The 72,089-nt window shown below is 35.1% G+C and overlaps 5 protein-coding genes and 1 long non-coding RNA gene across 6 annotated transcripts; 2 read left to right on the top strand and 4 right to left on the bottom strand.

Annotated features, from left to right (window-relative positions):
* Nucleotides 1–1,974: 1,974 nt before the first annotated feature.
* On the bottom strand, nt 1,975–5,931 carry LOC111376769 (transcription factor bHLH160). The gene is made up of 5 exons (XM_022999763.1): nt 5,863–5,931; nt 5,350–5,526; nt 5,157–5,246; nt 2,473–2,523; nt 1,975–2,058 (listed from the first exon to the last, which is right to left on the bottom strand). Exons 1-5 carry the CDS (start codon nt 5,929–5,931, stop codon nt 1,975–1,977), a joined length of 471 nt encoding a protein of 156 aa, XP_022855531.1.
* A 10,813-nt stretch (nt 5,932–16,744) lies between these two features.
* On the bottom strand, nt 16,745–18,280 carry LOC111376762. The gene is made up of 3 exons (XM_022999749.1): nt 17,647–18,280; nt 17,225–17,463; nt 16,745–17,140 (listed from the first exon to the last, which is right to left on the bottom strand). The coding sequence occupies exons 1-3, from the start codon at nt 18,278–18,280 to the stop codon at nt 16,745–16,747; spliced, it is 1,269 nt and encodes a 422-aa protein (XP_022855517.1).
* Nucleotides 18,281–21,914: 3,634 nt separating this feature from the next.
* Nucleotides 21,915–28,502, top strand: LOC111381569 (putative transferase At1g60990, chloroplastic). The gene is made up of 12 exons (XM_023005364.1): nt 21,915–22,134; nt 22,490–22,591; nt 23,111–23,144; nt 24,288–24,361; nt 24,455–24,520; nt 24,621–24,685; nt 24,872–24,959; nt 25,067–25,132; nt 27,027–27,192; nt 27,489–27,572; nt 27,651–27,778; nt 28,067–28,502. The coding sequence occupies exons 1-12, from the start codon at nt 21,925–21,927 to the stop codon at nt 28,235–28,237; spliced, it is 1,254 nt and encodes a 417-aa protein (XP_022861132.1). The 5' UTR covers nt 21,915–21,924; the 3' UTR covers nt 28,238–28,502.
* Nucleotides 28,503–28,634: 132 nt separating this feature from the next.
* On the bottom strand, nt 28,635–30,444 carry LOC111381564. The gene is made up of 3 exons (XR_002700364.1): nt 29,985–30,444; nt 29,463–29,902; nt 28,635–29,249 (listed from the first exon to the last, which is right to left on the bottom strand). It is a non-coding gene; the product is annotated as an uncharacterized LOC111381564 (long non-coding RNA).
* A 268-nt stretch (nt 30,445–30,712) lies between these two features.
* LOC111381555 (probable receptor-like protein kinase At1g11050) lies at nt 30,713–33,235 on the bottom strand. Its single transcript, XM_023005350.1, has one exon. The coding sequence runs from the start codon at nt 32,807–32,809 to the stop codon at nt 30,902–30,904; it is 1,908 nt and encodes a 635-aa protein (XP_022861118.1). The 5' UTR covers nt 32,810–33,235; the 3' UTR covers nt 30,713–30,901.
* Nucleotides 33,236–37,708: 4,473 nt separating this feature from the next.
* On the top strand, nt 37,709–59,875 carry LOC111381548 (UDP-glucose:glycoprotein glucosyltransferase). The gene is made up of 37 exons (XM_023005339.1): nt 37,709–38,120; nt 38,477–38,926; nt 39,039–39,192; nt 40,020–40,191; nt 42,568–42,641; nt 43,464–43,560; nt 43,646–43,758; nt 43,904–44,019; nt 44,758–44,815; nt 45,941–46,093; nt 46,199–46,297; nt 46,394–46,552; nt 46,970–47,038; nt 47,156–47,238; nt 47,434–47,596; nt 48,249–48,383; nt 48,505–48,610; nt 48,704–48,798; nt 49,951–50,063; nt 50,197–50,404; nt 51,492–51,560; nt 51,939–52,084; nt 52,954–53,055; nt 55,474–55,621; nt 55,826–55,882; nt 55,958–56,088; nt 56,213–56,301; nt 56,383–56,732; nt 56,854–56,949; nt 57,105–57,169; nt 57,606–57,708; nt 57,794–57,952; nt 58,041–58,181; nt 58,263–58,306; nt 58,400–58,514; nt 59,064–59,216; nt 59,305–59,875. Exons 1-37 carry the CDS (start codon nt 37,960–37,962, stop codon nt 59,482–59,484), a joined length of 4,926 nt encoding a protein of 1,641 aa, XP_022861107.1. The 5' UTR covers nt 37,709–37,959; the 3' UTR covers nt 59,485–59,875.
* The last annotated feature ends 12,214 nt before the right edge of the window (nt 59,876–72,089 follow it).

Raw genomic sequence — 72,089 nt, 5'->3', positions numbered from 1 at the left:
CAGATTGCAAGTCAATATATAACCCTAACGGACCCCGATATTAACATTAATCAAAGTAAATATATTTGAGTTCCGCCACTTTACTCAATACAGTCAATGATACATACTGTTAATGAAAACACGAGTCGCCGATCTACCACGGCTTTGACCAAAAACCAAGAAACGAGTGAAGAAAACCTTGTCATCGCAAAACCCAACTATCGTTTTATGTTTACTTTAGTGTTTAGATATCAACTAATATTGTGAAATCAGTATAATGTTTACTTATTTCTCCTTACATATCCAATAAATAATATGATGATGCTCTACGTAGCAATGAGAGCCCGATAATGCAGTTAGGGACAATGCAGCTGGTGCAGCAGTAAGGATGATTATGGTTTACCCGGAGGCCATTCCACTGAATGAGTTTCAACTTCTGGTTCTTTAATTTGAACTTATGTTTCTCAGCTGGTCAATATATTTGCCCAAGTTGCTGCATCACCCGTAGAAACACCTGAAGTCAATATGCGGATAGGCATTGTTGGAAATAATTGAGAGATGGAGAAGAAACAAAACAAGAAAATCACAAGAAAATATGGCAACAAGATGGATTAAAATAAATTTTATATCAACAAATGTGAAGGCTTGAACGCGGGATCGCTGTCCTCAAACGTTATTTGCCCCTTCTTCGATGTATTCAAGATGCTAAAAGGTATTCCGACAAATGATTTGAAGGATTATAACAAGCTTTGTAAAGAATTTCACCAAAATACAAGATAAAATTTTTCAAAACTTGAATAACACGAGGATAAGAATATAAATCGGGATTTGATTTTTCTTGGAACAAAGTATGGATTGCAAGATGTTTTTCTTTTTTTATTTATTATTTAGTGTTGTTGGTTTTGAACAACATAATCACAGCAGACATGGCATTCTCTCACCTGATATCAGTTTACGGTCATCTAATGCAGCCTCTTCAGGGCAATCTTTCAGCCATGCATGCTAATGCCCTAACGGCTATTGCTTCAAAGAACTTACGCATAAGCAAAACTTGCCTACAAAATTTTGTTCGATTTATGGTCCATTCTCACTATCTATAGTCAGAACAGAAGTTGGTCACAGCTTAAACTAATTTTCAAATGGCGACTGCTGGAGTTGTGTGTTAGGGTTTTGCTAGAATGGCAGGGCCACATGCAGGGACGGATTTGGGGGAGGGGGAGGGTTGGACTGTAGTTCCCCCCGCACTCAAGCCCAAGAACATTTTTTTAAGGTATTTTTTATTGGTTTTTGGTAAAAAATCATGTTTTTATGTGTAAATTTTTTTTTTCGCGTAGTAAATCGGTTTGAAATTTTGTAGACCGGTCTTGGATCCAATCCTAGTTCCGTCCCTGCCACATGGGCAGTAGGTGCCTAGCCCTGGATGAATAGCAAAACCTTGTGTTTTTTGTAATATATAAATTAAGACAGTATTCTATGGATTCTTAATTGTTTGCTTCTTTTTGCTTCTTTTTTTTTTTTTTTTTTTTTTTTTTTTTTTTTTTTTTTTAACGATAGATAATGGCATTTATTTACCCCATAGGACTTCTTTGTACTTGAATTTTTGGAGTGAGAATTTGTGGTTTTCAATTTTAGAGGGTAAGGGAATAAGGTGTTACCAACAATATCCCAGCCCCGTTTTTCTCATTTTATCATCTTGGTCAGTAACTAGTGATTTTTGTTTCGTTGACATTCTTTCCCTATAAATTATGATTTTGAAAAGATATTGATTTGTGTGAGTAGGAAACAAAAAATATCTGTTGTAGTATTATATGCTCATATTGTAAATGTAAACAAAGTGAAAAGGAAGAAAGCAAAAGGAGGCTAGGATTTCATACCATTAAATAAGCTTGTCTTGCAAAAGTTAGAATACAATGTATGGTTGAAAATGTAGTCAAATAACCGTTGAAAAATGTATTTTGATGAAAATAATAGGGCTTAAACAAGGCTTATAACTAATTATGCTAATACAGCTATGGCTGCTGTGCAAGGATGATGAGATTTTATTGATGCATAACCAATTCTAATCCCATTGATGTGAACCTAATAGGAATTAAACTTACAAATTCTTAGTAGGGAACTTCATACACAGCGAATAACCAAATTCCAATTTTACAAAGTTATTAAAGCAAAAAATTAAAATGAATATATAATATTATTTACAAAACACGTCACATATCCGCAGGTTTTAAAGCTATTTCTTTTTTCATAGTAAATCTCAAACTTGTTCAAAGCGAAGGAAGCTTTTTGTTTAACTTATATCTTGAAGCAAATGACCAAGCATACAAATGATAATTATATAGCCTAGCTTCTTATAATTCTATAAATTTCATGTTGCTTTAATTTTGCAACGTACTATCTTAGATATTATACCAGATAGACTCCATTTACATAAAAATCTTCAACAACAATATGAATAATATTGATGCCTATCAATCATCTCAACCAAGAAATTACCTTGTTTCTCAATCCTTCAACATAGTTTACCCCAGTTGAATTTTCACTTGTCTGTCCAAAAAAGAGAAAAAAACACTTTTGAGGTTAGAATCAAAGTCTGCCTCAAATTATTGACTTACAAGATACTAGTACAAATCTAGTAATGAAAATAAAGGGCATTTAAAGCAGATGTTGTAACAGAGTCTGGTGGGTGATTCTTTCTCTTCCATTAATGATTCAAACTCTTCTGTGTTTTCTCTCTGAAAGCTCTTACTGTTCATTGTTGGTTTCTTGAGGTTTGCTGGTTAATCTTTGCCCCTACTTACTATGCCTTGGAGATTACATGTAGTAGTTCTTTCATGAGTAAAATACTTCATCAACTGAAAGATCTATGAGGAATTTGATGTTCTATATGTGATAGCATCTTATTCTTGGTGTCGATTAGGTCGTGAGGCTTTGCCTTAGTTCTGGTTGCTAAGACTTGGGGCTGCTTATGAGCCTAATTGATTTAGGGTCCGTTTGGCGTGGTTTCTATTTTACTTCAACTTTTGTAAAAGAGTTTAATGAGTCAGTTTAGTCTAAAATCTTTCCAAGACAAACAAAACACCTCTAGAAATTTATACAAACACGTTTGAAAACAATTTTTTACTTTTCAAAACCATACCAAATGGGCCCTAAGTTCTTTCTAGACTGGGATGTGATATGTTCCTTCGTATTATGCATAATTTTTTGTTATTTAATTTGGGTTGTATCTGGTGATTTCTCTGTACTAATACTCTATAAACAGAATATGTTCAGGTACTTGTTTGATGGTATTGCAATTAGGTGAATAAACACATGATAATGTGCTTAATTCAGTTTTCTTTAAAATCAAATTCTTTACAACTTAATAATAATCATGGTGTTGTGATTTTCATTAATAATTATTAATTATACATCAATGGAAATTACTTACTGCACACTGATAAAAACACTCTAAACAATTTTTTGATACTTTGCATTTTCATAATGCTTCTTCAAATTGGCATATCATTGTTGTAGAGAAGTAAATAACCAGAATTATACGTGACAATATGAAAATAGCTAATTTTTTCTAATAAAGGAAATTACCTTTTTCACTAATTAATGAGGAATTTTTAATTACAAATATTAATATTTTATTGTTGGAGTAAAATAAAAGTTAGTAATTTCATTTTTTTAATTGCTTTTATAGGTTACATTCTAATCACAATTTTAGTCTATACTCTGTACTTAACATAAACTTAGAAAGACTTATATATATTTAAAATGTTTTGGTATATTTAATATATTCTTTTTTAACTCTATAAAAATGTCAATGTATTTTTATAAATTTATAGAAAAGTATTTAAAAAATAATGAGATATTCAATCCAGCCTTTGTAAAATCCTACTAAATTCAGCTTTTTCAATTTTTTTCAAAATTCTTTACTTACTAACTCTTAAACACGAGGTATAAATATGAAACCTCACAATTTGCTCCTATTCATGATTCACCTCACAACATTTTAGAAGAATGTGAAAAAAAAAAAAAAAAAGAAATCTTTCAATCTCTAATTTTTTTGCTTTATTTTATATTTTCATTCATATTTCTTTCTATAACCCTAGAGCCATTATTAATTATCAATTTATTTCTGAAAAAGATTTATATTTTTATCTCTATTCCATATGGCTTTCTTTGTCTCTTCAATATCGCCCTAACAATTTTTTCTTTCTTATTTTAATCGTTTCCCCCTATTTTTCGTGAAAAAATATAAACTTTTAAGTAATTTATTATATAAGAGTTGATTGTTAATTTATTAATGAATTTCAACAAGTTTACGTAATGATAAAGATTACCTTTTTTGTTGCATGAGTCAATTGTAAGATTTATTTATTTATTTATTTATCAATATGAGCATGGGACCTTTTCCCGTAAAGTTGTCTTGATAATGCTTTATTCGTTTCACTTTCTTTCAGCCTTTATAATGTGATATTTTGATGATTGTTTACAAGAATATTTTCAATGAAATTTTATGAAAATCTTTTTAAAAAAAAAGGAATATAAAAGATCATAAAAGTCTAAGAATTTACAAAAATCTATGAAAGTCAATAAAAATTTATGAAAATCTTTCGTATATAATATAAAAAAGTCAATAAAAATTCATAAAATCTACAGAAGTAAGTCACAAAAGTATTTTAAAGTCTAAATCGAATATACCCCTAAATAAATATTGTGTTAGCTTATTTAAATTAACTAAGCAATAATTCCCACGAACTACTTCTTTGAATCCCAATATTTTTATAAATATATCATATTGTACTTTCTAATATTTTGAGAATCGGTTCGAATATTGATTCCTTAAAAGGGAAATGATCAATGGTCAAAAATTTGAACCATTTATCTAAAATAGATAAACCACAACAAATTAACAAAAAATAAGCTTAAACTCATGCTAGTCTTTTGAACTTTTATCTATCACGTGGCATTTGTGAGTTATCAAATTAATACTACACTTTTATCTAGCAATAAAATTGTGTATCGTGATTGTTTTAGTACAAAAATGAAAAACTCCTATGGATATTGGATATAATTATTATTAATCACGTACGTGTTCAAAAGTTAATTTATAATTATATATCAGTGCGAAAATTAAGCAGGAATTATAATATTCTATGTTAAAAAAAAAAAAAAATTAAATTGTGTACCTGAATGTGTAAATGGTAGCAAATTCTATTTTGAGAGACTTGAAGAGTAGATGCACTTTGGATCCAAATGCCTTGTTCGTCTTCCACTTTCTGCAGCAATTTTGTGAATGCATTACTATTTTCCATGCAAATTTGAATAATTGCTTCTCCCTCTTTAACTTCATTTACTAGTATGCAAATTAAGTGTTAACACTGTAATACTGTCAATCCCAGTTTGCTGTGAATTCTGATCTGGACTATTGATACCAGTACTCTCGTCTGCTTGAATTAGGTAGTTCTGTTTCTTGAGCTTAAGTGTTTCTATCTCGTTCTCGAGTTCCGGGATGTACTTAAGAACACAATCGACTAAAGCCGGTGCAGTCCATCTCTCCTGCAAGAATTTACATTAATTTTTACTAAGATGAAATTCAATGCAATACATCTTCCTTGAAAAATTGGGTATCAAATGCATATTTTGGGGAGAAAATTTATTAATCTATGATGTTTTAAGTAGAACAATAATGTATCGCTCAGCAGGGCTTTTGAAAAGTCCAAATCTGCTTCTGAAATTAAAAACTTCTCTTAAATATATTTGGATAATTTTCTTAAAGTGACTTCCTCCGGAAGAACTTCTACGAGAAGCAGAAATTTTGTCAAATGGTCCCTTAGTCTCAAATGCGACATCAATATATGAATGGAAAATAGTGTGGTTAATTAACTATCAGACCTTTGATCTTGATATCGAGTAATCGGGAATGAGTGCACGGAGAGCGAGGTAAGACGCGTTGATCTTCATCCTTCGAATTCTCTCCTTGGCATTATGATTAGCTTCTTAGCAACTGATGTCCTTTCTTCATCTGCACTTTGTTCTCCAACCAATGCTTTTTTATTTTTTAATCATTTCCTTGTCTTGGAATTATTCGAGTTGCTCTTATTTTTCCTATTAATCAACCCCTTTTCTCTTATCCATGGCTGTGACTCCGCTAACGCTGGCGGCGGCGGTGCTAAATGCTCTTGCTCAGCAAAAATAGTTGAATATTAATTCATGACCTTATAGCCACCACCATTCTCAGCCGTGACCGCCGGAGGTTCACAATTATTCAAGACATTCTCAGCAATGCTGTACTGTGTGGCTGCTGCTGGATACTCAATAAAAATGGCCATGATTCATATTCCAAAGGATCAATAGAGCATAAATATTCATAATTCTCAAGATTCAATTCAGGTAAACTTTGTTAAAGGAATATAATCACACATCGGTAAAATACCGAAACAATGACCAATATATAAAGGATTGGGACACTCTTCCTAATAAGGTTGACTTTATTAAGATAGACCCCAAATCTTAACATGGTAACAGAGTCCATTAAATTCCAACGAGCAATTTGATCCAATTAAGTCTCTAAAAATGAGCACACGGATTTCAAGATTGGTTTGTTCAAACAAGCCACCATCTTGCGGGGGCGTGTTAAGGGAATATAATCCCACATCGGTAAAATACCGAAACAATGACCAATATATAAAGGATTGGGACACTCATCCTAATAAGGTTGATCTTATTAAGATGGACCCCAAATCTTAACAAACTTGACATTTGCGTGTTTGAGGAACTAATTTCTCATCAAGATCAGTACGGACTGTACTCTCGTACGTACATAGAGAGTACATAGAAATAAAACTTTCAATTTGTGCTGCTCAGTACTTCAAAGATTCGTGAAGCTCGGTGGTCCAAACCCAAAACCTAGTTTTCTTCCTAATATTTTCACTTCTTCAACCCTAGAAATCTCAACCCTTATACTAATTTCCAATGGCTTTCTTCTCAAATCTGTGTCTGTAATTCCCTGGACCGATGCGTTTCGTTCAACGTGATTTACAGAACCATAAAATGATAAACCTCATGTAGCAACGCATTTTCTCCCGAGAAGTCCATTCGCAATATCAGTGTGTTAATTTGTGCCTACAAATGGAAGATGAAGAAGATAAATGCATATCATACTTCTGCTGCAACAATAAGTCAAAATATAACTCAAGAATCACGAACAGAAAATCAGCACAGAAGAGTCAAATTCTTGATCAAAATACAGATAAAAGAAATGTTGGTTTTTTTATAGGATAAATTAACCTAGAAAGAGAGAGAGGGGGTTAAACACAGTTTCATGAATTTTTTCATGAAAGTTTAGAGAAATCAACAGACAAGGAATTAACTAGATTACCAAATTGATTTCTTGTCATTACCTTATACATCATAACTCAAGAATCACGAACAGAAAATCAGCACAGAAGAGTCAAATTCTTGATCAAAATACAGATAAAAGAAATGTTGGTTTTTTTATAGGATAAATTAACCTAGAAAGAGAGAGAGGGGGTTAAACACAGTTTCATGAATTTTTTCATGAAAGTTTAGAGAAATCAACAGACAAGGAATTAACTAGATTACCAAATTGATTTCTTGTCATTACCTTATACATCTGAAGCACGAAAAATCACAAATTATCAGTGTGAATTCTATACATATCGATAACTTGAAGAAATAATTAGTCAGTGAGAGCCAGAGAGATCTTTAATTAGAAGTCAAACATAAAAATATCAACAAGGGACAATCCATTTGTACACAAAGAATCCCTTCAGAAGAGACACGTGAGGCCGGCCCCATGTGGGACCCATGGGTGACAAAATTGCAAAAAAATGTCGACCTCCCGCCTTGTGTATTGTCCGTAGGGCTTCACCTGTTCTGCACACGTAGCGGGGTGTTATTGAGAAATACAATATAATGGCAATTATTTAACCGGTTCTACATAAAAAGTCAATTGCTAAAATGGATTATTCGATTAAATAATAAAATTTTTAAAGAAGTAACTTGTGGATTATAGACAAGTGCCCGCCAGCTCGACGAGCTCTTCATGTCGACACTCGCCTCAATTTGGTTCCAATTTTTTTAAACTTGTTTTGTTTCTAAACTCATTTTTAACCATATATTTTATAGGATCCACAATTTTTATTAATTTTTCAACCAAGAATAAATATAAAATCAAATTAAAAAAAAAAAAAAAAAAACTCTAAGTTGAGCTAATATGTAAAAACAGATTTCACATAATAAATTACATTTAAAAAAAATTACAACCAAAATCTAAATGGGTTGGGTCCAAAATTTGTTTCAATCAAATGATCTCATCTAAATTTATTTAAGAGGAAATTACAGCCACTGAGGTATTTTAAGTTCATATTTCATTATTAAGTAATTAGGCTCCTTAATTCAGAAATCAGGTTGTAATTAATTATTTGTCAATATTTTAATATATTTATTATCTCTAACCATTCCCACTTTTTACGTTAATAGTAGAGAGAAAATTTTTAAATAAGGGAAAGAAATATTTCTAAATCGCTCAACCGCACTCCACATTCCTCAATCATCAACTGTTATATAAGATACTTACCCTAAATCTGAAACCGCCTTCATCTATCCTTCCATATTTGTGCCACGAAGTCGAACAAAGCACTGTTAGGCTTTGTTAATGGCGAAAACCTGAAGTTGTGACCGAAAATCACAACAGAAAACAGACTATCCCTCTGCAAGCCATCAACGGAACACCAGAAGTTCACAAGTCGGTAAACGTGATCGCGATGAAACCCCGAAAACCTCGACCGAGTCTCGAAAACGAAAATCGAACAATGTAAGTGTTCTCTGTAATCTATTGAGTTAAATGAGCATATGTGTAATTGATTTTTGAACTCGCTAAGTGACTGTGAATGGAGTATTGCTTTATTGATGTGGGAATTTTCAATTTTTGACGTGGTTTATTGGTAATCCTTGTGTAACTATTTTTTGATTACATTTGTGACTCAACGGTTTCAAGTGCTAAATGGTTGTGACCTGTGGGTTTATGACCAATTTTTGTGACATGTAGATTTGTGACTATGGAAATTGGCCCATGTTATTTGATATGGTTGTTGTAAATGTTTTGAGTGATTTTTGAAATCATACTGGTAACACGTGTTACAATTTTTCAAATACACTTGTGACTCCATCAGTGTGTTGTGAGAAATGGTTGTGACCTATGTGATTATATGTTTTTATGCCTGGATTTGCATGTGCGCATGATAAAGGTTTTTGACATCTGTTTCCAATTTTTGTAATGTCTTGCAGGAATGGAATTACATAATCCCCCAAGACGTATGGTTTCCTGGTAGAATTACAACCAATGTGACCAATAATGTGTTGACCAACTTCAAATCAAAGTTCACAGATGAACAAAAGGTTATTCTGGCAGACACTTATTTTTCCTTTTACATGGATTGCCAGGAAATTGTGGTGCGGCCTCAACTGATACACTACTTTTTGTTCAGAGAGGTGAAGCAACCGAATCCCAATGAAATGTAGTTCAAGGTTGCAAACAAATATGTTCGATTTTCGTTGTTTGAGTTCTGTGTAGTCACGGGTATGAGATGTAATGGTAAGGATGTCAGGAAAAATCTCGAGCATATTCCTTCCAGGATTAAGGGAACGTATTTCGGGAATTTGAAACTAGTCACAAATGAAGATGTGTGTGATGTATTCTTGAACTTGTTAGATGCAGACGATCATGATGTTGTAAGTATCGGGATTTTATACTTGATAACGTCTTTCTTGTTCTCCACATTGTATAAGAAGGTGGTTGAAAACTACATATTTGCCTTAGTAGAAACTTTGCTGCGATAGGACGGTTTCCCTGGGGTAAGGAATTGTTTGAGATGTCTATAAAATCTCTAAAAGAGGGTTTGGGTCATAGGAATCCCCACTACAAGCTGAAAGGGTTTTTGATTGCATTTCAAGTCTGGATTTACGAATTAATTCCAAGTCTTACTGGACCAGTGACCAATAGGGTGGGGGATAGGCACCCCCGCATTGTGAACTGGGCATCGAACAGATAGCCGTCTGCAGTTAAATTGGATGAAGAGGTCTTCTCCAAGCCTGACGTAAGTGTGAAACTTTTGGTTCTTAGTTGTTGTTCATTGTTGTTGCAATTACATATTAAAGGTCACAACAGATAATATATGGTGTAAATGTCACAGTTATGTACACGTTAGCTACACATGATTTGGTCATTGCATGTTTCACAGATCACACACATGAAATATATGCTACTTTCATCATGTGATGTCATCAAGTTTCCATCGCACGATAATGACACTGAACATGCTTACGTCACAAAACTTTGATAATCAATATGTTCGTAGATAACTGATATGACTGTTAATTATATCACTATTGCAGATTGAAGTTTGTTACGTTGTTCCGTCTGATGATGAAATTGTAACTCCATAGATGAAAGACATTTTGTACAAGAAACCTTTGCAACCACATGTACGAGAGGACATGCAATTTGGAGATACGGGGGATGCAGGCACGAGTGCCCCTGTCCAATCTCCAAACAGACCACGGTTGTTAAATATTACAGATGGATGTAAAGGGCATTCAAGTGATGTTGAAGATGATGACGACGACGATTTTGTTGATACACCACCGAAAAGGAAAAAGACACCTTCCCATTTTCACCCACCCACTGATGAGCATGCAACGCAGGAATATTATCCTATGGAGCCAGAGGGGCATGACATCCATACTTCACCCCAGCAACAGGCTACCCATGTAGATGATGAACCACAACCAGTTGTACGTTATCTAGTCTTTTTATTTATGAAGTCACAATTTCGACTATTATGTCACAATCCCAGGCCACATAATAATGTGTTAAATTGTCAGATCACGCATATTTCAACGAGCAGTAGACCTGTGTGTATAGGTCACAGATTTGCCAAATAAGGTCATGGACTAGTGTCTGGTCACAGTTTACTGAGAAATATATTTTTATCTCATATTATTGTTTCATAAATCACAAACATATGTCTTATATATTTGAACTGGTCACAAGTCACAACCATATGACATAACCATTTTGCAATTATTTACTTACAGGTGTTTGACAAGTTGAGAGAGGAGTTACGTGGACCTATGATTGAACTCCAGTGTACTAATCAAGAGTTAACAGTGCAGCTCAAGAATCTAAAGTCACAACTATTAGACTTAAAACGAGATAGGAATGGTCAGATTGATCAACTTATCCGTGTCCAAGGTGAAATTCGATTGGACATGACGAAAATATGGTTGAGCATGACATTCTTGTCCGATTTCGTTACTGCTTTAATAACGAGTATGATGGATGCAATTGTAGCAAAAGCAACTAAGAAGAGTGAAGTTCACAGCGTTGGAGATGCACCACAGCAGGAGAAGGTACGTAATTCTATAATTGAAATTCTTTTTTGTAGTGATTACCTTAAGTTGTCTATTAATAGTGTTACAACAGGTCACAGACATTCAACAAAATATTGATAGGAAAGACAAGGGTAAGATGGACCCAGCTGACGAAATTGAATATTCGTCCTTTCCTCCGACCCCGTCTTTCAACTTGGGTGTTGCTTCAACACCAATCATTTTTAATGAGGTTGATGCTATTATAGCTGGTGTGGTGAAGTACTGTGAAATTGAGGAGCAGGCCAATGTAGCGACAAAGACCATAAATGAGGACCAAGTACTTCTTATTCCGTTGCATACATTTATGGGTCACAAACACCTTATATATTGACTTGAAAATGTGGCAATGCATGCAGATCACCATTCATCCTTACACGTGATATTATTAGATGTTTATGTATACGATATATGTCACAAATATTTATGTACCTGTCACAACTATGCGATCACATGATATATTGTCTGCACAAATATATTTATTCAAACAATACATTCATTATTTTCCGACATGCATGCAAGGGTCTCCTCTTTCCGTACCAACATCAGGTCGGCCAATTAAGAGAGCCCCCAAACCCACACGGATACTACAGTCCTCGTATGTTACCGATGCTGGAAAACAAATTAAGCATTCTGATGATGCTATTGTTTTTTACAAGTATGACAAGCATGCGGATGAGACTAATGTTGTTGCATTTCAAAATTGGTTTAACAAAGGTTATAAACCAAAAAACAAGTACGTACATATGATGTCGTGTGCTCTTATTTATGAAGTTGGGGGTAATTTGGGTTTTTAATTTATATTTAGCTGTTATTTTTCCGTTTCAGAAAGAAGTTTAATGATGTTGATGATATCATTCGTCCACTTTTTGTACTCGATTCAATTCCTGTGGGGTTAAAAACCTGGTGGTATCAACTTATAGATTCGGAATCTTCAATGAGTAGCATGGTATAATCCTTGAAATTGGTCACATATCACAAGTCACAATATTATGTACACCGGTCACACACTCACAGGTTACAGTTCAGTGAAATGGGATCACGGATCACACATGCAGAGGTCACAGATTCCTGAAATTGGGTCACAGATCACATTAGTGTGCACATGTCACTGAAGTTCATGAAATGTATCACAGGTCACAATATTATGCACACAGGTCACAATATTATATACACAGGTCACAGTTGTTTTGAAATGGGTCACAGATCGGAGGTTTCAATATTCACAGGTCACCAGTCTTCTGTGTGAGGCACATTAAACGTGTGCCACACTTTACAGCATTCATAAGTCACTCTTTCCGTGCCTTAATAAACTTTCTGTCACATTTTACAGCATATGGACGTCTGTTTTCACTATCTGCGACAGTTTGTCCTGAGAAGTCAAGATGCAAGATTATGTGCTACCACAACTGATAGTCTGTTCCAGGCTAATATAAAAAACATATTTCCCCAGTTTCAGAAAGATCTAGATGTGATATTGACGGATAAAGATATTGTTGACGTTGCTACTGGTAGAAATTTAGAATTCAATCGCCCTTGGTCTGAAGTTGATTATGTGTTTTTACCAATTTTGCCCATCAATCGTGCACATTGGATGCTCTGTAAACTTGACATAAAAAATCATAAGATGTACTTATACAACTCAAGCTACAAGACTTACCGTGAGAAAATGGTTTTGGTCGGGGTTGACCCCTTTGTCAGAGTTATCCCGCAATTATTGTTTGCTTTGGGCATATGGAAAAGAACCTCTGCTGATTCGGGCAAAGATCCAATTGTTTTAAGGGTATTGCTCGTATATGACACTCCGTATCAACAAAATGGGTACAATTTTGTGACTTATTTTTCCTTTTTATGAATTGTTTTTTATCTCCAAATTTTCACTCATATTGTCATCTCTCATATGTTACCTCTTGAATTTGTTATTCAGTCATGATTGTGGCATCTTCGTCATTAAGTACGCATAGTACATGCTACGTGATGACATTAAGTCCATGCCGATGAATTTTTTATGCAAGCCGAGCTAGGTTGGACTTTGTCACCCGATTGTTTAAGCACAAGGATATCAAGAAGCCAATTCAGTTGGTTCAGTCGAAGGGAGAGAACATTGTCATATAGTGACTGTAGAAAGTTTGTGTAGTGACTATAATACTTTTTGGTGGTTTATGTTTCTACAATGGATGGAGTTTATTTTGTTCATATAACTTGAAATGGCTTATTGTTTTAAGTGTGTTAATGAAAACAAAATAACTTGCCTATGGTTATGAGAATTGTATATATGACAGTTCCCGTATGATCGTTTGGCTTATGTCTTGTTGTCGGTGTGGTGAATGCTTTTGGTAAAAGTGTTGATTTGTTATATGTTCATGTACATTGGACACAGTGTTGTAGACACAGATCGCAAGTCACAAGAATGTTTGAACAGGTCACAAATTTTCGTGGATTGGGTCACAGAATAAATGACACTATGTTATGCTCACAGGTCACAGACGTATTTGAAATGGGCCACAGATCACAGGTCACAGTTGTTTGTGAAACATGTCACATATGTTTTTAATGCAGGTCACATATATATGTGACATGGGTCACAGACCAGAGTTCCATATGTTTTTGTACATAGGTTACATATGTTTGTGAAATGGGTCACATATCACATGTTACAGTATTATGTACACAAGTCAAAGATTTTTTGAGATTGGTCAAGTATATCAGGTTACAAAATCAAGTACACAAGTCACAGTTATTTTAAAATGGGTCATCACAGGTCACAGAAATTTGTGAAATAGGTCACAAATATTTTTGAAACAGGTCACAGATGTTTGTGTCATAGGTCACAAACCTCAGGTTATCATGTTTTTGTACATAGGTCACATACGTATGTGACATAGGTCACAGACCAGAGTTCCATATGTTTTTGTACACATATCACATATGTTTGTGAAATGGGTCACATATCACATGTTATATTATTTTGTACACAGGTGAAAGATTTTTTGAGATTGGTCACGTATATCGGGTTACAAAATCAAGTACACAAGTCACAGTTATTTTGAAATGGGTCATCACAGGTCACAGAAGTTTGTGAAATAGGTTATAGATGTTTTTGAAACAGGTCACAGATGTCTGTGTCATAGGTCACAAACCTCAGGTTATCATATTTTTGTACACAGGTCACATATGTATGTGACATAGGTCACAGACCAGAGTTCAATATATTTTTGTACACAGGTCACATATGTTTGTGAAATGGGTCACATATCACATGTTACAATATTTTGTACACAGGTCAAAGATTTTTTTTGAGATTGGTCACGTATATCAGGTTACAAAATCAAGTACACAAGTCACAGTTATTTTGAAATGGGTCATCACAGGTCACAGATATTTGTGAAACAGGTCACAGATATCTGTGTCATAAGTCCCAAACCTCAAGTTATCATGTTTTTGTACACATGTTACATATGTATGTGACATAAGTCACATACCAGAGTTCCATATATTTTTGTACACAGGTCACATATGTTTGTGAAATGGGTCACATATCACATGTTACAATATTATGTACACAGGTCAAAACTTTTTTGAGATCGGTCACATATATCAGGTCACTATATCAAGTGCACAAGTCACAGTTATTTTGAAATGAGTCATCACAAGTTACAGAAGTTTGTGAAACAGGTCATAGATATTTTTGAAACAGGTCACAGATGTCTGTGTCATAGGTCACAAACCTCAAATTATCATGTTTTTGTACACATGTCACATATGTATGTGACATAGGTCACAAACCAGAGTTCTATATGTTTTTGTACACAGGTCACATATGTTTGTGAAATGGGTTACATATCACATGTTACAGTATTATGTTCACATGTCAAAGATTTTTTGAGGATGGTTACGTATATCAGGTCACTATATCAAGTACACAAGTCACAGTTATTTTGAAATGGGTCATCGCAGGTTACAGAAGTTTGTGAAACAGGTCACAAATGTTTTTGAAACAGGTCATAAATGTCTGTGTCATATGTCACAAACCTCAGGTTATCATGTTTTTGTACACAGGTCACATATGTATGTGACATAGGTCACAGACCAGAGTTCCAAATGTTTTTGTACACAGGTCACATATGTTTGTGAAATGGATCACATATCATATGTTACAGTATTATGTACACAGGTCAAAGATTTTTTGAGATTGGTCACGTATATCGAGTTACAAAATCAAGTACATAAATCACAGTTATTTTAAATGGGTCATCACGGGTCACAGAAGTTTATGAAACAGGTCATAAATGTTTTTGAAACAGGTCAAAGATGTCTGTGTCATAGGTCACAAACCTCAGGTTATCATATTTTTGTACACAGGTCACATATGTATGTGACATAGGTAACAGACCAGAGTTCCATATATTTTTGTACACAGGTCACATATGTTTATAAAATGGGTCACATATCACATGTTACAGTATTATGTACACAGGTCAAAGATTTTTTTAGACTGGCCACGTATATCAGGTTACAAAATCAAGTACACAAGTCATAGTTATTTTGAAATGGGTCATCACGGGTCACAGTTGTTTGTGAAACAGGTCAAAAATGTTTTTGAAACAGGTCACAGATGTCTGTGTCATAGGTCACAAACCTCAAGTTATCATGTATTTGTACACAGGTCACATATGTATGTGATATAGGTCACAGACCAGAGTTTCATATGTTTTTGTACACAGGTCACATATGTTTGTGAAATGGGTCACATATCACATGTTACGGTATGTTCACAGGTCAAAGATTTTTTGAGGATGGTCACATATATCAGGTCACTATATCAAGTACACAAGTCATAGTTGAAATGGGTAACAGTATTATTTGCAAAGGTCACACATCACATGCCAAGTGACTATGTGTACATGTCCCAGAATCATATCACTATGTGCACATGTGCATAGGTAATTAAGTTGCAGTCACATTCTTCGATCTGTATTCCTTGGTCACAGGTTGTTGTTGACAAGTTGGGTCACATGACTATGCACATATCACAAGTCACATGACTGTATGTCACAGGTCCCGAAATTTAATATATTTGCACAGCTGCTGTTACAGGTCACAAGACATATGTCTGCATAACTGCTGTTACAAGTGACAGATGCACACATCTCGTGGAGAGAAGAAAAAATATACGAATGTTAATGTGAAAAGTTCATTGCATATTTTGTTTCTCACAGATCAATTAAAATGTAAGCCTAAATTGTGTGCATGTAAGGGCCTAACGAACCAAAGTAATGAACGCTAAAATGTCGATACCGTTAACATTTCACATGATTTTGAATTATTTTTTCGCTAATGGAAGCAGGTTGTTGCATGTCCTGTGATTGTGACCACTACCTTCACAACATCCACATTTCACCGTTTGTTTCCCCTTAATGCACGATCTTCTCCTCTTTTCAGTAGGTCTACCTGAGCTCCTTTTCTGATTAGGTGCTAGGACAATTACGTCTTCAACTTTCGGGGCCACAATCCACTCATTTGGATTCCTCACTGGGTATACTATGTTTTGGTATGCATTTATGTACGCTTCACGGGTGTAGAAGTACGAACAATAATCGTATGGATCCCGTTTAGTTGTTGCTATTACAACCAATGCATGTGGACATGGCATCTGATCAACTTGAAGCATCCGACATGTGCAAGTTCGTTTCTCTATATCAACGACAAATGATGATCCCTCATCAGCAACCAAAAATATTGTTTAGTTTGCTGGAGATACCTGCGAACAAAGAAAAGGATAATGTCAAGTCACATATCTTACATACTGGATATTCCACCAAGTCACATATATATGTATATGATGTAATGTAACAAATATGATCGTCATCCTTGTGTTCCTCAAAGATGTGCTCATTTCTCTCATCATTTTCTCGTACTTAGTGGACAACTTTGTGAATGTGTCATATGTCGTGTCTTTGTTCTTAAAAAACCAAGATTGTATTGTTTGTTGCAATGAATCCAACAACGCTATAATAGGATAGTTCTTCACTACTTTTGTGACTGTATTGACGGATTCCACTATATTAGAGGTCATCATAGAGTACCTATTTGCAAGCATGTGGAGCCGTGACCACCTTTCTAGTCCAATTTCATCCTGTGAAGCCAAAACATTATTAGGTTGGAAGGCGTACACCTTTCACGGACAGTATGTACATGTACGAAAGTAAAATTATACAAAGTAACCTCTAATCTTCTTGTTGATTGTGTCCAACTGTTGCTTATTGTACTCGAAATCTGACAAAGTGTATGTATGAACAGCCAGATTGAATGGTGGCGTTATATTGTGACCTGATTTACCAAAGTGTGATTTCAAGTTTTGTAGAAAATGATACGTATAAATTCCATGGCTTGTACCCGGATACACCTGTTCGACTGCAGTCTTTATACTGTTATGCCTATCTAATACAAGACAATGTCCTTCCCTATTACCATAAGCACCCTTAAGGTTTTCTAAAAACCATGTCCAAGATGCATCATTTTCGTTATCCCCAACACTGAATGCAAGCACAAAGATACTGTTATTAGCATCCTGTGTGCAAGATGTAAATAGAGTGCCTCCGTAGTGCCCATTCTGGTACGTGCCATCCACAACTATTACAGGCCTACAGTGGACCCATCCTTCAATCGATGCACCAAGTGCCATGAAACAATACTTGAATCTATTGTGACCATCGACTTCCAACTTTGTCACCGTTCCAGAATTTGTTTGTTCAAGCATATAAAAGTAGCTTGGTAGCTGCTGAAATGACTCTGTTGGATCCTCCCTGATTAGTTTCAAAGTTCTTTCCCTCGACCTCCAAGTTTTAACATAATTCATTGTCACCCCATATGTATGCAACATGTCGTTACATATATCGTTCGTAGTGTATACAGTACGCGATGATGTATACTTATACTTGATGCATGAGGACACCACAAATGTTGAGACTTGCCTGTGAGCTCCTAAAACTATGTTTGAAGCACGTGTGTGACCATCGGTTATCAAATCTTGAAAATCTCTATTTTTCCCAACCTTGAAGACCTACATATCTAGCTACAATCATCATGTGAGCACTTGACTAGATACTCATTTTTATCTGATCGAACTACCACGTATTCAAACATATTTTATATGATAAAGAAAGACATGCTCAATTTCAAAATATCCTTATTGCAAAACACTCTGCTTTCTTCTATATTCATAGCATCAGGAATGAAAACAATTGTGATCAAATTTTCATCCATGCGTTGGGATGTTTCTACAACTGCATCACATATGTCAGTTGTTATATTCTGCAACGGATACATCCCTGCACTAGATTGCACATAAAGTGCAGTTGGATTGTCCAATATAGAACTGAGCGATTCATGTCATATTTCTGTAGATGTCACCTCAATGTTTATGGGGTATTTTGACGGTTCACGCTCTACAATTTTTAGAGTCACGTATGTTCGAACATTACTATCACTACTTATTCTTACTGGAGGCAGATCAACATTCAGTGTGTAAGTCATTGTGACAGCTACCTTAGTAGGATCTAGATTGAACTCTGTCACTGTTGTTTTCACAAGCTTTATATAACAACAATTATGATCAACCATCACTAGTGCTGACTGTGACTCGTATAACAAGCAAACGTGCACATATCCCATTTCTGCAAAATTCAAAAGGAAAACTGTCGGATTTAGATGAGAAAATCAGTCATATATCAGTTTAAGGTATCTGCTATGGTCATATTTATATAGTTCTTGGCACTGACAGAAAGTATGATTTCATATACAACTCAAGGGTACATACAAAAAATTCTGTATCATACGTAGAACACTACCACATGCAGTCAATTCCAATCACCTATGACGGTCACACATTGAAATTCATGCTACATATTGAGATTGGTCACATAAGTAACTATCCATAACGTTATGATTTCACGTCCACAATCATAATGCAGCTGAGTCACATAGGCAACTGTCTGTAAATCGTAATGCCCTAACATGAATTGGTTGAATTCGAACCCACAAGATGAATACAGACGCTGTCATAGGATTTCAAAATTGGAATCACATACCTGATTGTAATCCAGATTCGACAAACCCCCGTGAAGAACGATGGTTGCTTGATTACGGATCAATTAATTCCGATTGGTATCGAGGTCGATTCCGATAATGTGAAATGATTTTCTTCCTACGATTGCTCGAGCTTCTTTTTTTAGGATGTAGCATTGATTTGTGACCGAAATTTCTACAGAAATTGTAATAGATTACTTATTTTAAGGAGCCGTTTGTAATCATACGATATATATATAGTATAATTTATGACCTGATTTGTGTATATTTAAACTTTAATTCTTAAAAATGAAATGGTGTACGTTAAAATCCTGGGTTATGTATTGTTCCCTTTATTTAAATCTACTAAAATTTTATTTTTAGCCCGACCAAGGCTTAATAAGGAATTTGATATGTGTGTAATTAATAAACTTCCTCGATAAATAGGTGAAGTGATGATCCAATATAGTACACAGCAAATACATGAATTATCTCCTTTTGGATTTGTTTATTGCTTTTTATTGCTCGTACAAAGTGTAACAAGGTAGTACATAGGGGACATATTTTGTAGTACAAGTGCTTCATTTTCCCTAGTAATCCTTCTTGGTTTTTGGGTTGGAATTAAATTTTTTCTCTCTTTATTACATTTATCTCTATATACTTCGTGAGCGCTGCTTGCTGAATAATTCCCTGAACGTTCAGGGGGTTGCGTGACGCCCCCTTATTGGGTGTGCCTGCGACGGGTTGTTCAAGGAGCTTTCCCCATACTTCACTCCTTCCCCTCTCTCTCTCTCTCCCTTTTTTTATTATTTATTGGGGCGAAACAAACTTGAAGGGAGACGGTGTTAAATAGTGGCCCTTGTTTGGCCCTTATTTTTTCAAATTAAAATGGGTGTAATAGTATTTTTTTGGAAAATGAATGATTGAAAAAGAAGAATTTTTTTTTCGATTTATATGTAATATTATTTTATGGAAGATTGTGTGATTGAAAATAGAAAAAAAAATGAAATTTAATTTAATGGGATCCAAACGAGAGCTAAATTCATATGATTCAGCCCATGATTAAAGAATAAATAAAGGGGAAAATCTGTACCTACCATTATTTAAGTTTACGTTTTCGCATATATCAAATTTTGAGAAAATTTACATAAATCGTGTCATAATTCACAAATTTAAAAATCAACATATAATAATGAAATTGTATGAGACAAGGAATGTGGCTGAAATTGATGGATATACAAAGGCAAAACGTGATATATAGATACATTTTTCCTCTCACCATATTTCATCCTAAATGTCAACAAAGTACTCTCTCTCTCCATATTCATCTATGCAACCATCTGCATACATGAACCAAATGGGATTGTGATTGGATTGATCTTTTGTTGAGACCAGTGTAAAAGAAATATGGATAATAATCTGGCATGTTTTGCGACTATTAATACAATTGTCCATCTAATTAGTGAAATGACATGCTAGACTTTGTGACATTCATTATATAATCTCCAATGTTATTTGTGATCTGTAAAACATTACCCATATCCATATTTGTGTAAGTTATATGTGTGGCCTCCATTGTCGATATCCCTGCGTTATGTGAGATATTAGACTTTCTCGTTTCATTTGCCGTCTAAAATTAAGGCATTTACATAAAAAAAAATGGATCGACTTTGGCGTATGTCTCGTCATCGGCAACCGTTCAAATGCGACCAATGTTATATGACTAGAGAGGCATGTGAAATATGACCTCTATTTTTTTCAATGACTGAGATTTGAAATTCTGACGTGAATATAAATGCAAACTAAATTAGAAAGATTATTGTAAAAGAAATATAATTTCTGTCACTTGGAAAAGAAAAATGGGAGTACATTCTAGATTAATAAAAATTGAATTTTAAAAATTGAATTTCAAATAACTATACTTCGATTGTTGAGATTCCAGAAAATATAAACTAAAGTATTAACAATAAATTTATATTATTTATTTTTATAATAAATATCTTATTTTTGAAAAATTTGTATGTGTAACCTGATTTATGGGAAGGAAAACTAAAGAGTAATGTTATTAGAAATCGCTTATTACCGTAGTCGCCCTACGTGATATACATGTGGTGGTTAGTGATTTGATACATTAATGTTGTAGTTTTTTTATTACCTTATACAACAATCACTAACCGTAACATATATACTACGTAGGGCGATTATAATAATAAGCGTCGGCAAATAACATTATTCAAAAATAAAAGACGTGTTTTTTGTCTAATTTTCTCTTTCTTTTACTATTTGAATTGGGCTCGAAGTTGGGTAAGGCCCAATCCATTCAAAGAGTATGGGTTACAAGTGGGCCCATTAAGTAGAGTCATTTAGTCTCTATTGGGCTATTTAAAAAAAGTATATATATAAAGCCCAAATCCAGTAACGGCATCGAACGGACAGATGGCTTCCGCAACTGTCTTCCTCCCATCTACTGCTTCCTGTACTTACAGAGCAGCAATTCCATGGCGTTTCCTCAGTCCGACGCCGTTTTCGATGCTTCAAAACGGGGCAGTTCTCTGTCCTAATGAGAATATCAGGAAGAAGAAACTCTATCTTCCTCGTGGATTTCCTTTAGACCTCTGTCCTCCTCCTATTGACTATGACCCCCTCGTAAGACCCACATACACTTCCCTTATTCTATAAACGATTTTTTGAAGTCTTTTTGCGTATCAATTATCAATAATTTCAATTTTGAGAATGTTTACTTCTGCTATACAGCTATTAATATTAATGTTTCTCACTGGAACTAGAGGATTATGATAGCATTTTGGCTGAGCTAAAAAGGGAATTTTTTGGCAGTATGAAGAACACAATGAGTATTCATGCCATAGTATTCGTGAACAATCGTTATGGTTTAAAAGGGGATTTGTAACTTTTGTAAAACTTTAGCCAAGCATGCCTTATTTCTATTTTGTATGGAGTACAAAATGACAAATTATTTGGGTTCGTTACTGGTCCTTTTCAGGATGCAACAACGGCTGCTGAGGCAAAGGTGGCAGATCACACGAAAAATGAAACTTTTGATAATGACGACGAGGCATTGGATGCGGTTGACAATGGTGCTGTGGTGGGCATCTATTTTGCTTTGAAATCTTCCATTTCTGATCTACTTAGTGAATCCATCTTCTGGATTTAGTATTTGCATGAGTACCTACTCTGCTTTGGTTTGCGTGAGGAAGACAAATTTTATGCTTTCCATTTTTTATCCTTTCAGTTCTCTATTGATCTCGGAGATTAGATTTATAGCCCATGTAGTTTTGGCTGTAAGGGCCAAGAATTCATGAACATCATGTATTGCTAAAATCATTTATTTGCATCTAATGACGTATATTTTTGTCATTTTTGGCTGCTCATCTATTCTTGTTTCACCTTTCTTTTTATGCCATTACCTCTTTATTTTAAGACTTCTGATATGGACATCTGTGTTAATTTTGGAGACAAGTTTCTATCAGTATCTGCAGTAGCTTTTGTGTGTGTAGTGGAACATGATAAAGCACTGTTATAATATGCTTTTGTTTAGTCTCACTAGCTGCTTCTGAACTGGATGATAAATTTCTCATAAGAACTATTTTTGTATCTCTTTTAGGTTGTGGATCTTTCTGATCATGGCCGGATTAGAGGTAACTTTACTAAGTTTTTTTTTTCTATACTACTTTATGAGATCAACATAAATGCAGTGATCGCCTAAACTGTGTAAATGCATAAATAATCTAACTACTAAGCGGCTCATAAAAATTTCAGTCATATTTGCTTGGAACAAAAAATCAGACCACATTTTCTTAGCGATGAGACATAACCCAAAGTTTTGTTAATTATAACTATCCACGCTTTAAAAGCTCATTTGCTTAGCTACTTTAGCACGAATGCTGCACAAATGTCTGAGAACGGTCTTTAATATTCTGCTTTCCGTCCATATACAACATAATCATATTTCTGACAAGTAAATACCACCAAGGTCATTTTGAAAACTTCCATCCTAGTTATAGGTTAATCTATCCTTTTTTTGAGGAATAATGAGGGATGCAGTACTCTTTTCCATTCTATCCCAGTTATGGAACATAAAAGACAATAGATATTCTCCACATAGTGAAAGAAGTTCTATTCCATGTTACTAAAAAAAGGTTAATGGGTAACACAATGGTTTCACCCTTCAAAATGTGAAAATCTCCATTGTTTCTTATTTTTATTTAGAATAATTGCATTATTGCCAAGGACTCGGACTTGGACCTCAGTACAAGTCATGCTGATGTTTACACAAAAGATTTGGAGAATTCCTTGCTTGATAGAGAACCTTATTTTAGTTAAGACAAAAATATCTTTGATTCAACTGCTCAGGTGGATAACTTCAGTAAAATGTTTTCGCAGTTCAGATTGCATCTCAGAACTCTGTTGTAACATTAACATCACAACTATGTTTCATGAGTCACCTTAGTGATAACTGATAAAACTTCTTGGGTTGGTTTTATGTTTTGTATTGACAAACTGTTATATGACATGGGATTGCCTTCCTTGACCTCTTTGTACATAATGCAACAAAAGCTATTGGATTCTTAAGCTTTATGTGTCACTTATCAATGTCAACAAAATCCATGTTTTGGTATTGCTATAAAAATATTAAAAAAATTGCTGCGGTATTCTCAAAAACTCAAAATCCATACACTGACTAGTTCATTTCACTAACATAAAATATAGTGATGTATCCTAATCGATAAGAAGTTTGACGCTTTATTTGTTTTTTGTTTGTATGTTTAATTCTGATATAGTCAGTGGAGAAGATCGAGTTCAGTTTCTTCACAATCAAAGTACTGCAAACTTTGAATGTCTTTGTGAAGGACAGGTAGTTCTTAGGAGTTTGTCCATTGTTTCCCTTTATGTCTTAACATGAGGCAAGTTTTCATTTCAGTTTGATGCTGATCGTTGAAATTTGTAGGGGTGTGACACTGTTTTTGTGACACCAACGGCTCGAACAATTGACATTTCTCATGCATGGGTTATGGTAATTGATCTTCAATTTTGTGACAAAGTAGTTGGCATCTTCAGTATCTGTAATTATCTTATATACAAGTCTTTTTCTAAGTAATACGTTACATTTACAGAAAAATGCAATTACACTGGTGGTCTCTCCTGTGACTTGTGGAAGCATAACTGAAATGCTTAGGAAGTATGTCCATACAACTAGAAAGTTGTACACTGATTATTCATAATTTTTCTCAGTCCACATTTATCTTAATTTTTTCTTGATGTGCAACTCGTTTTACAGGTGTGAATTTTGTATTAGTGTACCTAAAAGCAGCATTTCCTAAATTGATTTTAGGCATGCATGTTCTAAACTGATTTCCCTTCGTAGTTACATATTTTTTGCAGACAAGGTAGAGATTCAAGACATCACTAAGCGGACCAGCATGTTTGTATTAGTGGGACCTAAAAGCAGCGAAGTATGTTTTCTGATGAATTTGTGATTGATTTACCTATCCATACTTTCTATATTCACTTAAATGTCCTCACTGCTTTCTCGTTTCTGCTGATGTGTTTTGGGAAACAGATACTAATGGATTTGAATCTTGGAGATCTTGTCGGACAACCGTATGCATTGCATAAACATTACAGTGTAAGCTAATTTACTGATTCACTCAAAACCTTTACAGGTTCATTTAACTTGCACTAAGACGGAAATTAATGAGATGTCGTATCTTTTTTGATGTGTGTGCTGGTGTAAATTTTGGCAGTCATTCCATTATGGATCGGTGTTGTGCCCACATTTTCTGTAGAAACAAAAATTTTGAATTGGTTATCGTTATATTAACATCAACATTGACAAAAATATTTATTAGATTGCTCCAACTTTACCTGAAATCCTTTGTATATTTTATCATTTTGTGATGTTGTTATTTACACATTCTGCTTAAAAAGATAAGTACTGAAAAATTTAGTGTTGTTACTTCTTAAATCTACATGGCATAGAATGATCCTACAGAGGCACAAGTGGAAAACCACATAATCGACCTAAGCCACGTCACCACGGAATAAAGGCAGAATAAGCGTTGCTCTTGTCACTTCGCAAGGGCGAAGCTCTTATATCGTTTATCCTTAAAACTACGCCCAGGTAAAGCCAATCCCTGAGGTTCGCAGGAAAAAGGATCAACTCGACGAAGCTAACAGGATGTACTCTCATAGGCAAACTGAGGCACTTGGAATAAGTTAGACCCAATCCCCAAAACAATGGAAGCCATCAGATACATTCACCCAAAGGAAAACAAACAAATATCTCACCACCCACGTGGTAACATGACGAAAGTGCCACGTAGTAAAACAGTTAGGTGCATTGTGAATCCCATGAAATTTGGTTCAAAATGAATTTAAGGAAAGTTATAAAATTCTGCTTATTTTAAATTGATTCTCATACATAATTTATTTAATAGATTTATTTTTCGTATGTGGTTGACTTGTTGTGCATTCAATCCCAATGATTCAAAATTTGTAGAGGATTTATGGCATTATTACCTGCAAAATCCATAAAGAAATTCAGGTTCACCTTTGCAGTCATTAAGATTGCAGTATGCCGTCTCTGTAAAGGTCTTGTCAAAAAGGAGCACTGTGTTGTTTTGTCTCAGAACAGTTATAATGATCCGTTTATGTGCTTGGTGCCTGATCTGGGGATTGGAGTGGCTTGAAGTTGGGTTAGTAGAGGGGATGGATGAACAATCAAGGACCCAGATAAAAAGATATCTCCGTTTCTGGTAGAAGCCTCTTGGAGGTGGTAGGTATGCAGCATTCTGTAACGGGCTAGGAAAGTTGCTTTAAAGAGTAGGATGGGATTAGCTGCTTGAAATGACACTATCATTTTTATGGCGCTGTTGATCACTTTGACCTTTTTGTACACACAGAACTAAGTACTGAAGAGATTCTAACTATTTCTTATAGATTGTGAATTTACACACGATGCATGCTAACTTTTCGGTACAAATTAAGGATAAAAAAGGCCCCTAAAGAGTAATATCGGTCAATGAGGTTGGCCTGTGCTCATCAACCATGATGTAATGGTCTATATTATGTGGCTTCTGCATTCTTATGTATTAATATATCGAACCTTGGTGGTCACAGTGCATGCAATCTTGACCCACAGAATATTCATTTAAAGTTTTTGTCCTTGCCACGAGTTAGCATATTACAACATGGCAGCCTGCTCTTTTCCAAAATTTCACAAACCTACATTTTTACATTTGCCACTTGATGGCAAAAGATTTAGCTTCTACAGTTCAAAGATTGGCGCTTATTTTAGCTCCACTTCAACATCATTTTTATTGTTATCACAATCACCACATTTTTCAAAAGTAGCTAATATAACTGGGAAATACAGTTCAAATCTCCTAAATGAGAAGACTATGTCTAGATGATGAATGCTGGATGACTAGCTATATTTTTTATTAAATTTATATGCACATTATATTTATCCAGCCATATATATTATGGATACATAATTTTCATTCCTGTTACTAATGCAGGTTAGTGGAATGCCATTGACTGTGGCTGTGGGAAATGTTATTTCTCAAGAAGGTTTTACATTATTGATGTCTCCAGCTGTAGCTGAATCTATCTGGAAGGCTCTTCTAGGTCAGGGTGCAATCCCCATGGGCTCTAATGCTTGGGAGACATTAAGGATTCTTCAAGGTTGTGTAATTCTTGAGTTAGTGTTTTGGATCTTCATTATTACTCTTTTGCTCCATTGCTCTTGTTCCATTTTGACTTCACATGTTGCTCATCTGTTCTTGGTGGATGTTAACCTTTTCCAGTATTTGGCATCCTTTATCATGTTTCCTGGGCTCCTGACTTTCTAACTTTTTTTATTTATTCTTCTTATTCTAATTTAAATAATGATTTAACTATTATTCTGATTGTGAGGTTTTGCTTGCTATCATTTGATTCCATGTATAGAAATCTGTAACCTGCTTGCTTAACTTCTTCAGGAAGACCAGCTCCTGGCAAAGAACTCACAGATGAATTTAATGTTCTGGAGGCTGGTCTTTGGAGGGCTATTTCTTTAAATAAAGGTTTTGTGATTTCTTAGACTGGTATTTCATAACAAAATTAGAGTGGAAGTGGTTGTTTGAAATTAAGTTCTTTATCAGGATGTTACAAAGGACAAGAGACTATTTCTAGACTCGTAACTTATGACGGCATCAAGCAGAGATTGTGGGGAATTCGCCTAATGTCTCCAGTAGAACCAGGCAGCTTCATTACAGTTGATGGGAAAAAGGTTTCCCTTTACTTCTTTTTTAAAATGTTGATATCATTAGAAGTAGTTTTAGTGTTTTATTGACCATAAAAGCTAGCTTAAATACAGAAAAGAACATGAATTATTTTATGGCTTTTGCATATTCTGACCATCATAACTTAAGCATGGAATTTTTGCTTTCTTAATTGTTCATACTCAGTAAAAGGAAAAGACTATCCTAGATTGGCACCTATTATTGTTCGCTATAATGTGATCTGAATTTTGTTGACCTTTTCAAGGCTGATGACCAATCCATATAATATTGTGCAGGTTGGCAAACTGACAAGCTTCACCGCTGGTAGAAAAGCATCTGAGCCTTTTGGGTTAGGCTATGTCAAGAGGAAAGCGGCTTCAGGAGGAGACACGGTGATCGTTGGGGATAATGTTGTCGGTAAGCTAGTGGAAGTTCCCTTTCTAAGAGAACAACTTCCACCATCATAATGTTCCCGGACTAAAGACTTCTGATTCAGTTGCCCAATGGCCGTTCGAGCAGCTGATCTGCTGAGAATTGTGCATTTCAATTCTCTTTAGGTGAGACACACCGTAAATGTATGACAAACCTTATTGTATATCTAACTTTTAATGTGCAGAAATATCAAACTGAGATAGTGATTTGTGTGAAAAGTGAAAAATAGTTTGTAAGGAAACAAGGGATTGATTTGAGACAGACTGATAAAAAAATGTGATGGATTGTTTTATACCCGTTTATGTGTTGGTTCGTTTTTCATACAAAATATTCATTTCAAGTTCCTAATTGTTTACTTTAGCAGTTAGTTTTTTAAATGAGTAATTATTTGCGTTTGAGACGCAGAACATCAGTTTGAACAGCATTCTAACATTTGTTTCCTTGAGTTGTGGCCAATTTCTTGTAAAGAAATTTCTGGCAGGCTTAAATTACAGAGATCACTCTAAAATTTCTCTATTAATTATCTCTGGGATGCATGCGTACAGATCATTATACATTAGAAACCTGCTGAAGTAATAATGCACATACATAATTCTACCAACTGCAATCAAAATTCTGTGTTAAGGCTTGAAGAAAAAGAGAATTCAGTGCTCAAAAACATTCTTGTAAAATGCTAACTACTTCTATGCGTTGTGCATTGGCAATTCTGTTGGTAATTCAACCAGAAATTTGAGGCAAAAGTCTCCTCTTCTACCATCTTCTTTGGTTTTAGGCATGCCTTGTCCAGGTACGAGCTTTTCATATCCAGCGTATATTATATCATCTAGTGACAGTGTCATGTCACCTCCTCCTAACAGAGGGACAGAAATTGTGCAACCTGTCACGGCCTGAATCGAAGGGACCTCAACTCCTAGCTCCAGATCGTCACCTTCACGTTTAAACAATGAATGTCTTTTTTCATCAATGGGGAAGATTATTTCAGCTGGCACGGTTCCCGGCCTCTCGTCTCCTTCCCTTCAAAGGTGATCTTTGTGCCCTTTTTCCACCCTGGGTTCACTTTTATCATTAGTATCTCCTCTTCTACAATTAAACTGTAACAAAAGAAAGAAATTGCAAAGAAAACTAGCTATAGATTTTAGAAAACACACAGAACATGATTCGTCACCTGATTTCATGCAAAAGCCCAAGTCATCATTCAAGAAAAAGGAAGAAAAATTTCATTTGGAGTTGGACGTATAACTAAAGGCAGAATCCACGTACCCGGTATTTGAGATGACCTCTCGTGATCTTCATTTTCTTTACACATCCATGGCACAATTCCTCGAGGGTGTGCTCAAGCTTTTTCTCGATGGTCTGCGTTTTTCTTCGGCCGTGGATTGTGAAAACATAATAGGTATCGCAGTTCTTCAGCTGGCTATTTTTGATAGAGAATTTGCCTCCTTTGGGTAGTCGGGGCTGAAAGGTCGCTAGCCCCTGTAGGAGATTTTGGTTGAAGCATAGGAATCCGTTGATGTAGTTGTGCTTCCCTGGCTTGTACTGTGTGACAAATCTTTTGGACTTGGCATTGGGCTGATCCTGCTTGTGGTGCGTGAAAGAAGTGTGGGGCTAGAAATGTGCAATTCTTCATCATCATCAGATTTTTTCTTCGTCTTGTTCTGACTTCCTGCATCTGCTTCTTCCCCTTTCTTAAGGCCGAGGGCCTGAAATGAATTCAGTGTCGAAAAATTAGATACTAATGCAATGGTTGATATTTATGTTGCGTGCAAGAAATAATTAACGTACCCTATAGGCCTCGTTAATGGATCAGATGTTCGCTTCAGCTTCGGCTTTGTTGAAAGGATTTCTATCAGGGTGCCATTTCATAACAAGGGACTTGTAGGCTCTGCAAATAGCTGCTAGGAAAGCTGTCTTTGGAATTCCAAGAATGCTGTAAAAATTTGGTGTTAGTGATTTTGGAGGATCTCCCATGAGATAGAGATGTTGCAGAGAGGAGAGATTGTGTAGAAATGGGGACTGTCCAAATGAGTGTTTCAAATAGAAGAATTGAAGCCAGGCGTTCTGTTGGGGGCATTTATTAGTCATATTTGTTGATTTTATAGGATTGGATTTAATCTATCTCATGTGAAAAAAAATTAATATCCATTGAAGACACGCTAAACATAACATTTTATGGCAATCAATCACCGTTATTTGAGTGATCCAGTTCACGGGCATAAGCGCGGCCTTGTTATACCCCATAATAATCCCTCCCTTAACATGATGCTCTTGTATTTAAATTCATGACTCTAACTCTAATACCACTTGTATGATCAGATATCAACTATCTCATTTAAAAATTAATTGGTGTCCAATGAAGGTTAGCTAAAGCTTTTATGATATTCGATCCATCATATGAGGGATCCAATCTTTGAAGTTAGGAGTCGTCTTGTTCCACCCAACAGATTTGAAAAGTATATATAAGTAATGATAAATGCACGAGAATTGTTAACAAATTTTTCCAGGCAAATCAGTTGATAAAGTAAGCACAAAATCCACTTTCTAAATTGACATTAACTAGTAGTTTAAATGGTGTACAAGGTTTCTGAAAGTTTAATTCTGACAGCAGTTTGTTCATTATGCATAAACTCTATGCTAACACAAGAAATATGTACAGAAGGCCAAAAAAAAAAAATCAATAAAACACATTTCCCCGACTTCGGTTAAGGATTCTTCCGCGTCAACGCAGATATTAACACACTTTCATGAGTATAAATTGGCCTATCAGGAATCACAGGAACTTCAGTATCACCTTCAAGCATTTTCAGGGCATCCAGTATCGTAGGCCTTAAAGCCACCATCAAATGAGCACACAAAAGTCCAACCAGAAGAAACCTTTCCATTATTTCTTTCGGATATCTATTTACAGAACCCTCATCTTCCAACAAGAAAGGATCAAAAACTTCTTTCACCCTACCGGCTTTCATTAGCGACCAAGCCCAATCCGTGATCAAGAATGTGTTTGGATTTTCCAGTGATGATAAATCAAGAGCCTTTCTTCCACACATTATTTCCAGAATAACTATTCCAAAACTGTAAACATCACTCTTTTCTGTCAATTGACCGTATAAAGCATATTCTGGAGCCAAATAACCATGAGTTCCTGCAATTCTTGTAGTGAAATGGGAATCGCCTTCACTTCCTTGTTTTGCCAGTCCAAAGTCTGCAACTCGTGCTCTCATGTACGAATCTAACAGTATGTTTGTGGGCTTAATATCCCTATGATATACAGGTGGCTTCACTCCATAGTGAAGATAAGCTAGTGCATTTGCTACATCCAAAATTATGCTCTTCCTCTGAGGCCAAGTAAGTGGCCTCTTTCCATTTTTGAATTTACCTTTCTCAGAGAAGAACAAGTGGTCGTGTAGATTTCCATTTGACATATAATCGTAGACTAGGTATCTCTTGTCCTCCTCTTCGTTGTAGTTACTTCCTCTCGAGACACAACAGCCTCGAAAGGGCACTAGATTTCGGTGTTTCAAGGTGCTAATGATCTCAACTTCCCGGATAAAATCAGTGTCCACTTGAAAATCTGAATCTATGATCTTCTTGACCGCGATCATGGTTCCATCGGGTAATTTCCCTTTGTAAACAACTCCAAACTGACCTTCCCCAATGAAATTCTTGGAAGAAAAATTTTTGGTTGCTTTGTCAAGATCATCACTCTTGAACCAGGTTGACCCGATCTGGGGCTCCCAGTGCAGCAATTTATTATCATCTGCATCAGACTCCAAACTTGAAAAGCCTACTGAAACTTCCTGCCTTTTTTTCCTACTATCCCACGATTCCCACCAGATGAAGCAACCTATTGAGCATAACACGATCGAAATGGCAAAAGCTGCTCCAACTGATCCAGATATCAGAGCCAATTCGACCGTACCCCTTGAAACTGCTTGCAAGGACAAAGGCAGTCCAAAAATGCAGGTAAGTGCACCGATACTTTCAGGACCAAACTTATTTACTATTCCTGCAGCATATAGAATTGCGTAGTAAAAGCAACCTTTCGAGTGAGAACTATTGCCATCGATTGCTAGCAATCGTGCCTGAACCTGAAAACCAGCATGAACACATGCATCACAGGCAGTGAGGTCAGAAAGGTCTTCGCTGCAACCAGTGTCTAGGGAAGTAGAGGGTCCTAAAGCCGCGAGCCAATCCTGCTTCGTTTGAATATTGGCACATATGTTAGTGGTGTTGACGAAACGATGAGGTTCAAAACACATAGAAATGAGATTTTCATTGAGGGACAGAGAATTGAGCCTAGTTTGAAAATCAGAAAGGCAAGAAATGGAAGTGGAGAGATCAGGAAGGCGGAATTGAGACGTCTGCTTGAGGTGTTGGGCAAATCCAATGCCATAAAGGCTGATAAGAGTCTGGCAACAACTGCTAGAGCCATCAAAGTCAGGGTTTTCTCCATTGTTTTTGCAGGCAGATGAGTCCCAATGGATTGTTAGAACATAGTTGAAATTCATAGGACACTGGGATGTGCTTATTGGAGAAGACGAGACTAAATTTTGCAAGAAAATACAGATACAAACAAGAGGTATAAATCTAGCAGAAAAATCAACAAACATCTTGGGGGCATAACAAAAAACACTGATCAGATGAATCCCTTCATCTCAAAATGTGAAAGGACGTGATCATAAAACGCTGACTTGAGCTGCTTTGTTCATAGGACACTGAGATGTGCTTATTGGAGAAGACAAGACTAAATTTTGCAAGAAAATACAGATACAAACAAGAGGTATAAATCTAGCAGAAAAATCAACAAACATCTTGTGGGCATAACAAAAAACACTGATCAGATGAATCCCTTCATCTCAAAATGTGAAAGGACATGATCATAAAACGCTGACTTGAGCTGCTTTGTGCGTTTGTGAATAGCCTCCACCAATTTATTTGGAAATAAAAAATGAGTGGTGTTGCATTGTTTCCATGAATTGAAAAATCAAACTTCACTCTCAGAAGTTTCGTACAAGAAAATTGAATCCCGTCTAAGAAATATCAAACCTCGTCCAATCAAGTATTGTTTCAAATTTACAATTTTACTAACTAATCTTACTTTCGTAAAAGCAAATTTCATTTTCCTTCTAGAAAATTAACAAGAAAACTTTAAGGGTTCATTTAATTGTTAATATTTTTCATGAAAATGTGTTTTTCACCCAAATTTCTACTTTTGTATTGTTTAATTGATTTTTTTCACATGATCATATTTTCTCAAAATCAAAAAAAATATTTTTCTAAAGAAGAATATGATTTTATTTTCCAAAAAATTTACTCTCTCTTTCTTATTCTCCTGTATTCATTCCCTCTTGTTTACCAACCAATATAAAACAAACAAGTATAATATTTTTTAAATTGAAAGTTGAATCAATTAAACATATTTATTTGACAATTTTCATGCAAATAAATTATAAGTAATTAAATTGTATAGAATTTGTTTTCTTTCTATACAAATTATATGCTTGTAATCAAACGCACCTTACTAGCTGAGTATCATGATTGAGATGGCTTGACTAACTTATTTTCTTGTCATAATTAAATTTGTCATTAGTTTGTAAAATTTTCCAAGTTTGATAGGTTCCTAGCAATTTCATGGTGCAAAGGACACGGTGACGGCAAGGAAGAGAAAGAGACGTGGTCAACCAATGTCAAAATTAATGACAAAAAACTAATGCTGCACCCACCTCGCCAATCTCCAACGTGGGAGCCCCCGGAAAAATTTCTAGAGTCGTGAATGCGAAAAGCTAAGATCGATTATGCGGAGAGGGAAGGAGCTTTTGTTGAGTCCGTTATAAATCCTAGTATAGATATTAGAATTGTTTTTCAAACTATGATCCACTTTAACTTTTAAATGTATTAAAAATTTATTTTATTTTATTTTTCAACTCAACAACAACGTTTCGATTAAATCAATAACACGCGAGTTGAACCAATGATAATAATTGGGAATTTGAGTACATGTTCTTACTACAAGTGTTTGCTGTCGTAATTTTATTTATTTGTAGTTCATTCATGATAATGTCCCCCGTCATTATATCTTCTTTGAAAAACAAAATGAACGAAAATATTGTACAAGTAACAAATCAAATTATTGCACTAAATAATATCTTCATTACCCAAAAAACAAAAGAATTGTCAATATTAATCAAATAAGTTAAGTCAAACAAAAGTATTTTCATTACGTGCAAATAAAAAATATAAAATTCAACCCAAACGTAGCATTCACTACATTTCCCTTAGGAATTGTCTCTTTGACTTTTGAATCCTCAATTACTTCTCTTTTGACCATCACTAAATATATTATGTTTAAATGCATATATGAAAAATAATATCTCTCGAGTAATATTAAATTGATTATCTCATGTAACTCTATGAAGGATGCAAATATATGAAAATTCATTAAATTACATGAGCAATCAATAAGATTGCGCAAAGTATGACCATATGTCTATTACATATCGAACCTTAAAAGAATAGTTAATACGTACTATCATTCCTACACTTTTCCTTTCGAACAAAATGAAAATTACAAATCTAGACAATTATTAATTGAAAGCATTAAAAATCTAACAACAATTCAAAGAATGTCCCGTTTCCATTACTTTTACAGTCAATTTCTCTTCGTGTTGAAATATAGTCACCGTAATTGACAAGACCAATGCACCAAATGAACGAATCATTGGTTCAACTTGTGTGTTACTGATTTAATCGAAATGTCCTTGTCGAGTTGAAAAATAAAATGAGTAGCTTAAGTTTGAATTTACACTCTTGCCCTTTCCAAAAGAATGAACTAACGGTTGAGATAGTGAAATAACGGTAAAAAAATTGATTCTTTGGAGTGAAAAATTGCTTTCAAATAGTGGCTAGGTTAAATATCCCATTGGTCACGTTGTAATATTCACAACTAGTCTTTGACACATGCGTTGTAAGAGTTTTGTATTTATTGTATTTTTATTAGTTGGAGGCCTCAACAGCTTCCGTAATAACGGAAGCCTCAACATAAGCCTCCATTTAACGGAGGCATTACGGAGGCTTATGCTTGAACATCCATAACATTACTTTACTAAAAAAAAAAATCATAAAAATATATTACTGTATAAAAATTAATTTTAAAAATTATATTTGATAGATTATGTAATTTTGAAGCACAATCTAACATATTAAGATTAGAATCATTTCACGATAAAAATGAAATGGTAATAAAAACTTATTTTTTGAAAAATAAATATATTCATTTGTTAACATGTTTGGTCTTCATTTTTTAAAAATTTATTTTTCTTCAAACATATTTTCAATCATATATTTTTATGGAATTCACACTTTTACTCTTAAATTAGTGTGAAGAAATAGAGAAATATAACTGTAGCGTGTAAAATGGAGAAAGAGTAAAGAGAGCTCTATGACATAATCCTCAACGTCGCGAAATTGAGGAAAAGCAACAAAGTCACTGTATCAAACACGTAAGATAAACGACATCGTTGCTTTCTCTCAATAAGAAAAAAAAAAGCTACAGTAAAATAAAATGAAAAAATTTACCATTCTTTCTACAGTAGTGAAACATTGTCCTTTTTATATAGTAAGACCTCCATAATTATGGAGGCCTCCAGAATTACAGAGGCTCAAGCATGAACCTCCGTAATAACGGAGGCCTCAACATGAGCCTCCGTTTAATGGAGGCATTATGCTTCCGAACCTCCATAACATTACTTTACTGTAAAAAAAAAATTCATAAAAACATATTACTTTATAAAAATTAATTTTAAAAAATTATATTTGCTAGATTATATAATTTTGAAATACAATCTAACATATTAAGATTAGAATCATTTCACGATAAAAATGAAATGGTAATAAAAACTTATTTTTTGAAAAATAAATATATTCATTTGTTAACATGTTTGGTCTTCATTTTTTAAAAAATTATTTTTGTTTAAAACATATTTTCAATCGTATATTTATGGAATTCACACTTTTACTCTTGAATTAGTGTGGAGAAATAGAGAGACATAACTGTAGCGTGTAAAAATGGAAAAAGAGTAAAGAGAGCTCTATGACATAATCCTCAACGTCGCGTAAATTGAGGAAAAGCAATAAAATCACTGTATCAAACACGTAAGATAAACGACGTCGTTGTTTTCTCTCAATAAAAAAAAGTTACAGTGAGACAAAATGAAAGAATCTACTGTTATTTTTATAGTAGTGAAACATTGCCCTTTTTATATAGTAGTGATGATATTTCTGACTAGCTGCTAATCTTTGATGACATGATGAAAAAAATGTTAAAATATTTCAACTTTCAAGTGTGAATATCCTTCTTCCACATCCATCAATTCCATCTATTTTTTCCAATGGTTGATGACAAACTGACAGACAATGTAACAATGTGGTAATTTCACTAGAAGAAAACTAGAAGTCTCACAAAGGATCGATCCCACTGCGAGACTCGACGTAATAAAAAATGACCAAAAAAATTCTAATCCCACCCATGTATGAAACCTCTGTGAGAGGTCTCTGAGTTGGGATTTTGTACACCCAGCCGATTGGACATGAGCGTTTTAAAGTTCAATAGAAAGCGTTGAGAAAAGTTGCACTTAGCTAGTTAGCCTGAATTACTGCTTATACGGTCCACTTTCATATTGAGCAATGAGTACTGACCGCACTTTTCCATTCTAACCAAACAGACCGTTTTGGGTCTAAGCAGGATATGAAGTCAACTACCAATTAAATGTCGACACATCAGATTGATGACACGGATATGGGGCCAGACCTAGTAATTTACTGCTCTGCCCAAGTGTACTACTTGAAAATACAAAAATACCCATCCAATGGCAATTATTTTCTGAAAGTGGGAAAATTGTGGCACAAGTCTCCAACTTATAGAATTATTGTATATTAGTCTTTAATATCTTAGTTTGTGTTGCATAAGTGGGTTGCTAATCCATTTAATTTAAAGCATGTTTGAAAGTATTAAATTATATATACATAGAATAAATAAGTAACTAATACTTGTAAATCTTATGAAATATGTAAATAAAAAGTAATTGGATCAACATAATTGATCCCATAAGTAGCGTTTCTTAGTTTATGCTAAACATCAATTAACGTGACATACTACAATAGGTGTTGTAATCAACCATTATCTCTCATAATCTATTATAGTGTGTCATATCACTCGATTACTAGTATAAGCTAAGTTTCGGATCTTAGAAGATCAATCATGATTTGATCAATTATTAACATGATGTAAACAAGGACTTTGATGTCAAGAATGAATGTCATGTATGTGAGTAATTGTTAAAGAAGAAAAAAAGGGAAGAAAAATTCACGATACTTCACTAAGTTGACAATTGTTATTTGATAATCGTAATATTACAAAAGTTGAGGATGGTGCCATAAAAAGTTGAGAAGTGCTAACCAAGTTGTCATAATGCTGATAAGTAAGGACCAGTAGTGCAATCTTTCCTTACCATTTGACGAGGAGGAGCGAGAGGAATACAGCATCGGGTGAACCCTACCACGCGGCCACGGTTCAAACTTCGATTTGCACTGGAAACGTTCCGCTAAAAGCCCACTCTCTTTCAGTTGCAATAAAACACTGTCCCAAAGAGCCATCGGGAAAAAAACCCATCAAAGATTCAATCTTTTGTTGTTTCCTTATAAATGGACACGCTTTGATCACCAATCTTCAAAAGGGGAGGCTGAATTCGATCAAGATTCAATTATGAGGACCCGGTTTAGATCTGGATTTTGCTTTTTGATCCTTGTACTTGTGTGTATCAGCCTACCTGGGCATTCAGTTTCTGCGGATAACCGCAGGCCTAAGAATGTGCAGGTGGCTCTTAGAGCCAAGTGGTCTGGAACTCCTGTACTTCTGGAAGCAGGGTATGCTTTTCTTTTGACCCTTTTAATTGCTGTCTCTTACTTTGTCTAAGGAAATAATAATGTATATTGCTCGTTTCATATGCTCGAACCGTGAATTTATGCTGATTTTGAATTTTGTCTTATTGGTTGATAATTGTGTTTTAATTTCTGATGATGTAATATTTGAATTGGAAACTTCAGTCCAGCTTATTAGTAGTTAACATAACCATATTTCATTTTGGTTTATAAGAATTTTCTTAGCCAAAAGATGTTGTCTTGTAGATTTTTGTGTTCTGTAGTGTCTATGCATTTCAGTTGATTGCCCTTACATTTCTCCTTATGAACTTCTCTTTAGAATTTTATTTTGTGTGTTACAGAGAATTGCTTTCTAACGAATGGAAAGACCACTTCTGGGACTTCATTGAATTATGGCATCAGTCTTTGAATGAAGATTCTGATTCTAATACTGCGAAAGACTGCTTAAGGAAAATTGCCAAATATGGGAAATCTCTATTAAGTGACACATTGGCATCAGTTTTTGAATTTTCTCTTACCCTTCGGTCTGCATCTCCGAGATTAGTGCTCCATCGCCAGTTAGCGGAGGAATCTCTTTCATCTTTTCCTCTAGCTGATGATATTAGCTCAAACCCTGTTGATGGAGGGGTCCCTGAACCGAACGAAACCATAAATAACAAGAAGTCTGAACCCCTTCTTTTGGGTATGAACCCAAGAAGTCCTGGCAAAAGATGTTGTTGGATTGATACTGGTGGGTCACTGTTTTTCGACGTACCAGAATTGCTCTTGTGGATGCAAAGTCCTAATGCTTCGTATGTCTTGCTCCATTCCATCCATGTCAACTTTCTTGGCGCATGCTATTAGAAGTAAATAGAACTGTTGAATTTAAGTTAATTCCTATAATGGTATTTTTTTTGTTGGCAGAGCTGATGACACATTTCAGCAGCCTGAGATTTTTGAATTTGATCATGTCCATCCAGATTCAACTACTGGAAGTCCCATTACCATTTTGTATGGGGGTCTTGGGACCGAATGTTTTAAGAAATTTCATCTTACCTTGGCTGAGGCTGCCAGGATGGTACAATACAAATATGATAATTTGCTTCTGATTTATTTTAATTTCAACGAAACAATTTCCTATCTTTGGTGGTTCTGGGATGCATATAGGTGGGCTTTTGGATTTCTGGAATCAAATTATTGGTAGAATTCAATGCAATTAATAGCTAAGATTGTGTTCATGACAAGTGGTTTTATTTCTTCTATGTGCAATAGTTGAACTCAGTAAAATGAGACACCACCACTGGTTGTTTTTAAATTTATTTAAATATTAATATGTTTCATTATTTCATATCCTAGTTATTATGCCCTTGTTTGAGCCTCATTTTTTCATCAAATTACATTCTTTAGCAGAGATTTGATATCATTTCAATCACACATTTTTCAATAAAATAATATAACACGCAAACCCAAAACTTTTCCTTATTTTTTAACCACATTCTCCATCATAACACTATTTCCAAATGCATTTTTTAAGAAAAATGGGGCTCAAACAACCCCTATGTTAAAGATAGCCTTCAAATATTCTTAAAAATCCATTTTAGACATATATCCCTAATTTGAGTTTGAGCATCAAGGATTCATGTTTCATTACTTAACTCAAGAACCTTCTCAGAAATGTGTGTCACATTTTGTTGATTCAGCTCACTTGCCATGTCACCTGTCAAAACCCAAATGGCGTTCATCTAGGGATATTTTGAATTTCTTCACGTCTGTCTCGATTTTTTTTTTAATTGGTAATTTGTAAGCTGATTTTTCTTTTATCATGATATATTGAAAGGGAATATACAATAAGCAAATACTTTCAGACTTTTTTTATTTATTGGACGATATTCACAAACTTTTTAGGGAAAAGTCAAGTATGTTGTTAGACCTGTATTGCCTTCTGGGTGTGAGTCAGAAAGTGGCTCCTGTGGATCTATTGGTGCCGATGAACCTCTAAATTTGGGTGGTTATGGTGTGGAGCTTGCTCTGAAGAATATGGAATACAAGGCTATGGATGACACGGCCATAAAGAAAGGTTATATTTTCTTAGTCTTGTTCTTTGTGGAATTATCTCAAAAACTCAGAAACATTTCATGTCGAAATGGATACTATATTGTCTTTGAAATTTGTTATAGTCTTTACCTTTATTCCTGTTCTACACTCCTGTTTCTACTAAATTACACATGATTATCAATTTTAAGGTTTTGTATTTTAATTTAGCATTATTCAGTTCAAGTAATCAACTACATATTCCTTGTCATTTTGTTGGCCTGCGGAGGCCGAACTTGTTAACCATCATGGTTTTTTGTCAAATTGGTTGATGCCTTGCACATTTTCACATCTTATATCCATTTATACTCAATGTAGAATTGTTCACAGTACCTAGTTTTTCATGTTGAATCTACTGAAGAGACCTTATTATCTCACAGAAATTCTTGTATTTATTTCCCTGTGAAATCCTTAATGCTGTTTTACAACTTTGATATCCGATTATTATGTGCCTAGTTTCTAAATTATTCATTGGACATTGGCTGGTTTAAAATGCTCTATAAAAGAGGAAAAGTCTCCTAAGTATATCATTTATTATATTTTGCAAGTACAATGCTACTGTAATCTGTTATCCTATTACAAACTAAGGAAAATAATTCATCTTAAAAACTAAAAACATATACTTTAATAATTTGATAGCTGGAAACTACTGATATTGACGATAAATACAATAAGGAGGTGTATTCAATCTAGACTTTTATAGATTTAAAAAGTCTAGGTGTATTCAATCAAGAATTTTAAGACTATAAAAGTCTTGGGGTATTCAATATAACCTCTTTAAAGGTGGTCCTTAAAAATCTTGGGTGTTAAATCAAGATTTTTTGAAAGTCTTAAAAAGTCACGGGAATATTCAAAATGCTAATGATTGATTTTTATAAAATCTTTCACACACAAATTGTAAATATGCAAAATCTCATAAGAATTCTCTCATTCACCCTCAAGACATTGAAAGAATTTTCCCAAAAAAGAAAGAAAAAGTGTAATATTTCTGTTTCCTCTTTCGTTCTACGAATATGGGAGCCATGATACAAAGAAATTAATATTTTTCGCTCTCTTCAACCTATTATTATTATTATTCTCATTTTAATATTCTGATTTCCTTTTTTCCTCTTTTTTTTTATTTTTATCATTTTCTCATTTTTCCTATGAAAAAAAACCAAATTGTAAATAATAATTATTATAAGATTTTTCTCTCTGCTTTATCATTGTTTCCTCCAATTGTTCTATGAAAAAGATATATTCTTATATAAACTTTTACAAAAAAAGGGATTAATTTGTAATTAAATTTTTACATATTGGTTACTTGATTCTATAGGTTTGGACATATTGATAATATCGAACATTAGAGATTTTTTTTCCTTTCATCAATGAGTTTTGAATTTTTATTTTTTATTTTTTTATTTTTGTATATTTTGGTTGTTTATTTGTCTCTTTGAGGTGACTTATATTTTTTATATTCTTTTAAAAAAAATATTATTTGATATAATTTTGTTATCATGTGTTTCGGATCATTTGGTCATGCTATAGAATATTATTACATTGTACTGCATAAATTAATAATTAATTAAAAAAAGGATGTGGAATAAATTATATAGACATATGACTTTATATACAATATTTTTTTTCCTAAAATAAAAGTCTGTAAAAATGTATTATATAGAAGTCCATGACAGACTTTTAGTGATTCTGTAAAAGTTTATTAAACTCTACAAAAGTCATTTACTTAAAAAAAGTCTCTAAAAGTCTTTAAAAGTCCAAATTGAATACACATTTCTAAAAATAATTGGTTATTTTTCTACTAGTTGAAGAAGACTTGTGTTCATTTTAGCGATACTAATATCATTGGTTGTTTCCTATGATCTCATGATTTTTAAGAGTTCACTAGTACCGTGGGCTGTATGGAATTATTAAATTTTGGATTCTTCAATGATATATCATTTTTAAAATTATGTTGTACCGTGTGCTTGATCTTTGCATCTGTATATGATGCATGATAGTTTCAAACTTTAGAATGTAACAATCACGAATCTGAAGTTCCATTAATAAACTAATAATGATTAGGATGATGATGATGAACAATCCTACAATATAATTTCTACTGTTTATTTGTTATTTTCATCTGTAAGTGATTGTGTTACTTTCACAAATTAGAACGCCATCGTAAATAAGTGAAAAAACAATAAATAAAATGATAATGATATGATGATGTACAATTCCCTTGTAAAATATAGTATGACTTATACCACTCATGTGTGTCCTAGTTACTAAATTTTAGGAAGAGTGACTTATTAGTGTGCCTCTCCCTGAATACTAGTATATGACACTGCTTTAGGACTCTGAAATTTTTTCATATTTGTTGCAGGTGTAACACTTGAAGATCCTCATACTGAAGATCTCAACCAAGAAGTCAGAGGGTTCATATTCTCCAAGATTTTGGTTTGTCACTTTTTACCTGCATCTGCCATCCCTAACCAATACCCCCCCCCCAACACACACACACACACACACAAGAAGAAAGTATAAAAAGGGTATATAAATGTTAAAAGGCTTTTCATGTAGATATCTTCAAATTGGAAATATTATAGAATAGAAAAATCAGTCGACCACCAACAATAGACTGAACTGTATTCCAATAAATTTAGGGTCTGCTGCATGAATTCTTTTTCAGCACTCCATTCAATCGTCACTTCATCTTTCAGAAGATTCAAAGTAATCTGATCCCTTGTGACTGGGTATTTGTCTTTATTGCAATAAAAAGACAAGTTGTAAGAAACAAGGAATTAACAGGTCATTGATATCTTCTGCTGCCTCTGCATACACAAAACACTAGCTAATAGAATTATTTTTTCCTAGGTATATTCAGCGTTTCAATTTCTCCAGCTGCTGCATGTTAGCTAAAGTAAAAAAGGAAGTGTCTATTGCATTTGTTCTATAGCTGGTATAAAAGCAGATTTTATGGTAGAAGGGTTGGAAGAAAGCTGTGATCCCCCTTTTGCTATTGCACGTTGTCATAGATTTTCACTGCTCATTATGGAACTTAATTTTCTTTATTTTTGTCTATGAAAGGAAAGTTTGTGTTAGGCCTCTAGCATTGCAATTTTATTACGGATGATGCTGTAGTAACATGATTAAGCTTTTTAAAATACTTGGCGAGGAGCCTAAGTTAAGTTCTGGCTATTGTGAATTTAGAATGATTCAGAAGAAAAGTTATTTAGAAAATTGTTGATAGAAAACTCACACATGGGCAAACTCATGCAGGACCGCAAACCAGAGCTAACATCTGAGATAATGGCATTCAGGGATTATCTCTTATCGTCTACAGTTTCTGATACACTTGATGTTTGGGAATTGAAAGGTAATACTTTTTATTGTTGCATTGATAATTCATGAAAAGATCACAAATTTTCTATTTAACTTATTTTTTACCCATTACTGCACAGATTTAGGACATCAAACTGCACAGAGGATAGTTCATGCCTCTGATCCTTTGCAATCTATGCAAGAAATCAATCAAAATTTCCCAAGTGTTGTGTCTTCATTATCGCGGATGAAGGTAGATATTTTGCAGCGGTTACTAATGCAAACTGTGATTTGAGAGCTTATATTTTGTATGATCTTAAAGCTGATACATGATACCGAGTAAATATGATATACTTTGTAGGATTATATCTTTGATGTGCATTTTGACTTTTTTGCAGCTGAATGATTCCATAAAAGATGAAATTATTGCAAACCAGCGAATGATCCCTCCTGGCAAGTCATTAATGGCTCTGAATGGTGCCTTGATCAATATTGAGGATATTGACCTTTATCTGTAATACTTCTATTCCAAGAGAGTTTCTGCTTTTTAATTTGTTAACACTCTTGTTTATTTATTTTAGCTAGTTTTTGAGAGAGAGGGGCTGAAGGAGAAAAATGAGAATGTAATTGGGTGAAAATGAGAGGGTAGGAATGTGTTTTAGGATGAGAAACCAGAAATGCAATTGAGCATTGGACAGGATTCACAGAACAAAGAGCCCCAAGAAATATGCCCGTAATGGTGGTGGGCATGGTGTGTATATCTTACCTAGGTGTCATCATGTGCATGATTTCTAAATTGTCTCTTATTCCCATATCAGAGATCAATCTAAATCTCCAAGTATATCGTTCATCAAGGAATGGATTTAAACTCTTTATTGGTTAATATGGGCTAGAATGAGTAATGAAGTTCTTTAATCTCCTTTTTGTACTTTTCTTCATTTACTAATTTTGTGTCCCACTGATGAAGTTCCTTCCAATCTGCACAAATTATAAGGTATCCAAAGATGCAAGATCAAAATTGTTTCTAGCAAGAGTGGGATGATATCTTGAATTTACCATACATGATTATGAGATTGGGAGGAAAGGACAACGTCAGCTGTTTAGCTAAACATGATTTTGTATTACCTTCTATTGTTATTGTTTCACTTGCCACCTTGGTTCTTTTGTTCAAATTTGAGTTGGATTTTTGCACATGCTTTGACCCAAGGAAACTAATTGCTGACTTGGGGTAATCATGTTGTGAATTTCATAGGCTGGTTGACATGGTCCATCAGGAGTTATCACTGGCTGATCAATATTCAAAATTGAAGGTATGAAATGCCAAACTATCGCATATATAAAATCAAATCAAAATTGAAGGTAGAAGTGCAAGATCTCAGTTTCTTAATACTGTTAATAAAACTTGAGAAGAATGTCTGCTAATTTATATTGATATACTAAGAGGTGAATTCGTTAGTCTACTCGGAGTTGTGTAGAGTCTGTATTATTATATACATGTCATAAAATGAGCTAGAAGATGTAAAATACCACGTTATGTCATTGGACGCAAGCTTCACAGCTCGCAGTAGTGTGATTCAAGTTCACTATATCAATTCAAAATTCTTTAGGAAATGGCTCTCTTAGGTAACCGTCAAAGAATTTGGACCTCAATGCAATTCAGGTTTAGTATCTACTGTCTAGAAATATTTTTGAGATAAATTCCTAGAACAGCACCTTGATCTCATTGATTTTGATATAGAGACCTCTCCCAACAAATAAGAATCTGATAAGCTAAAAGCAATAACATAGACTTCCCTATGTAACTTCAAACTATCCATAAACTGTTCTAAAATGTTGTCAACTTCATCAAACATCCTGATTATAAATATTGTAGTGGATTTTGGAAAATATACTACCCTGCTCTCCCTCTGGTTTTATTTTATTATTTATTTATTTATTTATTATTATTATTATTTTTTTGTAGTACTCCTTCCATCTTATTTATCTGTAATACTCCTCTCTGTACAATGTTTAAAAAAAAAACCAAGCTTATTGCTTGACAGGTCATCACCAAAATTTCATGTTTCAGGCCTACACCACTCCTTTGAAACTGATTTTAAGACAAGTTTGAATATGTAGCCTTAGCTTTTACTCTATTTCAATAACTAACAGTCTAAGGGCAACTCTGAAATCTGAATGCGAAAATGTTTCCATTTTAGAGTTGTGACATCTTTACGAGACATCCAAAGAAATAGTCGCTGAGGGTAGTCTTTTAGTGTTAATTTTTGCATCCATATATTTTGGCTTTTTATCTGTTACATAAAATTTGTCCATCTCTTCTCACATTCTCTGACACTGTTTTGAGTTTGTTGTCTTGTCAATAATTGTTGTTTGATTTCATGGGATATTTTCTGAATCAGTCTTAAGACTAACCATGAATGGTGATTAAATATCAGATCCCCTTGAGCACTGTGAGGAAACTCCTTTCGGTTGTACCTCCATCTGAGTCCTTTACTTTTCGTGTTGATTTTCGTTCTCCTCATGTTTTCTATATCAACAATTTGGAAGAGGATGCCATGTACAAACGTTGGCGAAGCAACATAAATGAGGTATAGTTTCTCTCTCTGAGTTTATTCCTGTTTTCTTGGCCTAGATGGCTTATTTTATACATATAATATGCCATTTAATATACCTTTTCTGTCTTCCGTCCGTAGCTTTTGATGCCAGTCTTCCCTGGACAATTGCGTTACATTCGTAAGAACATCTTCCATGCTGTTTACGTACTGGATCCTGCATCTCTTTGTGGGATGGAGGCAAGTTCTTATCTTTTATTTGTGGATGATCTGATTTTATGTGTATGCTTTGTATTGGTGTCTGAATTGTCTCTGTAACCTATTGGAGTATTGCAGACCATTGACACGATCATTTCCTTGTTTGAGAACAATCTTCCTTTGAGGTTTGGTGTGATAATGTACTCAGCCAAATTAATTGAGAAGATCGAAGCAAATGATGGTCAACTTCCGCTTGCTCAATTAGCGGATGATAGTGGGGAAGACATTTCCAGTTTGGTAATTGATTCCGTTTCATCAGCACTTCATTTACTTATCAAGTATACATGTCTTCAGGATGTTTTTCAAGGTCTGGTTTTTCTTACATTTTAACAGTTCATGTTTATTTAAGAACTAAAAGAACCCATTCATAGTGCATTAATTATAGCTTTGAAGAAGGCTGTATGGGATTTTGAAGGAATTTTTTATGGTTCCTCATTCTTTAGTGTACATGCTACTTTTACAAACTTTGAGGCTTTGGTAATGCTGAAGAAGTCAAAGTCTGGGAAGGTGTACCATTAACATTTGGTGTGCAAGGAAATAAATAAATGCTTAAATGTTTTGGATTCCTAATAATTTTAAATATTTCATTGGTTAATTGCTTTCCTTTTGGACTTCTTCTTCGTATTCTACTGATTTGTCTTTTTTTTTTTCCAGATTATATGTCTTTTCATTTACATTAAGGAAAACCATGGGGCTCTGATGGCTTTTCAGTTTTTAAGCAATGTACGTGTCTGATCTCTGCATTCTTGCTTTTTCATGTGTTGAAACCTGTGGGCTAGCCAACTGAGAAACTATCTCGAAATTAACTATAAATTAACATATGTGTCTTCACTATTGTAGGTAAACAAATTGAGACTCGATTCATCTGCAGAAGATATTCCTGAAAGACATCATGTGGAAGGGGCTTTTGTGGAAACAATACTGTATGTCTATGTTAAATTTTGCCCCTACTAGCCATATAAATTTCCCATTGAATTTTTTCTCTTCATCTGTGTGAAATCCACACATTTGATGAGTTTTTTCCTATTTGATCCATCCAGATATATATAATTGTTTCTTAAGCTCTCTTTGTAATTTTATCAGTATAACAAAATTTCATTTATCGTCTCTCTCTTTAGTCCGAAGGCAAAATCTCCACCTCAAGATACTTTACTGAAGCTGGAGAAGGAGCAAACTTTGAATGAACTGTCTCGGGAAAGCTCCCTGTTCGTTTTTAAGCTGGGCTTGTCCAAGCTTCAGTGTTGTCTCTTGATGAATGGGCTTGTCCATGAATCTAATGAGGTATTTCACAAATTATTACTACATTACACTTTAGCCCCCGTTTGAGCCCCATTATTCCTAGATTATAATGAGATGAATAGTATTTTTTTGAAAAATGAGTGGTTGAAAAGTTTTTGATTTATGTGTAATATTATTTTATTGAAGATTGTGTGGTTAAAAGTAGGAGAGAGAAAAATTTAATGTAATGTAATGAGGAATAATGGGGCTCAAACGGGGGCTTAGTATAATCCATTATTTTATAAATCATTTAAGATTTTGTTCAAATTATGCTTAAATCTGTTAGTTTTTGCTTCACTCCTTTCCTTAATATGCTCCAGATATAGTTAACTTACCAGTGATTATGTCACCATAATTTCTTCATTAAAACTTGATCTTAACAAGTTATATTTACAATGTTATTATTACCCCTTCTGCCTGGACGATAGAGTGCTTGAGAAGTTTTGGAAGATAATATATTTATATTGTCTAACAGAAGACTAGATTAGTTGTGACATTTTAAATTTTGTGTGTCATCGATTCTATTGATTGATTGTTACTATGTCAATTGGATCGTATATGCACAAGACCACAGTGGTATCGCTATTTCAAAAATATCAGTCTGAATAGATGGAGGTTATGTAACATGAAAAGAATTTGGATCTGTTATTACCAGGAGGCCCTTATGAATGCGATGAACGATGAACTTCCCAGAATACAGGAGCAAGTTTACTTTGGGCACATAAATTCTCATACTGATATTCTGGACAAATTTCTATCAGAAAGCGGCATCCAACGTTATAATCCAAAGGTACAATAATGTTAAAATTTCCTCTGATGCATTTGTCTGCTTTTTCTTACCATATGTCAATTTGAGTTCTTTCAGGATGTCTCCTTCTTGCTAAATCTTCTATTTCGTTGTAATCATGTAGATTATAGCGGATGGGAAGGTCAAACCCAAATTTGTTTCTTTATCTGCATCAATTCTTGGAAAAGAATCTGTAATATATGACGTCAGCTACTTACATTCACCTGAATGTAAGCTCATTTTTATCTTATAGATGAATGTCGAACTTTCCATTTGGTTGGATAGTTGAGTTTTAGTGTATGGTTTCTTTACTTTGGTTCCAGCCATGGATGATTTGAAGCCTGTGACTCATCTTCTTGCAATTCGGATCACATCAAAGAAGGGGATGAAGTTGCTTCGTGAAGGAATACATTATCTGGTAATTTTAGATGCCATGACTTGTGAATTCCTAATTGGTTTTCTGATTAGTTCTTTATGACACATTGAAGGAATAAATATTTTATGGTGATGGATGTTTAACATTATGTCTTATTTTCTAAATGCTTCGCTTGTTCTTTACACTATCTTTTATAGTTTAAGAAATTTCATTTTTGAATTTCCATAATGTAAAAGCTATTAGGTGCACCCTCTTTGTACAGTATACTTTTGACACTGAGAAATGATAACTATCCCCACTTTCGATTAAAGTTGTTCGCATAAAGGTAAAGAGGTAAAAGCTTGAAAATAGTACACGTTATTTAGCTAAATTAAAATTTTGGGCCACGACTCCATATTGGATTAGACTTAAGTCAGACAAAGGAATCGATCCAAACCTAAGTCTGTTCATGTGATCATTTATTTACTAGGGAAAATTGAGTTTAAGCTTGTCCGTTATTTGCAAACATAGGAGTTGCTAGCGATCCAATCACTGATAAGAAAAAATTTTGAGATTCAAAAAGTATTTGGTTAAGGCTAAATATATTGACACCACACTTTATTATAAATGCAGCACATTTTAATTGCATAAAAGTCCCAAACCTACTTCATTGTCACACTCATTTCTCTAATTTTTTTTTCATCACATTCCTATCTTCGACCCTTCTATTAATTAGCAAATCTTCTCCTTCACGATGGTTTCCGTCCAAAAATTCCGTAAGGTGGAGTAAAAAGATTTATATTTTTAAATAAGCAAAATAAATAAATAAATAAATTGTGAGTAAATATTTGTCTCTCATTTTAAAGTATACCAACAGAATTCTTGGGCAATATCCATAATTAGAAACAAGATGTGCTAATTAACTCGAGGTTAAGGATGAGAATGCGATGAAAAAAAGCTAAGGACGAGAATTCCATGTTTATGAGTTTATAAAAATGCAACATGGTATCTTATATTCTTGTGTGACACTGTTTGAGAAAGGCTGTGAAGTTATCCTTTTTTAAACTATGCGCTGAAATTAAACAAATGTTTTCATGATTTTATTTGAGCTGAAGACACGTGGTACAACCAGTGGATTCATTACCACCTTAGCTGAAAGTCTTCTTTTCTTTTTTTATGAATATTGTGGTTCTATTTTTATGTGCTGCTTTGCAGATTCATGGTTCTAAAAATGCTCGTATCGGTGTGTTATTTAATGCTGATGAGGAAACAAATCTGCCTAGTCTCTACTTTGTAAAAGTCTTTGAAATCACTGCATCGTCTTACAGGTTTGTTACTTTCTTCTTCAGCACTTATTTTTTGCCAAGCTTCTGTTTTGTGTTAGTGAAGAGCTTCTCAATCATTTAATCATATATTTTCTATATTTAAATTTTCTCCCTTCCAATGTAATCATATTTGCAGTCATAAGAAAGGAGTATTACAGTTTCTGGATCAATTCTGCTCATTCTACGAACGAGAGTACATGCTGGCTTCTGGGGTTACTGCAAGCACCCAAGCACTCATTGATAAGGTCTTTGAGTTGGCTGATGCAAATGGTTTGCCATCTAACGGCTACAAATCTGACCTCTCTGGGTTTTCTGCCGACAAATTGAGAATGCACTTGAATAAGGTGTGTTACTTAATGCTATTGATTTTTTGAATTTTCATTGAAGATCATATGATCTTGCATATGTGGGGAAACTTGCATATGTAGTCCTCAAACATTACATCCTAGAGCTTTTGTGGCCCCTTTATTTTTTTGGTGTTCAGGTTGCTTATTGCAAACTATGAGTTCTGTTGAAAGTTGGTCCAAATGGATGGAAACTATCCAAAACTCTGTTAAATGGTCACTTGATACTCTGTTGATGTGATTTACTTTGTGGGCTTATATCTCTGATGTGCGTATTAACTTTTTGCACCTGATGATTCTCTAAAAGATTAAAAATTGTTTACAAGTTTTTTAGTTAACTTCTGCTTATGGAAACTGGATATGAGGTTATCACTTCAGTAAACTCTATCTCCGTAGAATGACAGAGAAGAATACCTTTATATATAGGACAAATCCAGCCTGTCCACATAAATTATTCCATGTCCCCAGCTATTCTATTCTTTGGCTTTAATTTAGTGATTTATGGACCAAATAATTAACGTGCATCGTTCCCTCAACTCATAAGTCTAAGGAATAAAATTGGGTGACATCAAATCGATTAGAGGCAATGCCCTTCTAGTAGATAATTATTAAACATAGCTTTGGCTATTTACTAAACTAGACACCAACAAATCCGTGAAATTATCAATCTGTCCAAGAATATTTCCTATTTGTAAACCCTAGCTGACTAACAAGACCCGTTGCACAACTTTGATATTTTCTAGCCCCACACGTTAAACTACTTACGAAATGAACCGAGAGAAAATTAGTTTTGCAGCTTCCAAATGTATACAAATATATCAACACAAGAATTTTGGTTCAACCATAATGTCATGTCTAACATGTATCCCAGTATGTCAAATGAGTCCACACATCAGTATCTAACTTTTGGACACTCTTTGGCCAAGCCTGCATTGTAAAAGTAAAGAATGACACCAAGCCCAATGCTCAGACATGCATTGTGTCTGATACCCTCACCTGATCCTATTTAACATAGATCGAGATTTATATAAGATGTTTAGAATGCTGAACCATGCAGTGTCTAATCATTAGTTCAATAATTTTGCAGGTGGACCAGTTTTTATACGGGCAACTTGGACTTGAATATGGTGTGAATGCAGTTATTACCAATGGGAGAGTAAGTTTTGTGTTGACCCTTGTTGATTTGAATTTTGTGTTTAGTATTCAGTGCATTGACTCGATGTCCATATTGTTTTTCTCCTATGTTATAATGATTTAGCCCCTGTTTGAAAACCATTATTTGGGGAAAATAGAGTTTTTAATAGTGATTTTTAGGAGAATGTATAGTTAGAAAGTAGGAAAAAGTTTTGGGTTTACATACAGAACATTTTATTGTGTGAATGTATAGTTGAAAATGAGTGTAGAAAAAAAAGAGTTTGAAAATAATGGTTGTCAAACATGGGCTTAGTTTATTCAAATAATAATCTGATTAGCAATTTCATTTGGCATTTGGTTTATACTTTCTTACAGTTTCTTGTATGGATGTGATTTATAGGTGATCCAACTCCTTGATGGTAATACATTCCTGAGCCATGATTTGCATCTTCTGGAATCGCTGGAGTTGAAGCAACGAATAAAGCATATTGTTGAAATTATTGAAGACGTAAAGTGGGAGGACATAGACCCTGACATGTTGACGAGGTTTGTGGATGCTGGTGGAGTTTTTCCTTGCATTCTCTTCACGATATTATCAAAATATTCTCTTATGTGCCTAATGGCATTTGTTCTTTCATGCGATCAAAGTTTATTCATGTAATTTTGAAGCTAATGAGTTTGAGGTTTTATTTTTATATAGATTGTATTCTAAAATATTTTCTTATATTGGGCTGTCTTCACTTCATTCACTCACTCACTCCTGGTCCTAAGTCCTAAGTAGTCCTTTATTGTTCCCTGCTCTCCGCCTTGTGGATGTGTGTGTGGCTGAGAAACAAAGAAGAAACTATATTAATGTTTGTAGAATAGACGCGATAAATTAGAAACTTCAAAAGTAAATATCGAAAGTCCAATTCTGTTGTTAACATTTTCTAAATGAACAAGAAATGAGGAAGAAGAAAAGAGTTGGCTGGGCCAGACTCCTGTAGAAAGATGCTGTAGAAGTTCTAATAGCCAATGACATGCTAGTTGAGGCTTCTTTATTTTATTACTGTCGATTGTTATACCTATAGTGAAGTTGCCTTACTATGTTGCTTTTTTGATTTATAGCCATTGTACTTGTGTGTATCATTATCAATCACTCTCTACAATATGATCTTGTTATGTCCTTCCATTGTTATTGTTTAGTCTACTTATGCCATTATGTAAAAGAAAATAAGTTGGGTTTTTTGAAGAAATTGATGGATAGTTTGTCTGGTTGGCTATAATTGTCTTCATATCCATGTTTAGAGAATTCATAGTTGAATGTCACAATGATTGGATGTGTTCTTTGTTCTGCAGCTTGTTTTTCTACGACAGATTGCTTGATGTTATCAACATGTGTGATTTTATTTTATTTTTTTTTCTCTTTCGTGCAGCAAGTTCATCAGTGACATTGTGATGGCCATCTCATCTTCAATGAATCTACGAGATCGAAGCTCTGAAAGTGCTCGATTTGAAGTTTTGAGCGCAGAATATAGGTACGGATATTCTTGCTACAGGAAAATGGTTTCACTATTTTGTTGGGATAAATGGGTGATTGGGCATTGTTATTGAATCACAGAAGAATTGTATCTGACATGATGGCTTGGTGTTAAATGCGGGGTTTACATGAATTTTAGAACAATATTGTAGTTTGATGTGAACATTCAACAGTTAAAATCGAACACATTCAGCCCCTGTTTGGTTTAGCTAAAAATTAAATTTTTAGTAAATTTTGATAAAAATTGATGAAATGTGCGTATGAAAAGTTATTAAAAATTGTGGGTCCCATGAAATGTGTAGTTGAAAATAAGTTGAGGAAAAATGAGGCTTAGAAAATGGGGGCCAAACAGGGCTTAATACTTCCTAAATCAATTTTTTTGATAACAACTAAGCAGTATCCCTTAAAGTGATTATTCCCAGTCAAATGTAGTTCAAAATGTAAACTGGAATTGCAACAACTTGCCAGTTAACCATGAATGGCTGAATAATAAGGAACGTTGAACATATTGTACTCATATGAGTGTCTATATACATGTATTCAACCCAATTAATAATATGGTATATTGTTTATGTGTTAATAAATATAAATAAGAAATTATATGATATATAGTTGTTTTACCCCATATCCTCTCTCTTAGAAATTCAAATTAGTTTGTCTTGTGCTTTTTTGTGTGCTCATGTCTACAATACATGCTTCATACGGGCAACAGTTCATTAAGTTAATGCCATTGCATTTTAGTGATCCACTTCCTACATCCGTGCTTTACTGGTTCTTTGACACTAACTCTCGCCCATCTAATTTGAGAAGACAGATTTGAGGGATTATGTTTGAGTGATGGCAAAGTTTTATGAAAAAAATTTCGTACACCAATGAATTAATTGTGTATTTGTGCAAAGACTATCATAGATAGATTTTTATAGCGTATATCTATATTCTGGTTCATATTTCTCCCTCTTATTCTAATTAATGTTTCTTTAGGTTGCTTATTTCTTTACATCCTTGCTTAGTTATCTAAGATTTTTTATTTTTATTTAATTTTTCCCAGAAATATCAGCCAAATTTGCTGATTAAAAAAATCTAGTGTTTACCATTTTCATTAAGCCTTTGTGACCATGCATATTTAACTGCAAAATAGACATTCTAAATACTTTTTTCTGATAAGTAATTAGGTAATTTTATTAATCAAAGGATAATACATGGAAGTGTATTATTAATTTAAATAAGAAAGAAACGACATTAAGTCAGGCAGCCCTTCTATATGATTAGTGGCCGCAACATTAAATCAAGTATATAAAGTCAGATAAAACAATACTATGATCTACTATGTTGTTTTTGTTTGGTTTTCAAAACAGTAGCTGTTCCTTTATCTCCACACACTTTACAATGCATTCCAGAATAAGATTTAATACAAGCCTTTCATCCTTATCTTGAAATTTTTTCTTCCATGCCCGCAACACGTCTTTTATGCGCCTAGGCAACACTCAATCCAAATATTGGGAAGCTAGAATACTGTTCCATGACCACTAAACATCATCACATTGAATGAATAAATGGTCAATCGTTTTCCCATCTCTTTTATACATATAACACCACTTGGTAACATAAAAACCTTTTCTTTAAAGATTATTTACCGTTAATGCATGTCCCCTCACAATCGTCCATAATAAAAAAGCCACCCGTAGAAGCAATTTACGTTGCCACACCTTTCAGGGAAATGAAATCTCCACCAGTCCCAATATGGATCTAAAATAAGTGCAAACTGAAACAATACCATTCCGTGCCAACCTCCTCTTGCCACAATTACCCTCTCTTACCTGAATATGTGCCTCATGCAACGAGATCAAAAACAGTGCATCATCATCCAATTCCCAATCCTGTAAACCCCTTTCAAAAACAATATTCCAGCCGTAACTTCCATTATGTATGGCTAGTACATCATTCACCATAGCAGAAGGCTCGAAAGCAATGTGATACAAAGAAGGAAACCGTGCCTTTAGCGGCATTCTAAATATTTATCCCGTTCTCAGATAATTAAACTATGGAAAACTCAGTGTAAATATTGATTCTTTTCTCAAAGCCATTCAAAAGTCTACAATGAAGTGCATTGTATTAAACAGTTGGTCTTAGCTCTTATGTTGTTTCTACTTTTTGGTATAATGATATCTGATTACCTGTAGAAGACGATGATTTTACCTGAAGGTGCAACTTACAAGTGGTTAAAAGTATAAATTTCTAATTTCTCTTTGCATTTCAGTGTTTCTCCTTGTGCTCAACCTTCTTTAATTTTCTTCCGCAAGTGGGTTAATGAGCGTGTATCTTTTTAATGGTTGCAGTTTATTTTTAGTGACATCGTTCCTTCTTTTAGAAGTTTTCAACATGGTAAAAATTTCTTCTACTTATATGCTATATACAGTGCTGTTGTTTTGCAAAATGATCATTCAAGCATTCATATTGATGCTGTTATCGATCCCTTGAGTGCTACTGGTCAAAAGTTATCTTCTCTACTTCGGATTCTGTCAAAATATGTTCAGCCAAGCATGAGACTTGTACTCAATCCAATGGTAAGTATTTTCTTTGCTGGAAGTGCCTAGTTATTTGTTTTGCTATTTCATATATCCTGTACATTTTGCACACCCTCGAGCATTTTCAGGCTATTTACTGCACTTTTTATTTAAATATGCTTGTCTAAAGATGTGGTGAGTTAACCATCTTAATGCAAGAACCTATAACTTGTATTTGAAATTTATTGTTGGTATTCCTGGCAGAGTTCTCTGGTTGATCTTCCCCTGAAGAATTACTACAGATATGTAGTCCCAACAATGGTATCACCAGTTCTTTGGAGCTTAAAATCTTTCTAGAATCTGTGGCTACTTGTACTTATTCTTTTGATTTTTCAGGACGACTTCAGCAGTACAGATCATACAGTGCATGGTCCCAAAGCATTTTTTGCAAATATGCCACTATCTAAGACACTTACCATGAATCTCGATGTTCCTGAGCCATGGCTTGTTGAGCCTGTTGTTGCTGTGTAAGTTTCTTGTAGAACTTCATGTTTATTCAATACAGCCAGGCACAAGAATTTTTTATTGATCACGTGCCTGATTCCTTATATGAGATTCCATTCCTTTCTTATTTTGGAGCTAAATGTGCAGCCATGACCTGGACAACATATTGCTTGAAAACCTAGCTGACACCAGGACATTGCAAGCAGTGTTTGAGCTCGAAGCTCTTGTTCTTACTGGTATTATTATGACTAATATTAATCGTCTACTGTCTATTAATTGATCATTTAAAAAAACTAATGAGAGAGCGATATAACCAGGTCATTGCTCGGAGAAAGATCATGAACCTCCTAGGGGCCTGCAGTTAATCCTTGGAACAAAAAGTTCTCCACACATGGTCGACACGCTTGTCATGGCTAATCTAGGTTACTGGCAAATGAAGGTTTTTCCTGGAGTTTGGTACTTGCAGCTTGCTCCTGGTAGAAGTTCCGAGCTCTATGTTATGAAAGAAAATGCTGAAGGAAGTCAGGAAACAACTTTATCTAAGCGTATTACCATTAATGATTTGCGGGGTAAATTAGTTCACATGGAAGTGGTGAAAAAGAAGGGCAAGGAACACGAGAAGCTGTTGGTTCCTTCCGAGGATGATAATCATCCTACTAGAAAGAAGGTAAAGAAGCTCAATTTTTTATTTTGTAATTTCTTTTCACAGTACGTAAAGTCCATATGAAAGAGATTATCTTGTTGACTTTACATTATATGCAAAAATGTTTTATCTAATAAATGTCCAGGGGAATGAAAATGGCTGGAATTCCAATTTTCTCAAGTGGGCTTCTGGATTTATTGGAGGGAAGGACCAGTCGAAGAAGGGTGAAAGCACTTCCATGGTGATCACTCTTTTTTCGTCAATACTTCATGATGCATACACAGATGCACTCGAGAGATGGACTCATGTTTACTTGGCACACTCATTTTGACATTTAGTAGAAATTCAAAGAAAAGTTGTGCTTTAAATTAACCATCTTCTTGTTGTGTTCTCTAGGAGACGGGGAGTGTTGGTCGCCATGGAAGAACTATCAACATATTTTCTGTTGCATCTGGACACTTGTAAGTTTCTTATCTGTACTAATCCTCTCCTAGTTTCCTCCTCCACTAAATCACCATTTGTTCTGAACATCACAAAAACCTTTTCCAAGAATGATGGAGAACCAAGAATTAATATCTTTAAGTTTTTTTATTCTGTGGCATGAACCTATAATATTGTCAGACACGACTGAATTAATGGATCTTGGATATTTGGAAATTAAAATTACTTATTTTGATTTGCCAAGAAGGGTTTTAACTGATCATTTTCGTCCCTTGAATCATTTATTTCCTGATTTCAGTATGTGTTGTCGTGAATAAAGACACAATCATCCCCTTTATCCGTCTCCCGTATTTCTATTCCAGGGTGTAAATTGTGACTTAGACTTCTTTTCTGTTTCTGTTACTTTTGAGCACTTATAATTTCTTTTTTAACCACTTAATGAACTGTGTTTGGCAGGTATGAGCGTTTTCTGAAAATTATGATTTTAAGTGTTCTGAAGAACACGCATCGGCCTGTCAAGTTTTGGTTTATAAAGAACTATCTCTCTCCTCAGTTCAAGGTTTGTTCTAACAGTCAATTTTATATGTGGAATATCTTTATGGTTTTTGGGGCATCTGTTTTTATTGTTGTGTTACTTTCCCCAGGATGTAATCCCACATATGGCTCGTGAATATGGTTTTGAGTACGAATTAATTACCTATAAGTGGCCTACTTGGTTACATAAACAAAAAGAGAAGCAGCGAATCATTTGGGCTTATAAAATCCTGTTTCTTGATGTCATATTTCCTCTTGCCTTGGAAAAGGTATTTTTCTTTGTTCAAGTATAGAAACATTATGCTGCTTGATGTTGTATACTATGGATGTCTAATGTAATAATTTTTACACCTGCAGGTTATATTTGTTGATGCAGATCAGATTGTGAGAGCGGACATGGGAGAACTCTATGACATGGATTTAAGAGGCCGGCCCCTAGCTTATACGCCATTCTGTGACAACAACAAAGAAATGGACGGCTACAGATTTTGGAAACAAGTAGATACACCTTAAGTTGACTAATTTAACAAGTATCTCCATTTATTCAAATTTGACAAAAATTTCAATGTTCTCAAACAGGGTTTCTGGAATGACCATTTACGAGGAAGACCATATCATATTAGGTAACTGCAGAATTTTATTGAATATATTTCGCTAATGTTGGTTTTGCTCATTGAAGAAAACAGTCGGCCTGACAACATAGTGTTTTTCTGTAGCGCTTTATATGTTGTGGATCTGGTCAAATTCCGGGAAACAGCAGCAGGGGATCAATTAAGAGTTTTCTATGAAACCTTGAGCAAAGATCCAAACAGTCTTTCAAATCTTGATCAGGTAAGCGATTTCTTTAATTCTTAGTTTATTTTGGGCAAATCTGAAATTCATTTGCTACTGTGCCTCATTATATATAGGCTTCTCAGTTAAAAAGCGATCAAAAATTTCCAGATGTCTTTAATACCAATCTACCATTCTGTAATCCCCTTTTGGGGCACTTTTTTTGCCAGATATAGAGGTGGTAATCAAGCCGAGTAGCTAGTCTGCTAGTTGACTCGTGCTCGTTTCGGCTCGGTGCTCGGCTTGCCAAAATAGGCTCGTGGCTCGCCGAGCCAAACAGTGACCAAACAGTCACTTTTTTAAATAGATGACCGTTTGCCAGATGCACTTTTTTTATTGTATAAATTGGAAGCTTTAATCCAAATAACTTTGGATGAAATGTTTCACAGTCACGTTGGGGCATATTAATTTTGGATGAAATGTTTCATTCACATTGGGGCATATTAAATTTGGTATAACGTCTACGTCTTCCAAACAAATACATCGTGATAGAATTAGTCCTCTTCTGCTCTCCCTTTTCTTCCTTGATGTAATGCATGGATGTCTCAGGATCTTCCAAATTATGCTCAACACATGGTACCCATCTTCTCGCTCCCCCAAGAATGGTTGTGGTGTGAGTCTTGGTGCGGTAATGCAACAAAATCCAAGGCAAAGACTATAGATCTCTGCAACAATCCCATGACAAAGGAACCCAAGCTTCAGGTGATAATTTGAAATTTTCTCTTTTTTCTTCTTTTTCTTTGTGGTCCCATCATCATGGCTTATCTTTGCTTCACGTTTCTGTGTTTAGGGAGCTAAAAGAATAGTTGCCGAATGGCCGGATCTTGATTTAGAAGCTAGACAATTCACTGCTAAAATTTTAGGAGAGAATGTCGAACTCCAAGAACATGCAGCACCTTCTCCTCTCCAAACGCAGGACAAAGTCGGCGACGTTTCATCAGAAGACGAGGAATCAAAAGCAGAATTGTAATTATAGTAGCCTAGAAGCGCGGTTGGAGTTTCGACCCGTGCTTAACAAGTCTCGGGTATTTGTTCCGCCATATACGGGCTTGCAGAAGACCTCATTAGAAATTCAACTAGCAAAAATCTCGAGAGAATTTTTTGCCCAAAAAAGGCTAGAGTAGAATTTGTTTGAGGAGCTTTCTTGACATAGGTAGGTGAGTGAAGCAACCTCTGAAAAAACCATTAATGAAATATTTCTTGCATGGACGAAATTGCGAGGGATGGGAGAAATGATTTGAGTTTGGTTGAGATATACCAAATCATATAAATTCTTATTGAATTTAGTCGTTGAATCTAAAATAATGATCATGAGGTGTATAGTCGACGTGCTATTATTATTAAATCTTAGTTATTGTCGACTTTTGTCTCATCGAATTCCTATTGCAAATGCTTGTGGCTTGTCAACGAATTGATGGCTTATCTTTGCTTCACGTTTCTGTGTTTAGGGAGCTAAAAGAATAGTTGCCGAATGGCCGGATCTTGATTTAGAAGCTAGACAATTCACTGCTAAAATTTTAGGAGAGAATGTCGAACTCCAAGAACATGCAGCACCTTCTCCTCTCCAAACGCAGGACAAAGTCGGCGACGTTTCATCAGAAGACGAGGAATCAAAAGCAGAATTGTAATTATAGTAGCCTAGAAGCGCGGTTGGAGTTTCGACCCGTGCTTAACAAGTCTCGGGTATTTGTTCCGCCATATACGGGCTTGCAGAAGACCTCATTAGAAATTCAACTAGCAAAAATCTCGAGAGAATTTTTTGCCCAAAAAAGGCTAGAGTAGAATTTGTTTGAGGAGCTTTCTTGACATAGGTAGGTGAGTGAAGCAACCTCTGAAAAAACCATTAATGAAATATTTCTTGCATGGACGAAATTGCGAGGGATGGGAGAAATGATTTGAGTTTGGTTGAGATATACCAAATCATATAAATTCTTATTGAATTTAGTCGTTGAATCTAAAATAATGATCATGAGGTGTATAGTCGACGTGCTATTATTATTAAATCTTAGTTATTGTCGACTTTTGTCTCATCGAATTCCTATTGCAAATGCTTGTGGCTTGTCAACGAATTGACGTGCATATTAATGCGTATGATCATTCCAAAATATTAGTTATATCAAGATCAGATTACGCAATAAAACCTACTAATCTTAAAGGTTATAAAATAATCTTGAATTATTTTAAGTTTATTTAGAACATAAATTTTGTTTGATATATATCACATTTTATTATAACAAGGTTTATAAACTTAATCTGTCTCGTACTTGTATTTTCAAACTTTCAACAAAATATTTACAACTAGTTTCAAAGCATTCTAACAGAATATTTAGACAATTAAAAAAAAAAAAATGTCAGTAAAGACAAACCGTACTAATTGATTAAAGGTTGCCGATAAAAATGCGACGAGAAAATTTTCGTGACTTAAATCTACATTTACCAAAGAGATTGGATACTTTCATCACAATTAGGATTGTCATTTGTACTCGGAGCTATTACCCGCCCCTCACATAGGGGTTAGCCAGTTAGATCCCACGCCCAATAAATGCGTGGGACCCACCCCGCATGTGAGGAGCTGGGTAACCTGAAGTGTAAAGCTGTGGGTACCTATAGTAAAATCTTCACAATTAAAATTTGAAAGATAATAACTTTTGAGTGATGCGATACTGCTCACAGACCTACAACTTACAATAACTAAAAACAATAAAATCTTATTCTACGATAAAAAAAATTGAGGCATGAATTTCATGTAAACAATTACGGATGTCAACGAGTTGAGCCAAATCGGCTTTTCTGGTTATTTTTTTACGTGAGCCTGCCCTTGGCTCTACCGAGCCTCGAGCCCAGCCAGAAGTGGCCCGAAAGCAAAATTAACATCCCTATAGGCAATTCAGAGTCTACCAAAAGTCCTAACACATACAAAGGTTGGGTAGGATTAAAGGCTTTGCCGCTCGAGAAAGAAAGATTGAGTCGAAGCAATCCCACGTCCCAAAGCAGGATCCTCCTCATGAAGGCGTGCTGCTAAGTCATTGCTGCTTGGTCGTCTTCCTACAACCAATACATTTTAAAAATCTTTACTGCCTTGTTTGTCTCGACATTATTGCCACTTTGAAGGTTCTTGATTTCTCCTAGCCCTTCTGCATTCTCGAATCATCTCAGCGAAAAGGTCAATATCTCCTCTATAATCTATTACCAAATTCTTCTCAGCTTCCCCCTATCTTCATAAATGTTCTCGAGTCCATTCAAACACGCTGATCAGGGCAGACGAGAAGGTCGCATGGCGAGGAACAAACACCTGAATTTTTCAGCTAAATCTTCATAGCTCATTGCTGAAAGCCTAACCGAGCATATACATTTTCCAATTATTCAAACATATTTAATAATATAAAAGCAATTATAGCATATATATTCAACTAGATATCTGAAGTAAATACATGCATAACTGTGAGACTCGAACCGTAGTTGTATGCTTCCAGAGTTTTATGATATTGGAAAGTCGTGTTTGTGAAACTGCAACTTTATTAAAATGACACTTTCAACTGGATGGAGACACGTGGCTAAACCATGGTTGTTGGATTGAATCTGGAAGCTTCTATTATTATCGTGCCGTTTCACTTGGCACGCCATTACTCCCATACTGCGTCTGACTCTTGGTTCTTTTTGAGAGAGAGAAAACCTCTCGTCTGGTTAGGGTTTCTTCTGCTTGATTCTTTGGCTCAAATCTCTGATTTGAGGCCTTAAACGTGAAAGTCTTAGTAATTCGGTTAGATATTCTGACTGATTATCTGTAATATTTTTTGTCCTCTTGAGTTGTGATGTTTTGAGAGGGATACATTGAAGTTTCTTTGTGATTCTTTGAAGGTGTTGAGTCGATATGGAGAGATAAGTATTATTGCTTTATCTCGTTGTATTTGTTGAACATTTGTAACTCTTCGTTGCCATTTTTGGCTATTATAGTGCAACTGAGCGTAATCCAACTTGTTGGATGCTCAACGAGGAATGTAGGCGTTAGATGTGGTCGCCAAACCTCCAGGGCTTAGGCCGAAAGAAATCTTGTGTCGATTCTTTAATTTTCTGCACTGTTTACTTTTCGCCGATTTCGATTATCTTGCTTCTCGATTTAATATTGTGTGACCTTTGCCTTACAGTGGTATTAGAGCCACATTGAGGAGCACGATACCCGAATCTTGGAGAGAAAGGTGGATCTTCGATAGATCTTGAATTTTTGAAATTGCTAAAAAGCATATTTGAACTACTTCGAGTTATTAAACTCACTGAGTGAGATCCTTTCAATTTATTGTATATTGCACTTGAGAAATTTGTGTTTTTTGAACTTTTCCGGATTTTCCAGTACACCGTTGAAACCCACTTGAGACTAATCTTTGTCCAGTGGCTCCTGTGAGGCCTCTGGAATCTGAGATAAATCAAGTACGGGTGTGTAACTTGGGAGAATCTTGTTGGAGGGATCTGTGAAACCTTATAATTTGATCTCAGTAATTGTTTTCTATTAATTGATCCAGCCTACTCTCTCTATTGATATTTTTTAAGATTAGTGAAATCCTATATTACTTTGTGATTTACTGTGATTTCAAATCTGGCAACTTGGGTTCCTGTTTCAACTGTTCTGAATTCTTGCTAATCCTGTTTGTGATAACCTGCATGCATTATGGCTACTACAAAATTTGAAATGAGTTAATTTGATGGTAAAATTGATTTTGATATGTGGAGTCAGAAAATGAAAGTCATTTTGATGCAAATGAAATGTGTTAAGGTATTAGATGATTCATGGCCTGAGGGTCTAGCACCCAATAAAAAATCTAAACTTAAGGAAATTGCCTAGAGCACTATATTCTTGTACCTATTTGATAATGTGATCAGAGAAGTGGGTGAAACCACCACTGCCTCTGATCTTTGGGAAAAACTCAAGGCAAAATATGAGATTAAAACTACTCCAAATAAGTGTTTCATTTTAAAACAATTCTTTTCTTTTAAAATGAATCCTGCAGTTGACTTAGAAGAAAATTTGAGTAGATTTACAAAACTTACCCAAGACTTGGCCAATTGTGATGAAAAACTTTCAAAAAATTAATTGGCTGTAGTCCTGTTAAACTCCATAAGTGATAAGTATAAGGACATTAAAGTTGCACTTGAATATGGGAGAGATGAACTTACACTTGATGTTATAACTAATGCTTTCAGGAATAAAGCATTAGAGATCAAGGCTGAGTCGGGTAACAGTCACATTGGTACTAGTTTTTTAACATAAGGAAAAACCTTTGAAAAACCTACTCAAAACTTTAAGTTTTCAAAAACTAACAAAAATTGGACTGAAAGGAATAAGACAAAAAATAATTCAAAAGGTAAAAAATGTTATTATTGTGGCAAACTTGGTCATTTTGCAAAGGATTGTTTCAAAAGGAAAAATGATTCAAAAGAAAAAGGTTTTGATGAAAGTAATGCCTTGGCCTATGATAAAATTATAATTGGAAATGGTTTTGTTTTGATAAGTACTGAAAAATGTGAAAGTGATCAATGGATACTTGACTCAGGCTGTTCCTTTCACATGTTCCCCAACAAAAATTATTTTATAAATCTGGAGAAAACTAAAGGGGGTCAGGTTATAATGGGCAATAACTTTGCCTGCAAAGTGATTGGAATCGGGATTGTCAAATTGTTATTGGAAAATGGTAATGTTTTGTTCCTTGAGAACACAAGACATGTCCCGGATTTGAAAAGGAACTTAGTGTCCTTAGGAATGTTAGATGATAAGGAGTTTAACATAATCATGGGTCAATGACATATAAAAATTCTTAGGGAGAATGACTTGGTCACTTCAGCCCCTGAGAAACATGGTCTCTACTACTTAAATGCTAAACCCTTAATGGGATTAATTGCTTCTATCATGTCTGAAAACTTTACTTTGGCTAAATTATGGCATCAGAGACTTGGTCATATTGGTAAAAAGGGATTAAATCTCTTACATTCAAAAGGTGTATTTGGAAATCATAATCTTGGTGATTTTGGTACTTGTAAACATTGTATTTTTGAAAACAAGTTAAACTTCATTTTCCAACTGGAATTCATAAATCCAAACAAAGACTTGAGTATTTACATGCTGATTTGTGGGGTCCTGCCTCTGTCTCCACATTGACTGGTTTCAAGTATTTTTTTGCTTATAATTGATGACTTTTCAAGGAAAGTCTGGGTACACTTACTGAAATCAAAAGATGAGACATTTTCTGTTTTCAAGGACTGGAAAACTCAAGTTGAAAATCAAACTGATTTTAGAATAAAATATTTGAACTGATAATAGTTTGAAATTTTGCAATTATGAATTTGACAATCTTTGTAAAGAATATGGCATCATAAGACACAAAACTGTTCCTCACACACTACAGCAAAATGGAATGGTTGAAAGAATGAATAGAACACTATTGAACAAAGTTAGATGTATGCTTTTAAGCTCTGGTCTTCCTAAGATGTTTTGGGGTAAAGCAGTTAAAATTGCTGCCTACTTGATTAATAGGAGTCCATCTAGTGCTCTAAACTTTGCTGTTCCTGAATTTGTGTGGTCAAACAACCCTATAAATTACACTTATCTGAAAGTATTTGATTGTGCTGCTTATGCTCATCAAAATATTGGTAAATTAAAACCAAGATCATTAAAGTGTGTATTCTTGGGTTATGATGACAATGTAAAAGGGTACAAACTATGGGTTAAATCAGAGAAGAGTTATAGGGTAATAATAAGAAATGATGTTATCTTTAATGAGTCATTTATGCCATGTCTTGAAGGAAAAGAGAAAAATTTAACTGAAAAAGATATTCAAATTGAGGTGGAGTCCTTGTGTAATAATGAGAATGCCTCTGTGTCTACTACAGGGGATAATGAAAATGAAGAACATGTTACAGTACCTAAAACTGAAACTGAAATTGATCAAACTAAAGAGATTGATTCTGCATCTCTTCCCCTTGATGAGTATCAACTCACAAGAGATAGGGAGAGGAGGCAAATCAGACCCTCTACCAGATTTGATACTGACACCTTTGTTTCTTTATTTTCTTACCAAGATATGTCTGAAAATGAGTCAAATTCTTTTGAAGAAGCCATTAAATGTAAAAAAAGCAGAAACTGGAAACTGGCAATAGAAGATGAGATGTCTTCATTACTTAAAAATAAAACATGGATTTTAGTTGACAAACCCAAAGGTCAAAAACTGATTAATTGCAAGTGGATTTATAAAGTAAAACTAGGGGAAGGTGACAGTAAAAATGTTAGATACAAAGCCAGACTTGTAGCAAAGGGTTTTACACAAAAAGAGGGTGTGGATTACACTGAAATTTTTTCTCCTGTTGCTAAGTTTGTCATTATTAGATGCTTGCTTGTTATTGTTACTCAATTTAAATGGGAACTTGATCAACTTTATGTTAAGACTGCTTTCTTGTATGAAGAATTGAATGAAACTATATATATGAAACAACCTATTGGTTTTGAAAAAGGTGATCCTGAAAATACTGTTTGTTTGCTAAAGAAATCTTTGTATGACCTAAAACAAGCACCTAGGTAATGGTATAAGAGGTTTGACACCTTTGTCCTAAAACTTGGTTTCAGAAGAAGCCAATAGGACACTTGTCTGTATTGGAAAGGTAATGGAATTGAAAACTCATTATATCTGGTCCTTTATGTGGATGATATGCTGTTAAGGAGGGGATTTGGTTAAATGGTTTACTGATTGAAATGGGTTTTAATGATAATCACACTGTGCTATTTTCTGATAATCAGAATGTCATTCATCTAAGCAAAAATTCTATGTTTCATGACAAAGCAAAACATATTGATGTTAAGTATCATTTTATAAGAGATATAATTTTAAAAGGTGAAATTAAGATTGATAAAGTTTCTACTCAATTTAATCCATTAGATATGGGTACAAAAGTAATTCCATTAAACAAATTCTTAAACTGTTTGAAATTTTTATCTGTTGATTCTTTGTGATTTTTTGTACAGGTATATAGAGCAAATGAAGAATAGTTAAGGATTTGCTTCTGGCTGCACTATAGTTCCAAAAATTTTGGTAGCAAGGTGGAGAATGTGAGACTCGAACCGTAGTTGTATGCTTCCAGAATTTTATGATATTGGAAAGTCGTGTTTGTGAAACTGCAACTTTATTAAAATGGCACTTTCAACTGGATGGAAACACGTGGCTAAACCATGGTTGTTGGATTGAATCTAGAACCTTCTATTATTATCGTGTCGTTTCACTTGGCACGCCATTACACCCATACTGTGTCTGACTCTTGGTTCTTTGTGAGAAAGAGAAAAACCTCTCGTCTGCTTAGGGTTTCTTGTGCTCGATTTTTTGGCTCAAATCTCTGATTTGAGGCCTTAAACGTGAAAGTCTTAGTGATTCAGTTAGATTTCTGAGTGATTATCTGTAATATCTTTTGTCCTCTTGAGTTGTGATGCTTTGAGAGGGATACAGTGAAGTTTCTTTGTGATTCTTCGAAGGTGTTGAGTCGATCTGGAGAGATAAGTATCATTACTTTATCTCGTTGTATTTGTTGAACATTTGTAACTCTCCGTTGCCATTTTTGGCTATTATAGTGCAACTGAGTGTAATTCAACTTGTTGGATGCTCAACGGGGGATGTAGTCGTTAGATGTGGTCGCCAAAGCTTCGGGGCTTAGGCCGAAAGAAATCTTATGTTGATTCTTTAATTTTTTACACTGTTTACTTTTGGTCGATTTCGATTATCTTGCTTCTCGATTTAATATTGTGTGACCTTTGCCTTACAATAACAATATTGGAAGTATCAACAAATTTGGCGTCCTCTCATAGCTGTACCGAACCTGAGAAACAGGGGATGTTAATTTATCAATTAATTATTATTGATTAATTTTGTGCATTATAGTGTATAAAAGGTAGATGTTGCAAATTGGGAATAAAGAAGACAGATATATACCTTTAGAATCCAAAAAAATTGAGATATCAACAAATTGTCCATCTTCTATCCATACTTTATTAAGCTTTGGTTAACTTAGGGTCCGTTTGATTGCAAATATGGAATTTGGGTGGAAAGAAAACGAATTTCAGGGAATTGAATTGCTTATAAATTGTTTTCTTGAGAATTGTAAATTATTGTATTTGATTGGTATAATTTTTCATGTGGAAATTGTTGAAATAAAAGTATGTTTGGTGTTCGTTTGATTTTGTTTTACATGAAAATTGTCAATAAAAGGGATGAAATTTACTGATATTGGGGATGAAATTTGTTTCCATTGCCAACAAAAAAAATTCAAGAAAGTCATCTATCTTATATGTTTGTTTGGCTTTGTTCTAAATGGAAATTGTTAATTAAAGGGAAATATTTTTTTTACAATAATTCTTAAAATTTGTTTCCATTGTCAAAAATAATAATAAAAAAATTAAAAAAAATGAAAATCACACACCATATTGACGAGAATTTGAATTCCAAGAAAACTTGGAAAGTTGCTACTTCCCAAGACAACCAAGAAATTTTAATGTAAATATTTGTATAGATAATTCTAAATGTGTAATCTAGACCATTGGATAGAAAAGATCCTAGCCATCCATTTGAGGAGGCTACTACTATAAATAGCTTGGTAGGATTCATTTGAAGGTATCAAGAGAGTGAAGTTGTAAAGAGTATTCTTTATTCAATACAAAGCCTTCTTTGTAAGTTCTTGTGTTCCTTCATTGTCCCTTTCTTAAAGTATTCTACTTAGTGCCTTTCTAAGACATCAACGCCAATCGGGAGGCTGACTTAGTGTAATAACCACGGGGGCGGAAGTTGAAGACATTAAGGCCGCACGGTTCTTGAAGGAAATTAGCAAGTCCGTGACAGTTGGTATCAGAGCCTAGGTTTGCTCACTTACTATCGTTGGCATGGTGGAAAAAGATGTTGTGGGATCCGGCATTTCGGAAGTAGAACATGATGAGCGGGGTCGAGAGGTCGAACCCCAAACCATGAGTAAGAAAACTCGACAAACTCGAAGCAAGAGCCTACCACCAGCCCCTACCGGTGGATCTCTTGAGGAGGTATTTCTCAATATGGGGGAACGCGTTGAAGTAGTGGAGAATTCACTCTCAACCCTTGAAGCTCACACCTTGGAACAACTTGATGATCTCAAGGAAGACCAAGGCGCTTTAAGGGAAGAATATACGAGGTTGGAGTGTAGGGTCATGGATGCTGTCAAAGCAATCCAAGACCAAGTGAACAAGCTTTGCGCGGATATGCAAAGTGGCCTAGACGCTTGTAAGAAGGCGTCAACTAGTGCGGGTACTAGCACGATTCTAGCGGCTCCAAGGATCGACTATCCAAAGCCTAGGGAGTTCGATGGAAAGCGAGATGCAAAAGAGCTAGATGATTTCCTATGGCGATTGGAAATATATTTTGAGGGCGTGAACATTTTGGATGAAGCTATTAAGGTACGTACTTCGACTATGTATCTTACGAATACCGTGGCTCTATGGTGGCGACGTAAGCATGCCAACATAGAAAAGGGTGCTTGTAGGATAGATAGTTGGGACGATTTCAAGAAGGAATTGAAACGCCAATTTTATCTCGAAAATGTAGTATATGAGGCCCGTAAAAAGCTTAGGGAGTTGAAACATAAGGGCACTATTCGCGATTATGTCAAAGAGTTTACTACCCTTGTGCTTCAAATCCCGAGCATGTCAGATGAAGATCTATTGTTTCACTTTACTGACGGATTGCAAAATTGGGCGAAGCAAGAACTTCAACGTCGGGGAGCGAAGACAGTAGACGAGGCTATTGTGGTGGCCAAATCTTTAACCGAGTTCCAAAGGAGCACGGATTCATCAAAATCTTCTAAAAGCTTTAAGAGTAACTCGGCTAAAGGCGGGGGAGAGAAGAAAGATTACCATAAGTCATCATTCTTCAAAGGTGGTAACACTTACAAACCTTCCCCCTCGCGAAAAAATTATGAGGAAAAGAAGAAGGCCTCGACGGGTTCTCAAAGTGGATGCTTCGTGTGCAAGGGGCCACATTTAATGCGTGATTGCCCTAAACTTGGCACATTAGCGGCTATGGCGGAGGAACGGGATTCATCCTCTTGCCAAGATCAAAGGGCGGAACATTTTAGTTCATTGCAACTTCTTAACACTCTCAATGCTAAGGTCGTTTCGACTTCCAATAATGAACGAGGATTAATGTATGTGGAAGCTCAAGTAAATAGTCGGCCCGCACTAGCAATGGTGGATACGGGAGCTACCAACAACTTCATTACTGAAGATGAGGCTAGAAGGTTGGGCCTCACAATCACTAAAGGTGGTGGTCTTATGAAAGCTGTGAATTCTCCATCCACGCCCCTTGGTGGCATAGTTCGAGGAGTGGAAATTCAATTAGGCACTTGGCATGGCTAAGTGGATTTTTCGGTGGCTACAATGGATGATTTTCGCTTGGTTCTCGGGTTGGACGTCATGAGGAAGGTCAATGCTATTCCTATGCCATCCTTTGGCTTGGTTTGCATCTTGGAGAGGGGTTCTCCATGCATGGTTCCTACGGTAGCTAGGACGAAAGCAATAGGGCAGCTTTCGGCCATGCAACTAGCAAAAGGGCTAAAGAAAGGAGAGGCGACGTATTTGGCAGCATAAAAAATGGAGGACCAAGTTGAGGAAGTTGTGGGTGACGATAATGTGCCCGAAGTCATCAAGAATGTCCTTGAAGAAAATAAGGACGTGATGCCGCCGGAGTTACCCAAGAAATTACCACCTAGGAGGGAGGTGGATCATAAGATTGAGTTGGAACCGGGTGCCAAACCACCATCCATGGCACCCTATCGGATGGCACCGCCGAAACTGGAAGAACTTCGAAAGCAATTGACGGAGTTGCTTGACACGGGGAGGATACGACCTTCGAAGGCACCTTATGGCGCTCCGGTCTTGTTCCAAAAGAAGCATGATGGATCGTTACGCATGTGTGTAGATTACCGGGCGCTCAACAAGGTAACAATTAAAAACAAGTATCCTATTCCTTTGATTGCTGATTTATTTGATAGACTTGGTAGTGCAAAATATTACACAAAGGTGGACCTACAAAAGGGATATTACCAAGTACGGATTGCAGAAGGGGATGAGCCTAAGATAGCATGCATCACTCGATATGGCTCATTCGAATGGTTGGTAATGCCTTTTGGCTTAACCAACGCCCCGACCACATTTTGCACATTGATGAATAGGATTTTCCAACCTTACTTGGACAAGTTCGTGGTGGTACACTTGGATGACATTGTCATCTATAGCGACAACTTGGAAGATCACGCAAAACATCTCCGAATGGTGTTCCAAGCATTGCGGGAGAATGAGCTATACATCAAAAAGGAAAAATGTTCCTTTGCCAAGGAGGAGGTGCACTTCCTTGGACATATCATTGGTCACGGGCGCTTGAAGATGGATGAGACAAAAGTAAAAGCAATCAAGGAGTGGGAAGCACCAACCAAGGTAACCGAACTTCGTTCTTTCCTTGGTCTAGTTAATTATTATCGGTGGTTCATCCAGGGCTACTCAGCGAGGGCAGCCCCACTAACGGACCTATTGAAGAAGAATAAGACATGGGATTGGTCCGAGAAATGTCAAACGGCCTTTGATGATTTGAAGGCGGCCGTGATGGAGGAACCGGTCTTGGCATTGCCGGATTTCACCAAGACCTTTGAAGTACAAACAGATGCCTCAGACTTTACTATCGGGGGTGTTCTAATGCAACAAAGGCATCCTATTGCTTTTGAAAGTCGCAAGCTCAACGACACTGAGCGTCGGTATATGGTGCAAGAAAAGGAGATGACGGCTATTGTTCATTGGCTACGAGTGTGGCGTCATTACCTGTTGGGCTCAAAATTCATCATCAAGACGGATAATGTCGCTACTAGTTATTTCCAATCACAAAAGAAGCTGACTCCCAAGCAAGCACGTTGGCAAGATTTCTTAGCGGAGTTTGACTATGTGATGGAATACAAGCCGGGGAAGGCGAATGTTGTAGCCGATGCGTTAAGCAGGAAGGCGGAGCTTGCAGCCATAAGCCAAGCTAAAGGGACGTTGCTTGATTTGATTCGGGAAGGCATGGATCATGATCCCTTGGCTAAGGAGTTGGTAAAAGTTGCCCAAGAAGGAAAGACGCGACGGTTTTGGGTCGAGGACGGCTTACTCTACACTACGGGGCAGCGTATCTATGTTCCTAAATGGAACAATTTGTGACGAGATATCATCAAGGAGTGCCATGACACAAAGTGGGCTGGTCATCCAGGGCAGAAACGCACATTGGCACTACTTGAACGAGCTTACTATTGGCCGCAAATGAAAGACATGGTGGAGCTCTATGTAAAGACTTGTCTTGTGTGCCAACAAGACAAGGTGGAAACAAGGTCACCAGCGGGTTTGTTGGAGCCTCTACCAGTCCCGGAGCGTCCATGGGACTCTATCACCATGGACTTCATTAGTGCCCTGCCTAAATTCGAAGGGTTCGGGTCAATAATGGTGGTAGTTGATCGATTCTCTAAGTATGGCACCTTCATTCCTGTCACCAAGGATTGCACAGCGAA

This window comes from Olea europaea, chromosome 3, assembly GCF_002742605.1.
Source record: "Olea europaea var. sylvestris chromosome 3, O_europaea_v1, whole genome shotgun sequence".
NCBI lineage: Eukaryota > Viridiplantae > Streptophyta > Magnoliopsida > Lamiales > Oleaceae > Olea > Olea europaea.
The sequence above is the reverse complement of the archived record's forward strand: the minus strand, read 5'-3'. Positions and strand labels throughout refer to the sequence as shown.

Bases quoted from the DNA above. Each gene is read 5' to 3' on its own strand.
- LOC111376769 (XM_022999763.1), bottom strand. From the start codon at position 5,931: ATGAAGATCAACGCGTCTTACCTCGCTCTCCGTGCACTCATTCCCGAT. The intron at 5,247-5,349 runs GTGTTAACACTT...AAATTGCTGCAG, and splicing joins CTGGGATTGACAGTATTACA to AAAGTGGAAGACGAACAAGG. The intron at 2,059-2,472 runs GTAATTTCTTGG...AATTCCTATTAG, and splicing joins TTGAAGGATTGAGAAACAAG to GTTCACATCAATGGGATTAG.
- LOC111376762 (XM_022999749.1), bottom strand. From the start codon at position 18,280: ATGAATTATGTTAAAACTTGGAGGTCGAGGGAAAGAACTTTGAAACTA. The intron at 17,464-17,646 runs GTTACTTTGTAT...CCGTCAATACAG, and splicing joins AATCAACAAGAAGATTAGAG to TCACAAAAGTAGTGAAGAAC. The intron at 17,141-17,224 runs GTAAGATATGTG...GTTGCTGATGAG, and splicing joins CTTGGTGGAATATCCAGTAT to GGATCATCATTTGTCGTTGA.
- LOC111381569 (XM_023005364.1), top strand. From the start codon at position 21,925: ATGGCTTCCGCAACTGTCTTCCTCCCATCTACTGCTTCCTGTACTTAC. The intron at 24,960-25,066 runs GTATGTTTTCTG...TTTGGGAAACAG, and splicing joins TGGGACCTAAAAGCAGCGAA to ATACTAATGGATTTGAATCT. The intron at 27,573-27,650 runs GTTTTGTGATTT...GTTCTTTATCAG, and splicing joins GGCTATTTCTTTAAATAAAG to GATGTTACAAAGGACAAGAG.
- LOC111381555 (XM_023005350.1), bottom strand. From the start codon at position 32,809: ATGTTTGTTGATTTTTCTGCTAGATTTATACCTCTTGTTTGTATCTGT.
- LOC111381548 (XM_023005339.1), top strand. From the start codon at position 37,960: ATGAGGACCCGGTTTAGATCTGGATTTTGCTTTTTGATCCTTGTACTT. The intron at 38,927-39,038 runs GTATGTCTTGCT...TTTTGTTGGCAG, and splicing joins ATGCAAAGTCCTAATGCTTC to AGCTGATGACACATTTCAGC. The intron at 39,193-40,019 runs GTACAATACAAA...CAAACTTTTTAG, and splicing joins TGGCTGAGGCTGCCAGGATG to GGAAAAGTCAAGTATGTTGT.